The sequence below is a fragment of the Arvicola amphibius genome, chromosome 2, assembly GCF_903992535.2.
Source record: "Arvicola amphibius chromosome 2, mArvAmp1.2, whole genome shotgun sequence".
Taxonomy (NCBI): Eukaryota; Metazoa; Chordata; class Mammalia; order Rodentia; family Cricetidae; genus Arvicola; species Arvicola amphibius.
This window is the reverse complement of record NC_052048.2, coordinates 19044447-19116535: the sequence shown is the minus strand read 5'-3', so window position 1 is coordinate 19116535 and position 72089 is coordinate 19044447. Positions and strand designations below refer to the sequence as shown.

General features: G+C 38.6%; 2 protein-coding genes across 5 annotated transcripts; both read right to left on the bottom strand.

The window, feature by feature from the left end:
• Nucleotides 1-2700: 2700 nt before the first annotated feature.
• On the bottom strand, nucleotides 2701-17307 carry LOC119808323 (NKG2-C type II integral membrane protein-like). 4 transcript variants are annotated; one of them, XM_038320773.1, is made up of 8 exons: nucleotides 16726-17307; nucleotides 15385-15828; nucleotides 14978-15079; nucleotides 13868-13918; nucleotides 13427-13596; nucleotides 11206-11306; nucleotides 9316-9458; nucleotides 2701-3618 (listed from the first exon to the last, which is right to left on the bottom strand). In XM_038320773.1, exons 2-7 carry the CDS (start codon nucleotides 15602-15604, stop codon nucleotides 9341-9343), a joined length of 762 nt encoding a protein of 253 aa, XP_038176701.1. In that variant the 5' UTR covers nucleotides 15605-15828; nucleotides 16726-17307; the 3' UTR covers nucleotides 2701-3618; nucleotides 9316-9340. The 4 variants fall into 4 exon arrangements, with proteins under 4 accessions (XP_038176701.1, XP_038176700.1, XP_038176699.1 ...); XM_038320772.1 differs by lacking the exon at nucleotides 2701-3618 and adding an exon at nucleotides 7158-7212; XM_038320771.1 differs by lacking the exon at nucleotides 2701-3618 and having other exon boundaries at nucleotides 8968-9458.
• Nucleotides 17308-48010: 30703 nt separating this feature from the next.
• On the bottom strand, nucleotides 48011-64682 carry LOC119808355 (killer cell lectin-like receptor subfamily I member 1). Its single transcript, XM_038320815.1, has 9 exons — nucleotides 64592-64682; nucleotides 63577-63727; nucleotides 60640-60680; nucleotides 55802-56073; nucleotides 52011-52103; nucleotides 51410-51475; nucleotides 49357-49508; nucleotides 48726-48829; nucleotides 48011-48209 (listed from the first exon to the last, which is right to left on the bottom strand). Exons 4-9 carry the CDS (start codon nucleotides 56031-56033, stop codon nucleotides 48092-48094), a joined length of 765 nt encoding a protein of 254 aa, XP_038176743.1. The 5' UTR covers nucleotides 56034-56073; nucleotides 60640-60680; nucleotides 63577-63727; nucleotides 64592-64682; the 3' UTR covers nucleotides 48011-48091.
• Between the last annotated feature and the right edge of the window lie 7407 nt (nucleotides 64683-72089).

Here is a 72089-nt window from a genome sequence, read left to right as displayed (position 1 = left end):
GTTCTAGGACCCCATCTGTGCAGACCCATGTAAGCCATGCGCATGCCGCCATGGTCTCTGTGAGTTCATTTGTGTGAAAGCCATGTTGTGTCTGAAAGGGCTGAATCCTTGGTGTCCTCCATCCCCTCTGGCTCTTACATTCTTTTTGCCTCTTTGTCCAAAGTTCCTGGAGCTCTGGGGGAAAGATTTGATAGAGACATCCCTTTTAAGACTGTAATTTCCAAAGTCTCTTCCACTCTACACATTGTGCTTTGTGGCTCTCTGTTTTTGTTCTCATCTGATGCAAAGAGAAGACTGTAACCTGGGCAATGTGGAATGGCATGCCTTTAATCCCAACACTTGGGAGGCAGAGGCAGGCAGATCTCTGTGAGTTCAAGGCCAGCCTGGTCTGAAAGAACTTGTTCCAAGATAGGCACTAATGGTACATAGAAACATCCTGTCTCAGAAAAATAAAAAAGCAAAAATTAAAGAGATAAGATTCTCTGATAATGGCTGAGCAATACACTGATCTGAGTATGGCAGAAGGTACTTATGTGTCATTTTGCTGCTATTTCTTTTAGTAGAACACTAGTGTTTGGTTTCCCCCTAGGTCTCTGTGTTATCAAGTCTTTGTTCTTAGATATCTACCATTGATGTTATGGATTCCATCTCATGGAGTGAGCCTTAAATCCAATAAGATATTGGTTCGTTACTTGCAGAAACTTTGCACCATTATTGCACCAGCAAATCTTATATGCAAGTCACTTTTTAGCTGGGTCGGTGTCTACTTTTCTTCTTTAGTAGCAATCATATTTCCTTTAAGTGTTCAAGTCAGTAGAGATGAAGTCTCTACATATTTACCAGCTCAACTTCTCCATGTTTCATGAGTTGTGTAAGGGTTGTTTTCAGCAACAAGGCTTCACTGATAGTTTGTAGACAGCCACTAATATCCTTGGCAATAATTTGGGTTGTTTGGGTGTTTCCATGGAAGGATTCTTGTATTTTATTTTATCTCTCTCTGTCTCATGTCTTGCTCTGCATGAGGCTGCCCACACCAAATATAAATGATATTATATACATTTTCTCCTTGTAGTCATATTGTATCATATATATTATGAAAAAGTCACAAAAACATTATAAAACTCAAAATACATTGTCAACTGATATTAAACTTGATGTTTGTGTAGCCAATAAATTTTCTCCATGTAATGACTGGTACAAGAAACACAAAAATTATCTCATAATTTTGTTAAAATTCTTTAAGTCACTGCATTTTATTTCAATTTCAAAAGTAAATTTTTGTTTAAAATTCCTTCAGTGAAATAAATCTTAGACATGAAGATATCATTGGATGTTATCAATGTTACGCTGCATCAGTAAAATAGAAATTAAAATATTAAATATGTATTTATATAACTATTTTATCCTTAATTGTAACTGTTCATATTCTAATAGGAATGTTCAGTTTTAAATGACAAATTTCAGATATTACTATTTAGTAAATAAACTAAATTAAAGGTTCTTATCTGTGTTACACTGAAGAATTATTTCGCTATTTTTAGGTTTGCTTGTGGCCTGTGTTATGACCCTATTTGGAGACTCTTATCTGCCACTCAGAAGAACCTTTATTCTTTGTCTGTCGAAATATATTGCTAAGACTCTTCCATATTCTTGTACATGTGTTTCTATATTATTTACAAGTCTCTGAAACATATATTTTCTGTTTTGACAATAGTATTTCATTTATATATTTTTTTCTCATTTTTTCATTAAAAATTTCCATCTCCTCCCTTCCTCGTCCCCCTTCCCTCCCCTCCCTTCCACCCATACCCCCACTCCCTGCCTCTCCAAGCCAAAGAGCCATCAGGGTTCCCTTCACTATGTTAAGTCCAAGGTCCCCCCAACTCCCCCTAAGTCCAGGAAGGTGAGCAACCAAACTGACAAGGCTCACAGTGAGCCCGTCCATGCTGTAGAGTTCAAGCTCATCACCATTGTCCTTGGTTTCTGTTGGATGGAGAAAATGACAGAGCCCCACATAGGAGCACCGGACTGAGCTCCCAAGGTCCTGATAAGGAGCATAAGGAGGGAGATCATGAGCAAGGAAGTCAGGACCGTGAGGGGTCCGTTCACCCATTTATATTTTTATACTGCAGAAGCATATTTGACTATTTTCATTTCATTTCTTATGACCACACCTCGTTTCAGTCACAAAGTTGTGAAGATCGATTGTTTTACATCTTCTACATTGAGACAGGTGCTCTGCAGATCCCAGAACTCACTGATACGTATGTTCTAGCTGTCCGTTTTACTCTAACAACCTTCTATCTCTGCCTCCCACACTCTGGGATTACCTGCTTGAGGCCACATCTGTCAAGCACTTATATGGTTTCTGTTGTTCCAAATGATGGTCCTCAGCCTTGCATGTAAAGTAATATAGCCATTAATCTATCCTGATAATCTACAAAGCAGAAATCTCATGGGGCAGGAAATCAAACTCTCACTTCACGTTTTTCTTTGTACACTAGTGTTGTAACAGCTATTGTAAGATGTTAACTGCTCCTTTGTACTCAATAGAAATAACATAGCAAAGATTAGAAATTATCTCCCTGCAACAGCATTGATATTTAATGAGTTTGCATTGTTCATAGTAATAAACAGGCATGAATACATCACATGCACTCTCATAGGCTTGTACATATAAAATGACACTTACACTAATACACATATTCACAGAGAAATGTCAGGCACACATCCCTAAATCTGCCTCCATGTAAGGATAACAAACATTTACACAACAAAAGTTCCCAAATTCATGGCACAAAATGGCTCTTTTGAAACACAATTGTTTAAATCGTGTCATGTAAAAGTAGTAGCAAATTTGAGGCAAATGGTACCAAAGGAAATAGTGATTTCAAGCATTTCCTTTCAATATTGTATATGGATAAATGTGTTCCTAAAGTCTTTATCTGTGAAAATTCATTGACTAAATCTTATTGTTTATTTTCCATGAATGTGTTGATCACTTTTGCCTCATCTGAGATGAAGACAAAAAAAACCTTTGCAAATATTGGAACTTTGTCAATTATTGTGTTTGCTGGGGTTTATTGATGAGGAAATGGTTTTACCTTAATTAAAAGATGCACTCTGAAATATTAATATGTCTACAAATGTGTATTTTAGTTTATTAGTTTGAAATATTTTATATCAAAATATCAAAATATATAATAGAATTATTTAATACAAAAATACTATAGAAATTAAATTTTGAAGGACAATATTATAAAAACCTAATGGGCCCAAACTACCAAACATTGCAATAGTTAATGTGACAAGTTACAAATATTAATCAACATCTTCATAAAGGTTTGCAGAGGCATGTCTTAGAGTTACAAAATCATAACATATAGATATAAAAACCACTGTCATTGTTCTTTTAATAAATTCTGAATAAATATTTGACAGATTTTTAATTACATAAATATGAAAATCTATATACAGAGACTTGCAATGCTCAGAGTGAAAACTTCCTTATAATCATCTCAAACCTTCTCACAGGTGATCATTGTTTTTGCTACCATGAAGGAGAAGATGTTCCTTTGGAGTCCAGCCACAAGTTCATCTGAAGGGAGCAGGAAATCTCTAGGGGGAAATGGAAACAATGAGTATATGGAGGGAGGCAGCTGCACAGGAGGAAAAATGCATGGAGAATAGAAAAGATAAACATGGACAAAAATGCCACCTCCACAAACCTAATTTTCTTTTTAGAATGGACATTTGCGTTTCCAATAAATGTGTTACTCCTTGAGTGCTTTGTAAAATGCTAGGGATTTAAGCAACATATTAGTAATATTATCCCTGGACTTTAACACAGAAAAGTGAGTACATCTTATATTTGAGCCATGGAAATTCTTGCCACTTCCTTCAAGGTTCTGGGTATCACTTTGAGGGTGCAATTACAGACAAGCAACTTCTTGTGCAAGAACTGGGCTTTATCTGCAACCGTCCTTCATTTCCTATGCTCATTCTTGGGTTCTTTGGCCTGATTCAGTTCACAGTAAACTGAGCTCTGCAGCAGGAGGTCTCAGAAATTTTACTCTAGGTAAGTGTGCTTTAAACATTTTTGTAAACTTATATAATATGGGAAGCTTTGGAGCATCCAACTGGTTGAGATGTCGTGAACACTCCTTGTCTTACAGCTGTATACAAAAATCTAATTGAAATATCTTCAGACATTTGAAATGTACCTCACCATAAAAATAAGAAAGTTTCAGCAGATGTCTGGGTCAACAGAAATTCATAGTTGGGACCACACAAAAGACTGGTGAACTAAAGGTGAGAAAGCCTGGTTCCCTGGTTTGCTTTTCCATTTTATGATTAAACATTTGGACCAAAAGCAACAAAGTAAGGAAATAATTTGTTTCAACACATACTTTCAGGTCACATTTATCACTGAAGGAAGCCAGGGCAGGAACTGAAGCAGAAAGATGAAGGGTCTTATCTTGCTGCTTCGATCTGAAGGGGAAGCCCAGCCAATCATCTTGTTTGTAAGGCGTGTCCCCTTTAGGCTAATATTTACTTATAAAATCTTGCAAGCGCATGAAACCCGCATTCTCTTTATTTTCCTGTGCTGCTCACTGGAACCTTGGATTTGTAACTTTCCTTATCTTTCCTTTATTAAAGCTGAATATTATATATTAAAGCTAGTCTGGTTAATCATAACTGCCGATCACCCATTCCCCTTCATCCATCTCTAGCTTTCTTATACAATTCAGCACTATGTAGCTAGGAGTGGTGCCATAGAAAATAGGCTGGCCTCCCATGCCCTTATCTGCCATCAGTCAGGACAACCTCTCACTGTGGCAACCAGACGCCTAATCTGATCAAGGCAATTTCTCAACTGAGACTCCCTCTTTCCAGGTAGTGTCAAATTTACAATGAACTAGTAAAAAGCACCTCTTGTTGATTCAGGATGTCCTTCTGTTATGTGCTGCTTTTATTGGTTGATGAATAAAGCTTTTCTTGGCCAAAGGCTTAGGAGAGCAAAGGCAGAAGGCATCATGGAGTCTCTGACTCTACCTACTCTCTCTGTATATATATCTCTGTTCAAAATTCTTCTCTGCCTGCCAACTCCTGTAAACTGTCCTCTGACTTCTGTACACGGGCTATGGCATATGTGTGTATGTACGCACACACATGCAAACACATGACATAAATAAATGTGAAAGAGTATTTAAAAACAAAAGGAAGAAGCAATAGATACAGGAAACTGATTAAAGGGCCATGAAAAAATGCTAGGGAGTTGAAAATATTTTATGGGTAAATTTAATTTTTTTCTTACAAGTTTTGCAGACCTATGAGACTGAAACTATATAAATAAATAATTTCAGGAACATTGCCAAATTTATTTTAAGAGCCCACCATCACACTGATACCCAAAGTACAGAAAGAGTCAACAAAAGAAGAGAATTACGAACTAATTTTCCTCATGAATACTAACATGGATTCATAATACTCAAGAAAATACTTGCATATTGAATCCAAGATCATGTCAAAAAGATTACCCACCAGGATCATTAAGCTTCATCCCAGATAGCAGGGATGGTTCAACATACAAAAATTGGACTTTGTAATTCACTATATAAACAAACTGAAAGAAAACACACACACATCATCTCATTAGATCCTCAAAAAGCCTTTGACAGACTCTTAAACCCCTTCAGGAATAAATACTGGAGAGATCAGGGATACAGTGGACATTTTAATATAGTGAAGGCAGGCCAGGCGGTGGTGGCGCACGCCTTTAATCCCAGCACTCGGCAGGCAGATCTCTGAGTTTGAGGCCAGCCTGGTCTATAAGAGATAGTTCCAGGACAGGCTCTAGAAACTACAGGGAAACCCTGTCTCGAAAAACCAAAAAAATATATAGTAAAGGAAATTTTCAGCACGCTGATATTTAATAACAAATTACATACAGAAAAATTCAAAGCAATTCCACTAAAATCAGGAATGAGACAAAGCTGGCAACTCTCTCCATATCTATTCAATATAGTACTTGAAATTCTTTTTTTTTAACTTATTTGTCTAAAGTTATTTTTTTTATTTAAAAAATTTCCATCTCTTCCCCTCTTCCTCCTACTGCCCTCCCCTCCCCTCCCCCCATACCCTCCCTCCCTTCATTTTCAGGCCAAGGAGCCATCGGGGTTCCCTACTCTATGTTAAAACCAATGTCCTCCCAACTCCCCCCAGGTCCAGGAAGGTGATCAACCAAGCTGAGATGGCTCCCACAGAGCCTGTCCATTCAGAAGAGTCAAAGATCAGCGCCTTTGTCCTTGGCTTCTCTATCAGCCTCCACCGTCGGCCACATTCAGAGAGTCTGGTTTGGTCTCATGTTCCATCAGTCCCAATCCAACTGGAGTTGGTGATCTCCCATTAGTTCTCCATGGGTGAACGCACCCCTCACGGTCCTGACTTTCTTTCTCATGTTCTCTCTCCTTCTGCTCCTCATCAGGACCTTGGGAGCTCAGTCCGGTGCTCCAATGTGGGGCTCAGTCATTTTCTTCATCTATCGCCAGGTGGAGGTTCTATGGTGATATGCAAGAAATTCATCAGTATGGCTATAGGAACTAGCCTTTTCAGGCTCCCTCTCCTCAGCTGCCCAAGGAACTAACTGGGGGCGTCTCCCTGGAAACCTGGGAACCCCTCTAGGGTCAAGTCTCTTGACAACCCTCAGATGGCTCCCTAAATTAAGATATATGCTTCCCTGCTCCCATATCCACCCTTCCTGTATCCCAAGCATCCCATTCCTCCGAGCTCCCCCCATTCTCCCCTTCATGCTTTTCTCTCCCCATCTTCCCTTGGCCGTGTCTCGCCCAACCCTCAAGTTCCCAATTTTTGCCTGGCGATCGTGTCTACTTCCAATATCCAGGAGGATTACTATATCTTTTTTTGGGGGGTTCACCTTCTTATTATCTTCTCAAGGATCTCAAATTTATAGGCTCGATGTCCTTTAATTATGGCTAGAAACCGATTATGAGTGAGTACATCCCATGTTCATCTTTTTGGGTCTGGGTTACCTCACTCAGAATAGTGTTTTCTATTTCCATCCATTTGCATGCAAAATTCAAGATGTCATTGTTTTTTTTACCGCTGAGTAGTATTCTAGCATGTATATATTCCACAGTTTCTTCATCCATTCTTCCACTGAGGGGCATCTAGGTTGTTTCCAGGATCTGGCTATTACAAATAATGCTGCTATGAACATAGTGGAGAAAATGCTTTTGTAGTATGATTGGGCATCTCTTGGGTAGATTCCCAATAGTGGAATTGCTGGGTCCTGGGGTAGGTTGAGAGGAGAAAGTGGGAAGTACTCTACAACAAATGGGCACAGGAGACCGTTTCCTACGCGTAACCCCAGCTGCACAGACATTAAGGGCAACATTGAATAAATGGGACCTCCTGAAGCTGAGCAGCTTCTGTAAAGCAAAGGACATTGTCACTAAGACACAAAGGCAGCCTACTGACTGGGAAAAGATCTTCACCAACCCTGCAACTGACAAAGGTCGATCTCTAAAATATATAAGGAACTCAAGAGACTAGACTTTAAAATGCTAATTAACCCAATTAGAAAATGGGGCGCTGAACTGAACAGAGAATTCTCAACAGAAGAAGTTCAAATGGCCAAAAGACACTTAAGGTCATGCTCAACCTCCCTAGCTATCAGGGAAATGCAAATCAAAACAACTTTGAGATATCATCTTACACCTGTCAGATTGGCTAAAATCCAAAGCACCAATAATAACCTTTGCTGGAGAGGTTGTGGGGTAAGGGGTACACTCATCCATTGCTGGTGGGAATGCACACTTGTGCAACCACTTTGGAAAGCAGTGTGGCGGTTTCTCAGTACTTGAAAATCTATCTGAAATACTATGAGAAGTGAGGAAGATCAAAGGAATACAAATTGAAAAGGAAAAAGTCAAAATAATGCAATTTGCACATGATACGATTATATACAAACGTGACTCGAAAATTCTAGGACGGCACACCTACATCTGATAAATACCCTCAGCAAAGTGGCTGGCTATGAGATTAACTTAAAAATATCAATAGTTCTTTTAGATATAAATTACAGATGGGCTTCAAAAGAATTCAATGAACTAATACCCACCACAATAGGTTCAAATAATATAAAATACCTTGGAATAAATCTAACCAAGCAATTGAAAGACATGTATGACAAAAACTTCAAGTCTTTGATGAAGATATCAGAAGATGGAAATGTTTCCTATGTTCTTGGATCAGTAGATTATCATAGTAAAAATGAACATTTTACCAAAAACAATCTGCAGATTCTATGCAATCTTGATCAAAATTCCAATCCAATTCCACAGACATTAAAAGAACAATATTCAACTTCAAATGGAACAACAACAACAACAAATAGGATAGCTAAAATAGAACCAAACATGACTGGCAAAAAAAATTAATGAGATTATTCATAATGATATTCTGCTATACTCATAGACAGGACCTGACATAATCACCATCAGAGAGCCACTAGTTGGAACTTGACAAATCCTTATAGAGAAAGTCGAAGAAAGAGTCTAGGAGCCAGAAGGGTTCAGGACACCACAAGAAAACCCACAGAAGCTACTAACCTGGACATAAAGAAACTCACTGAGACTGAATTAACAATCAGGGACACTGCTTGGGACTTATCTAATTCCTCTGCATGTGTGTTAAAATTATGTAGACTGGTCTTCTTATGGAATTCCTAACAGGGGGTGGTGTCTGCTTCTGACACTTTTAATTACGTTTTGGGACCCATTTCCTCCTACCAGTTGCCTCATTCATTCTTAATATGAGGGAAGGTGTCCAGTATTATTTCAATTTGGTATACCATATTTGTTGAGATCACAGGTAGACCAGCCATTTCTGAGTAGAAACAGAAGAGGAGTGGATGGTGCAGCGAAGAGAGGTTGGGAAGGGAAGAGCAAGTGTATGTATACATATATGGAAATGTAGTTAATAAATAAAAAACCTAGTTGTACTAAGGAAACTCAGTTTATAAGCTTCAGCTTCCAGCAGAGTAATTTCACAATGTCCTTTGACAACAACACATTGGATGGTAAATGTAACAGCACTTCTACAGGAACTGTCCTTGAATATGTGTAATCTGTTATAAAATTTAACATTATAAGTGTAAGTAATATTTGTACTTTAGTGTGTCTAGTATTCTTCAATTTTTTTGAAAAATTCATTATTAGGACAAATAACATATTTCACTTTAATATGTATACAATCTCCATCCTATTTTCAGGTTATGAAATGCAGCATTACCTGACCGCCTCCAAGTGCAGGTGTTTTAGTTGGTGAGCTTATGCTTACAAAGATATGTATGTAAATCTGTACACTTATCCGCTGTTAGGCCAGAGGATGACAGCACGACACAGTTTTGTTCAACATGGGTAACTTCTCTTATCCTGCAATGGCAGAAACACAAAATGCATACATACTTTATGTGGATAATCTATTAAATGAGTGACTCCTATAAATATGTGCAAAAGGAGGATCTCATGCAAGTCAGCAATGGTGTCTTCACTAATGGTGTGGTAAAGTCTGATTATTATGAAAGCCCATTATTATGAAGTAGTCCATCCTTCAGATTCACATGATCAGTTTATGAAAGTCAGCATCTTCGATGGACCAGCTCAACTGGGGTACTGTGGGATTCCCCTCTCTATGCTGTAAATACCATTGGTTAATAAAGAAACTGCTTTGAGCCAATAGCAGGGCAGAGATAGGCGGGCAAACTCAATGGAATGTTGGGAGAGAGAGGGAAGATAGACTCAGAGAGAGCCATGTAGCCCCACTAAAGATAGATGCCAGAAATTTTCCCTGTAAACCACAGTTTTGTGGCAATACACAGAATATTGGAAATGGTTTAAATTAATATGTAAGAATTAGTCAATTAGAAGCTAGAGCTAATAGGTCAAGCAGTGATTTAATTAATACAGTTTCAGTGTGGTTATTCTGGGGCTGGAATAAATAAGTGTCTTCCTCTTACTACACTGGAGTACTGTGAATGAGGGAGCAGGGTCTCAGGAATAAGTGAAAGACAGACACAAGATTCAAAGGAATTGCATCTGAATGCATATTTTCTAGGCATGAGGCTCATCCTTTATATGGAAAAGATTGCTTACCAGCATGTAATGTTTCTTCATATGGTAGAGATTATTTTTAGAATCATTATCAGATACATGAAAATAATTTTTATCAAACTGATGTCCCCAGTGAGAGTCTGCATTTGGTCATGCTAGACATGGCTTGGCATTAGTTTTTATATAAATCATTATATAAACTATGAGTTTATGGCATTTTGAACTAAGAGCAAGTAGTTGTGGTAAACAGTCATACAGCCTACAGTATTTTATATCTCTGCGATCTATACAGAAGAACTTCTTTCTATCTCCTTCTCCATATTTCTTTTTTTTTATTTTTTATTTTTTATTTTTTTTTTGGTTTTTCGAGACAGGGTTTCTCTGTAGTTTCTAGAGCCTGTCCTGGAGCTAGCTCTTGTAGACCAGGCTGGCCTCGAACTCAGAGATCCGCCTGCCTCTGCCTCCCGAGTGCTGGGATTAAAGGTGTGCGCCACCACCGCCCGGTCCTTCTACATATTTCTAACTCCTCTTCAAACCTTCCCCCAAACTAATCTTAAGAAGTTACAGACATTTATCTCTCTCTCTATCCTTCTCTCATTTTTACTGAATTAGTCTTAGTTGCTTTATTAAGTTTGCCTTTTGTTCTTTATTTATTAAACACCAGATCAAACCTGGAATCCTTTTTCTCTTGAATGCTAACCCATCTTCTTCCATTAGCATCATATACTCCTGTACGTGGCAATGTCTCATCAGTAGACTCTGGAAACTTAAACATCCTATCTTCCCTTTCATGAGAAACAAGACTGTATTCCTTAAACATAGGCAGGTAATCCCCAAAGTGCAAGGGCTCCAATGCAGGAAGCACAGCACACACACCCCTTCTCTTCATGCACTCTTCTTTGAAGCTTGTGTCACATCTTACATAAGAGATCACGGAGACTCTGCAGGAGGTGGCATGACAAGCATCATTAGCCTGTCAATAATTTAGCTTCATTTACAGACACCATTCTTTTGAGTTTCTCTTTGTATGATAATTTTCTTGTCTATTGCATTATTCATGAAAACTTACTTTGGTTTGAAAGTTGAGTCATTTTTCCAAACCCAGAGGTGATCTCTGCTTTCCCGAAAGATGCTAGTCCATGCAAACTGTGAGAGGGATTTCAGAAATTCCTACCAGGAATCAAGAAATTTTATCAGTGAAGGCTCTTATTATTTTTTAAATGTGTTAGTATATTTTGTCAGAGTATGTCTATTATCCAACATGAATCTATTTATTAAAGTTGAGATTTCCTTTTTTTCTTTTTTGGTTTTTCAAGAAAGGGTTTCTCTGTAGTTTTGGAGCCTGTCCTGGAACTAGCTCTTGGAGACCAGGCTGGCCTTAACCTCACAAAGATCCTCCTGCCTCTGCCTCCCGAGTGCTGGCATTAAAGGTGTGCGCCACAACCGCCTGGCTGAGAAGATTTCTTACATTGCCAAAACATTCACATATGTATGTCATGTTGACTTAGAATTAACTTTTAAATGTTTATATTTATGTTTTATTCTTCTGTCAGTGGGAAATTTGGCAATTGATCTATGCAACTTAATAGATACTTATGCTAAAACACAAGCATACAGGTATTCAAACATATTTCAGAAATAATGTATGAAATTCTCTGGGTATTATGCTCAAAGCAATCTTTCTACTGTTTCTACAGTTCAGTTTTAAAAGGAAGGTCATGGTTTACTATTAAAGAAATGAATGGCACAGTTTCTGTTTTCTGAGTACCATGTTATCACCAAGTAGCTGAGCCTCAACTACTGTCTATCACTGTAGGGGTCGATTACTGAAAGGGTAGTATTAAATCTTCTCTTGGCTACTCTCATAAATAAAGTTCAATCTTCGAGATTTATAATAAATGACACAAGCAAGGAATTCTGAAGGTTGAGACAAAAAGCTGAAATGTCTTGACACCTGAAGACAGGGGACTACAGAATGGCAGGACATCCTGTGTCTCTATTGTCCAATGGAAAAAAATAAGCCTACATGTGCTCTCTCAGAACCCTAGTAGTAAAACGTAGATTATGAGATCTCTCATCCATGTGTAAGACAGAGTGGCCAAAGTATTAGGCAAGGCTGAAAGCACCTAATATGGTAAGTTTTCTTTTTTTTTTTTTTTTTTTTTTTTTTTTTTCGAGACAGGGTTTCTCTGCAGCTTTTTTAGAGCCTGTCTAACTTTTTGAAAAACACAAGGGTAGGACCTAGTGTCAGGGATCCCATAAGTACAAATGGCCATATAAGATGCCTCTGTCTTTGAGGGTGTTACACTCACTACTTTCTTCAAGGGCCAACAGACAGAGTGGGTTTTAGAATGTTATGCTTGTATAATACAGAAGTGTAAAATTGCAAATTGCAAATAAATGCAGGAGTAAATATCAATGATTTGCTGTAAGAACAATAGTGTTGGTTCTCAATTTTTCAAATGCTACAATGCTTTTATACAATTCCTCATGTTGTGGTGACCCAAAACCATAAAATTATTTTTGTTTTCTACTTCACAACTGTAATACTGCTACTGTTATGAATCTTAACATAAATATCTGGTATTCCCTATGGTCCTAGGTGACCCCTGTGAAAGGGTCCTCCACCCTCAAAGGGATTTCAACCCACAGTATGATAACCACTGAATTGCAGAATTTCTATGCAAAAATGCATACATATGTCTGGTCACAGTCTTTTAAAACTCAAATGCATGTGCCCTTAACTATCGCAAAAGTCAGGTTTAGGCAAGTTTAGCAGTCATTTCTCTGTGGGTCCTGCATGTCCAGTTTCTACAGCATAACATCCAGCATCCAGATAAGAGCAATTTCCTATCCAAATGACTAAAAAACTCCAGATTAAAAGGTTTTGTACAGGAAGACCTGGTGAGATTTTGCATAGGGAAGGGACATGAAGGAAATATATATGACTGCCTAGTAATCTGACTATAATTGCTTCTACCTATTCACATTCTGACCAATATTACCTACTATCCACATCCGGATACTTTTGTGTATGGTAAAATTAAATGGCAAAGTTAATTTCAGAGTAAATGCACTTATACAAGAATGGTTTTCATAAAATAAGAAATATCTGGAAATAAGTATTCACTACCAGTACACATATAAATAAAACTTTATAAAATAAAACAATGAAATATTATATAGAATTGTAAATACATGAAACGTGTATCAGAATATGAATAGACTCCACACACATCACACTGACAGGAAGAAATGATAAACAATGATTGACACACAGCAGCTCTTACCTGCTCCTCTTCACTCTCTATATAAAGCAGACTAAAATTTTTGGATTTGCAGGACTCCAAACTGTCAGGCCAATTTTTTTTCTCCCCACTAATGTAATAACATCTGTGGGAATATGACATCCATTCCTTTGGACAAGAACCACAAGGCTGTGCTGAAGAAAGATTATTATCTAGAAGCAACAGGAATTTAATAATGGAAGTTAATTTATGCTTGCATAGTTTTGAGCATCCATGTATTAAATATAGCTATGAACTCCAGATGCTGGTCCTTAGAAAACAAAATACAGACTCAAACATACTCAAGCACAGTAGCAACCCCTGGCCCATTGTTATATGTCCAATCATTCTCTTCTTATAAATACATCATTATCTTGGCCTGGTTTAAGTTAAACACAAAATATAATGTGTACAAGCATCAGAACTTAGTCAAGCTAATTGTACCTTTCGGATTTGTGTTCAGGGAGGGTTGGATCTGCTCCTTTGGTTCAGTATCTGCAGAGTTAAAGTAATTCTTAGTAAATTTGCTTATTAAAGTAAAATGGTGAAGAAAGATTATTATCTATAAGTAACATGAATTTAATAATGAAAATTAATATTTTTTCTTAGGTTGGGACATTCATATAAAGTATGTATCTACACAGCCTAAAGTCTGATAAATATAAAAAATCTACATTCAAGCACACAAAGAATAGATTCTGCCCTATGACCCCCATGTTATTCATCTGTCTAAACTAAATACTCAAGGATTTACTCTACAATTTTCTAAGTTCCTGAATATAAATACGTTCTGTTCTAGAATAGTGAGTTCATTTCTGTCTTTCAAAGTTCACCAGTTGGAAAATCAAAGCAATTATTAAAAACTTTGCATGGTTATTTTATCTGAGTATCCCTTATTGCAGGACAAAAAGTTTATCATCATTAATGTTTACTGATGAACATGTAGTGTTCATGTTTCTAGATTATTTTATTCTTAGAAATCTACTACCATCTTTGCATAGTTTTAGTCAACACAAAATATAAAGTGTACAAACATCAGTACTTTGACAAGCAAGGTGTATCTCTCTTGGTTCTAGGCAGGGAGGCATTGATCTGCTCCTTTGCTTCAGGATCAGGTGAGTTAAAATAATTCTTATGAAAATAAACATGTAACATATTGTAACACTCTTAGTTTCCTAGTCTAGAGATGATGTACTATTTTGAATTAGGATACTGTGGAATACAAATGAAACTGTCAGAAAATAAATAATATGGTGAAAACTTTGGAAAAAGCTACATCAATGAAAGCACAAATTTCATCATCTTTCCCCATACAACCTATGACAAACCCTTTCAAAAAATCTCAGTAAAGAGTGTTCCAGGTTTTAAACTATGTATTTGTGTTATGAAATCATTAATAAACCAAAAGCAAACACAATATCTCTGATATTCATAATATTGATAAATTCATAGTAACATTCCATATTTAATCCACATGAATAATTTAATTAAAAGCTACTGTTCTTGATAAGTTTTGAAAGGCATTTTTAGTCATTATTTTAAAAACACACTTACAAGGTTTGGCAACTGTAGTAATTAAAACCACAGCGACCATTAAGGCAAAACTGACGATGCCCAGGATCACAGTGATGAGTTTTTCCAGAGGAGATGGAAAACCTGCAGAAAGAAATGTAGGGATGAAGAGTGGCAGTTCACAAGGTTTATGTACCCAAAAAAATCCACGTACACAGTGAGTCAAATAGACAAACGTTGACCCCAGAATCTCCTCTACACCGTTATCGTCTGTAGGCAGTCTCATCACAACAGCGTGATCGTAAATTTTTGCAACACAGTAACATCCATGCTCACAAATCATAAAAGCATGGATCGAGTTAGAGTTCTCAGTCTTCACAAGGAGAGACCACTGCCACCTCTGCACCAATCTGAGAGCAGTTACAGTGAGGGTCCATTCAGTGTCTCACCTTTGCAGCAATAGTCCCTGCAGACTGAGGGATGCTCTGGAGAAGTATTTTGAAAGCTGAATTCCACATAGGTGATTTCCTGCTCAGTTACTGAGATGGAGCTGCGGGTGCCCCTTGGTTGCCTTTTCTGGTTCCTTGAATCCTTGGACACCTTCAGTTCTACATAGGTGGCTCTTTCATTACTCATCTCGGTAGCTGAATGATGGGAGGCCTGTGCCATGCATCTGTTCACCGAAAGGTACACATTCTAATGCAGCCATGGGTGGGGTTTGGAACATTGGAACACATTTTGCGGTTTTAATTTGTAATCTGTTTTTCCCCTTGAGCATCGAACTCATGTGCAGTGGTAAAAATAAACAAATAAACAAATAGAGTTTTCAAAGACAATCCACTTTTGGCAAAATATTTTTGATAGCACAATGACTTTGTGAGGAGTAACGATGTCTATAAACAAAAGAAAAATTTTACAAATTAAATTTAGTTTTCATCTGTGTAACACTATGAAATGTTTAAAACTTACATCAAAGATCCTATACTATAAACAATAGTTACAGGAAAGAATGCTGCACTAATTTTTGTAACTTAAATTTTTATTGTCTTGAGAATTTCACATATGAGTAGCATATTCATATCATTTCCATCCTCTCTCTTTCCTTCCAGCCTGTCCCATGCACTCCACGCTTTCTTGAATCCATAACCTCCTCTTTAAATATTGTTACACATACATGAGTGAGGGCTTAACAACAATCTGCTGGACTTTTATAATAAATTTAAATCCAACAATGAGTAAAGACTGACTGCCATAAATGAGTAGTCTAGGAAAAGTTTATACACATACATGCACATAAAACTAGCCTTACTTTTAATAGCTAATCATTTATAAAAATAAATGGCATATTATTATATTTAATTTATAATTTAGTCAGAGAAATGACTAAATATTAAAAGACATTGCAATTGTTAGAAAGTGTTATGTCAGAAAATCTGGCATAAAATAAATGGATTTCAAAATACTTCCAAAGTGATTTTAAAACCCATTTTATTTAAAGAAACAATCATCCAACATGTGAAACCATAACATGATAAAAATGATTCATACTAGAATGATGATGGTTCAAACGTTCCTGAAGGATCTGTCTATCAAAGTCAGTGTCATTTTATCACATACAACTGTAATAACTCAATATAATTGATAATTGATTCAATTAGCCTAAGAATAAGCAAGATCTAGAACTAATTTTGGCTTTAAAACTTACATGTGACCTTTGAATAGTTACCAATAGCCCAGTGCATTTGTCTAAAATATGAAAAAAAATCTTTTGTAAGGCAATTAATACTTACCTCTGGCATGCAGAGCTCTCAGGAAATGCTGGTTATTTTTTAGACTTAATTTCTACTATGACTGTTCTTCCTTCTCAGTGAGAGTCCTTTCAATAATCTGTGACATCTGGGATAAATCCATATGTTGCTACCCAAGGAGTCACAGAGGACAAATTGCAACACTTAAAATCCACACTCCATCATCAGGTCTCCTGTGGCTGTAGCTTTAATTATATCGACAAGGAAATACAAATACAAGCGGCTGGCTGACTCTCCACAGACAAGGAAAGAACTTTGAAGTAGTCCTCCGGAGAATTCCACAGGCTTGGGTTATCCAAGTTGTTCAAAGGCATCCACATTCCTGCTTGGTTCGCTGCATCAGAACTGTCCCTTAGTTACTCCACATGTCACATTTGCAGTGTTCTGTCAACTGACTGGGCTGGTGGAGAAGAAGCCAGTGTCAAGCTCTCTCTTCTGCCTGAAAGCGTGGCCTCCTGCATGCAGTGAGGTGAGGAGCTCACAGGAGGTCTGTAGGAACTGAGCACCAAAAGATGAAAGTCAGTGGCAGAAATCTAGGACAACAGTGACAGTGAACTAAGTAGGCTGCCCCATAAGGCTCAGGGTGAGTCACGAGGGGAAAAAGAGATTTCTCATTAATGTGTCTCTGAAGGCTAAACAGGAAATTCTCATACCTGACTGATTTTGAAATTAGTTTTTCTCATCACACACCTTTACAATAAATATAAGAAACATCCTTTAGTGTGCTGTGTAGTGTTGTCTTTTCCAACTGTGTTTCTAAAACTGCATGTGCATAAAATAGAGAGGTCAGGGCAAGGAGTTCAGCCATGATTGAAGTTAATTGTTTTCTACAGAAATCGCTATCCTTCTTGAAGGAACACTTAGATTTGCAAGCCTTGGTTTAACACTAGATTACTTTGTTTTCCTTTGCTTTCTTCCTCTTCCTCCCTCTTTCCTTCCCTCCTTCCTTCCCACCTTCTCTAATTTAGGTAGAGCTTTGCTTTTAGGCTGCTCATAACGTGTGTACAACATTATAACACACACACACACACACACACACACACACACACACACACACACTTTCTATGTATTTATATATGTATACATGTATATGCATGTATATTATATATGTATATATGCTTTTATATACACATATAAATTATATACATTGATTGAATGTGTGTATATGTATGTGCATACTTCATGTATGTGTTGCATATACATTCTATGTATATATAATATGGGTATATATAAATGCAAAGAGACATATTATATTTTAAATCTTAATTGTATTATAATGTAAAATTACAAATTCATAGGAATATTATGAATAATATACAATGCTATCTATTACTAATTTTTTTGAGCAATAATCAAGTTTTCAACTTTTTATGGCTGGCACAAAAAACTTGCTTGCACAGTCATCTTCTCAAACTCATGTATTTCTGTTTAATATCTCACAATTCCTAAGTTATTTAATTTTATGTGTATAGATGTTTTGCCTTTATATATGTTTGTGTACCATATACATGCCTAGTGTCCTTAGAAGTCAAAATATCCTTAAAGTATACAAAAGATTGTATACCACCATGTGGGTTTTGGGAATTGAACATGGGGCCTATAAGAGAGCAACCAATGGACTTAATCTCTGAACTATGCCCCAACACCCCTATATTTTATTTCATATTTTAATATAATAATTTCTAGGAATCTTTTGACAAAAAACAAATATATATTGAATGAATAAAACATTGAATTTTTTTCTTTTTTCTTTTTCAAGATTGCATTTTTCTGTGTATCCCTGTCTGTGCTGGAATTCACTCTGTAGACCAGGTTGGCCTCGAACTCTGCCTCCCAAGTGATAGGATTAAAGGTGTGCATTCCCATTGATTGGCTACATTATTGATTTTAAGCTGTGTCAATTTACCAGAGATTAGAATTCTAAATAGTCTTTTGTAATTACTCACTCATCTTCTATCATAACTGTTTATATTTTAATAGGACTTAATTATTTTAATTAACAAAACCCAACTCAAACTAGACTACATTTAAGAAGCTTGTCTATGAGTCTACGAGAGATGAACAGGTTGTGGTGGGTATTTTAAGGAGGTCTTCTAGTCATATCCACTTACAGTAATAGTAATTTTGCAGCCATTCCTTTGCAACATTCCTGTGAAACTTTATGTCACTGACACATTGTTTGAAAGACGGGAATCATTCAGTAGGCAGTTTTCTTGAATCAGAAATGGTCTCATTCCCCTATGAGCCCTACTAGTACTATGCTAGACACTGCTAGTGCCCAAAGCTACCTGCTTTGAGATCTTAGCTTCTGCTTGACACCAATGTTACACCCAAAGGGACCACTTGCTAGGCATGACCACATGCATCCCCAGAGCAAGTCTGATGACCTCAGTAACACAAAAGACACAAAATGGCCAGCCATTGTGCACATGCCTATAATCACAGAAAAGTCAGAAGGCCAACCTTGAAATTTAAATGATCCTGCATGTTTGCATTAAGTTTGTATCTTCTATGACTTGTATGGAACATGGTGGTCCTTAGGATAAAAAGGACCAAGGAGATATATCCTGACCGGGACATAACTGTAAGACCAGAGCCGAGGAAAAACTTATTAATCCTGACTTGACTCCATGACCAGGGCCAAGTAAAGAACACCCTGACCCTGACCCTGACCCTGACTTGACTCCAGGACCAGGACTTTAAATCCCACCAATCCCTGAGTACAAAATCTCACCAATTCCCAGTCTTGCCCTGTAGATGAAGTGGTGGGGCTGGGTTCCGCCACCCGGCTAGCTTTACACCCGAAATAATTACACGGAAAATGTATTCTTTTAAACACTGCCTGGCCCATTAGTTTCAGCCTCTTATTGGCTAATTAACCCATATTTAGTAATCCGTGTAGCATCACGAGGTGGTCGCTTACCAGGAGAGATCTTAACCTGCATCCATCTCGGAGAGGAGAGGCATAGCGACTGTTTATCGCAACTGCCTGAAGCATCTCCCTTCTCTTTCCCAGAATTCTGTTCTGTCTACTCCACCTACCTAATTTTCTGATCTATTGGGCCAAACAGTTTCTTTATTAATTAACCAATGAAAGTCCTCCATCATTGCACCAGAATCAGGCTATAGAAACTCACTAATCCCAAACTACTCTGTAAAGCTCCGCCCCTTAAGAAGCAATATATAAACTCTATATTCTGATCTGTTTGCTGCTGCTTCTTATCCTAAAGATAGTTGTTTTCCTGTATTTTTCTTTCCCAACATATCCCATCAATGAGGATTGTATGTGGCCTGACACTTTCACAAGACCTGACCCCAGATGTGACACCTCCGGGGAGCAGTGTCCAGCTGTAACATCTTTTACAGGAGTGGAGTAGAACTGTGGCACTTTCCCTGGGGCAACTTTTCTCTAGCAGATCAGAACTGTAACCCTTTAGCTGGGGCAACTCTCTCCCATAGGAGGAGCAGAGCTGTTACACTTGCACTGGGGAAACCTTTCTCCAGGGAGCAGAACTTCAACACTTACAGTAACTTCGTGGTATTACTTGGCTCCTAACCACCAGGTCACCTTTCCATTGGAGCTCCAACACTTATAACCAGTATAAAGTGCTGAAACAGAAGAATCTTAGGAAGGCAATTGTGTCATGAGGCTCTGTTTTCATGATAGAATTGTTGTAGTTCCCATGAAACGAGATGAGTTTCCTTCAGAGCAAGCTATCACAGAGTGAATGTAGTATCCTTGTCCTGCTGTCTTGCTTCTGCCCTCACCATGTGAACAGTCATTTCTATATACCAACCACCATGGTATGTGTCTCGGACCAGAAGACAAACAACTGGTGACATATTCCCATCTACCAGAACCACAAGGTGGGGTGTAAAACAAAAACATTTTTCTTTATGAATTAGTCACAGGCTTTATCTACAGTACAAAGAAGAGATTAAGAAGATTAATCTTAGCTCAGCCCTTCACAGTTGCAGTGTGGGAGCATCCACATACACCCAGGAACCCAGAAGACATACTCAGTTTATGACCTGGCTACCTATAGTTCCACTATGTGTTATGAAATGGCCTTATAATACAGCTTCACCCTCTCTGGACTATTATTTGAGAGCTAGACTGTGCAGCTAGGAACCCATCAAATGGCAAAATTGTTCTTGACCCTAAAGATAGTTGTAAGGAAAATGGCTCACTGTAGATCATGGAAAAAAGCCTGATGACTCAATTCCAGAGCCCCATAAACAGGGTGAGGCTATCTGTCAGGGACACAGCACTTGACACAATGGAAGCCCCCAAACTCCAAAAGAATTGCACTTATACACACAACTTGCAAAAGACTCACCCTATGCACACCTGAGGTACATAGGTATATTGTCTCAGCATCAGCAAACTGGCACATCAAAAAGTCATTAACATGATCATGTAGTATATATCTCTTTGATCTAAACATCACTTAGTCTTAAAATTTTTAAATACTCTGAGCTATATTAACAAAATGAAGAATAAAAGCAGAAGATAATATTATCAATAGGTGCTGAAAAAACATTTGATGGATTCAAGTATTTTCTATTTTTTTTAACAAATGTGCTATTTTTTGATGTAGGTGTGTCTTCTATCTATCTGATGATTTCATTGGTTAATTAATAAAGAAACTGCCTTGGCCAGCCCTTAGGTGGGTGGAGTAGACAGAACATGAAGAAGGAAGTGAGGTAGATGACTCAGTCAGATGCCATGCCTCTCCTAAGTTAGTCAGACTGCCATGCTTCTCTTCAGTGAGAGAGATGTGATGGAGCCAGCCACCAGGCTAGACATGCTGAATCTTCCCTGGTAAGACACCACTCATGGTGTTACAAAGATTATTAGATATGGGTTAGTCAAGATGTGAGAAAGAGGCTTGAATTAATGGGCCAGGCAGTATTTAAAAGAATACAATTTATGTGTTGTTATTTTGGGGCACAAGCTAGCCTGCAGCTAGGAGCAGGGCAGGGCAAAAAGCAGGCCTGCCCAAAGCCCTCACTACAATTTTTTTTTTTTGCCATTTAAAAGAGGGAGGGTTTCTTTTTTTTCCAGTTTATTTATTTTTTATTAAAAATTGCCATCTCCTCCCCTCCTCCTCCGCCTTCCCTCCCCTCCCCTCCACCCACACCCCCACTCCCTCCCTCTTGAGGCCAAACAGCCATCAGGGTTCTCTACACTATGTTGAGTCCAAGATCCTCCCAACTCCCCCCAGGTCCAGGAAGGTGAGCAACCAAACTGACAAGGCTCACACAGAGCCCGTCCATGTCGTAGAGACCAAGCCCATCGCCATTGTCCTTGGCTCCTCGGTCAGCCTCCACCATCAGCCACTTTCAGAGAGTCCGATTTGGTCGCATGTTCCATCAGTCCCATTCCAAGTGGACTTGGTGGTCTCCCATTAGTTCTGTCCTGCCGTCTCAGTGGGTGAACGCATCCCTCATGGTTCTGACTTTCTTTCTCATGATCTCTCTCCTTCTGCTCCTCATCAGAACTTTGGGAGCTCAGTCCGGTGCTCCAATGTGGGGCTCTGTTTCTATCTCCATCCATCGCCAGGTGAAGGTTAAGGCTCACAGTGAGCCCGTCCATGCTGTAGAGTTCACATTCATTGCCGTTGTCCTTGGTTTCTCAGTCCTCCTCCACCGTCAGCCACATTCAGAGAGCCTGGTTTGGTTCCCTGTTCCATCAGTTCCATTCCAACTGGACTTGGTGGTCTCCCGTTAGATCTGTCCCACCGTCTCAATGGGTAAACGCACTCCTCACGGTCCTGACTTCCTTGCTCATGATCTCCCTCTTTTGCTCCTCATCGGGACCTTGGGAGCTCAGTCCGGTGCTCCTATGTGGGGCTCTGTCATTTTCTCCATCCAATGCCAGGTGAAGGTTCTATGGTGATATGCAAGATATTCATGAGTATGGCAATAGGATCTGGACATTTCTGGCACCCTCTCCTCAGCTGCCCAAGGACCTAGCTGGGGGCGTCTTCCTGGACACCTGGGAACCCCTCTAGAGTCAAGCCTCTGCCAACCCTAGAATGGCTCCCTTAAGTAAGATATATAATTCCTTGTTCCCATATCCACCCTTCCTATATCCCAACCATCCTATTCCCCCAAGCTCTTCCCATCCTCCACTTCACACTTTTCTCGCCCCATCCCCCCTCCCCCATCCCACCCCACCCCTATGTTCCCATTTTTTGTTCGGCAATCTTGTATACTTCCAGTATCCAGGAGGATAACTATATGTTTTTCTTTGGGTTCACCTTCTTATATAGCTTCTCTAGGATTTTTACGAATTATAGGCTCGATGTCCTTTATTAAGGCTAGAACCCAATTATGAGTGAGTACATCCCATCTTTTTGGGCCTGGGTTACCTCACTCAGGATGGTGTTTTCTATTTCCCTCCATTTGCATGCAAAATTCAAGATGTCATTGTTTTTTACCGCTGAGTAGTATTCTAGCATGTATATATTCCACACTTTCTTCAACCATTCTTCCACTGAAAGGCATCTAGGTTGTTTCCAGGTTCTGGCTATTACAAATAATGCTGCTATAAACATAGTTGAACAGATGCTTTTGTAATATGATTGGGCATCTCTTGGGTAAATTCCCAAGAGTGGGATTGCTGGGTCCTGGGGTAGGTGGATCCCAAATTTCCTGAGAAACCTCCACACTGCTTTCCAAAGCGGTTGCACAAGTTTGCATTCCCACCAGCAATGGATGAGTGTACCCCTTACTCCACATCCTCTCCAGCAAAGGCTATCATTGGTGTTTTTGATTTTAGCCATTCTGACAGGTGTAAGATGGTATCTTAATGTTGTTTTGATTTGCATTTCCCTGATTGCTAAGGAGGTTGAGCATGCCCTTAAGTGTCTTTTGGCCATTCGAACTTCTTCTGTTGAGAATTCTCTGTTCAGTTCAGTGCCCCATTTTTTAATTGGGTTCATTAGCATTTTAAAGTCTAGTCTCTTGAGTTCCTTATATATTTTTGAGATCAGACCTTTGTCTGTTGTGGGGTTGGTGAAGATCTTTTCCCAGTCATTAGGCTGCCTTTTTGTCTTAGTGACAGTGTCCTTTGCTTTACAGAAGCTGATCAGCTTCAGGGGGTCCCATTTATTCAATGTTGCCCTTAATGTCTGTGCTGCTGGGGCTATACGTAGGAAGCGGTCTCCTGTGCCCAAATGTTGTAGAGTACTTCCCACTTTCTCCTCTAACAGGTTCAGTGTGTTCAGATTGATATTGAGGTCTTTAATCCATTTGGACTTGAGTTTTGTGCATGGTGATAGACACGGATCTACTTTCATTCTTCTACAGGTTGACATCCAGTTATGCCAGCACCATTTGTTGAAGATGCTTTCTTTCTTCCATTGTGTGCTTTTAGCTCCTTTATCAAAAATCAGGTGTTCATAGGTTTGTGGGTTAAGATCTGGGTCTTCTATTCGATTCCATTGCTCGACTTCTCTATTTTTATGCCAATACCAAGCTGTTTTCAATACTGTAGCTCTGTAATAGAGTTTGAAGTCAGGGATGGTAATGCCTCCAGAAGTTCCTTTATTGTATAAGATTGTTTTGGCTATCCTGGGTTTCTTGTTCTTCCATATAAAGTTGATTATTGTCCTCTCAAGATCTGTGAAGAATTTTGATGGGATCTTTAAGGGGATTGCATGAAATCTATAGATTTCCTTTGGTAGTATTGCCATTTTTACGATGTTGATCCTCCCAATCCAAGAGCAAGGGAGATCCTTCCATTTTCTGGTATCCTCTTCAATTTCTTTCTTCAAAGACTTAAAGTTCTTGTCAAATAGGTCTTTCACTTCCTTGGTTAGAGTTACCCCAAGATATTTTATGCTATTTGTGGCTATCGTGAAAGGTGAAGCTTCTCTGATTTCTTTCTCTGCTTCCTTATCCTTTGTATATAGGAGGGCGACTGATTTTTTGGAGTTGATCTTGTAACCTGCCACGATACTAAAGGAGTTTATCAGCTGTAGGAGTTCTTTGGTGGAGTTTTTCGGGTCGCTTATGTACACTATCATATCATCTGCAAATAATGAAAGTTTAACTTCTTCCTTTCCAATTCGAATCCCCTTGATCCCCTTGTTTTGTCTTATTGCTATTGCTAGAACTTCAAGTACTATATTAAAGAGATAAGGAGAGAGTGGACAGCCTTGTCGCATTCCTGAATTTAGTGGGATGGTCTTGAGTTTCTCTCCATTTAATTTGATGTTAGCTGTCGGCTTGCTGTAAATAGCCTTTATTATATTTAGGAATGACCCCTGTATCCCTAATCTCTCCAAGACCTTTATCATAAAGGGGTGCTGAATTTTGTCAAATGCTTTTTCTGCATCTAATGAGATGATCATATGGTTTTTATCCTTCAGTTTATTTATGTGATGGATTACATTGATAGATTTTCGTATGTTGAACCAGCCCTGCATCTCTGGGATGAAGCCTACTTGATCATAGTGGATAATTTTTCTAATGTGTTCTTGGATTCTGTTTGCCAGTATTTTATTGAGAATTTTTGCATCGATGTTCATGAGTGAGATTTGCCTGTAATTCTCTTTCTTGGTTAAGTCTTTGTGTGGTTTAGGTATCAGGGTAATTGTAGCTTCATAAAAGGAATTTGGCAATGACTGTTCTGTTTCTATATTATGAAATACTTTAAGGAGTATAGGTATTAGGTCTTCTTGGAAGTTCTGGTAGAATTCTGCATTGAACCCATCAGGTCCTGGGCTCTTTTTGGTAGGGAGGTTTCTGATAACAGTTTCCAATTCTTCGCGACTAACAGGACTATTTAGAGCATTTACCTGGTCCTGGTTTAACTTTGGTACATGGTACTTATCTAAAAAAGTGTCCATTTCTTTTACATTTTCCAATTTTGTGGCATACAGGCTGTTGTAGTAAGATCTAATGATTCTTTGGATTTCCTCTGTGTCTGTGGTTATGTCCCCTTTTTCATTTCTGATCTTATTAATTTGTGTGTTCTCTCTCTGCCGTTTGATTAGTTTGGCTAAGGGTTTGTCAATCTTGTTGATTTTCTCCAAGAACCAGCTTTTTGTTTCATTGATTCTTTGGATTGTTTTCTGTGTTTCTATTTCGTTGATTTCTGCCCTCAGTTTGATAATTTCCAGTCTTCTACTCCTCCTAGGTGAGTCTGCTTCTTTCTTTTCTAAAGCTTTCAGGTGTGCTGTTAAGTCTCCAATGTGTGCTTTCTCCATTTTTTTAAAGTGGGCACTTAGTGCTATGAATTTTCCTCTTAGCACTGCTTTCATAGTGTCCCATAAGTTTGAGTATGTTGTGTCTTTATTTTCATTAAATTTAAGGAAGACTTTAATTTTTTATTTCTTCCTTGACCCAGCTGTGGTTCAGTAGTTGACTGTTCAGTTTCCATGAGTTTGTAGGCTTTCTGGGGGTAGCATTGTTGTTGAATTCTAATTTTAATCCATGGTGATCCAATAAGATGCAGGTGGTTACTAATATGTTTTTGTAACTGTGGAAGTTTGCTTTCTTACCGAGTATGTGGTCAATTTTCGAAAAGGTTCCATGAGCCGCAGAGAAGAAGGTATATTCTTTCCTGTTTGGGTGGAACGTTCTATAGATGTCTGTTAAGTCCATTTGGTTCATTACCTCTATTAAGTCTTTCAATTCTCTGTTAGGTTTCTGTCGAATTGACCTGTCCATTGGTGAAAGAGGAGTGTCGAAGTCTCCCACTATCAGTGTGTTTGGTTTGATGGCTGTCTTGAGTTCTAGTAATGTTTCTTTTATATAAGTGGGTGCTTTTGTATTAGGGGCATAGATATTCAGGATTGAGACTTCATTCTGATGGATTTTTCCTGTAATGAGTATAAAGTGTCCCTTTCCATCTCTTCTGATTGATTTTAGTTTGAAGTCAACTTTGTTAGAAATTAGTATGGCCACACCCGCTTGTTTCTTAGGTCCATTTGCTTGATAAACCTTTTCCCAACCCTTTACTCTGAGTAGATGTCTGTCTTTGTGGTTGAGGTGCGTTTCTTGTAAACAGCAGAATGTTGGATCCTGTTTTCGTATCCAATCTCTTAGCCTGTGCCTTTTTATAGGTGAATTGAGTCCATTGATATTAAGTGATATTAATGACCAGTGGATGTTAACTCCGGTTGTCATTTTTTATTTGGTAGTAGAGATTGTGTGTTTCCTTTCTTTGCGATGTGCTGGTGAAGGGTCGCTAGATGTCTGAGTTATTTTGGGCAATGCTGGACTCCTTTGTTTGTGAATTTCCTTCTATTACTTTCTGTAAGGCTGGATTTGTGGCTATGTATTGTTTAAATTTGTTTTTATCCTGGAATATTTTGTTTTCTCCATTTATAGTGAATGAAAGCTTGGCTGGGTATAGTAATCTGGGCTTGCATCCATGGTCTCTTAGTTTCTGCAAAACATCTATCCAGGACCTTCTGGCTTTCAAGGTTTCCATAGAGAAGTCAGGTGTTAGTCTGATAGGTTTACCTTTATATGTTACTTGACCTTTTTCCTTTGCAGCTCTTAATATTCTTTCTTTATTCTGTATGTTTTTTGTTTTGATTATAATATGGCGAGGGGATGTTTTTTTTTTTTTTTTTGATCCAGTCTATTTGGTGTTCTGTAAGCTTCTTGAACCTTAATAGGAATATCTTTTTTTAGGTTTGGGAAGTTTTCTTCTATAATTTTATTAAATATATTTTCTGAACCATTGAGCCATATTTCTTCTGCTTCTTCTACGCCTATTGTTCTTAGGTTTGGTCTTTTTATTGTGTCCCAGATTTCCTGAATGTTTTGTGATGAGGATTTGTTGGATTTGCTGTTTTCTTTGATCAGTGCATTTAATTTCTGTATGGTATCTTCAGAATCTGAGATTCTTTCTTCTATCTCTTGTATTCTGTTGATTATGCTTGTTTCTGTAGTCTCTGTTCGTTTACATAGATTTTCCAAATCCAGTTGGCCCTCGTGTTGTGTTTTCTTCCTTGCCTCCATTTCAGTTTTCAAGTCTTGCACTGTTTCCATTATCTGTTTGATTGTTTTTTCTTGGTTTCCTAGGATATCGTTTACGGATTTACTCAATTCTTCAAACTTTTTGTTATTCTTCTCGTCCATTTCCTTAAGGGAGTTTTTCACCTCCTGTTTAAGGGACTCTATTACTTTCATAAAGTCAATTTTTTCTACTTCTTCTTGATTAGTGTGTTCAAGTCCTCCTGTTATAAGTTCGCTGGGTTCTGGTGCTTTCATGTTGTTTTTCAAATTGTTGGAGGAATTCTTGCATTGGCGCCTGCCCATTTGTTCCTCTGAATAATCCCCTTTGGGTCTTCTTTTAGAAGTTCAATTCACCCCAATGAATTAAATTCACTCACCCCAATGAATGATGGATCCTCTGGCAGACTGTCAGGTCTCCTTGCAGGCCAAACAGCTCACTGACAAAGGGCCTACCTTGCTGCAGGCAGTCTAATGAAGGAGGGGACCTCCCACCGGCCTGGGCGCACTCAATTCCAGGTCCCCAGCGCCCAAACAGGCTGAGCTGTGGGATTTTGTGGCCCCAAAGACGGGAAGATGAGGCAGGGGGAGGGGGGGAGGACTCTGGGTGCAAGCTGGGAAGGGACAGGAAGAGAGAGGCAGTATCCGGGGAGAATAACCCCTGCAGGAAGAGCAGGAAGTGTGCTGGGGGCAGGGGGAGTTGTGGAATGTCGGTGGTCCCTCTCCGGGCAGCTGCCGCGGTTTGGGCACTCACTCCTCACTCACCCCAAAGAATGATGGATCCTCTGGCAGACTGTCAGGTCCCCTTGCAGGCCAAGCAGCTCTCTGACAAAGGCCTACCTTGCCCCAGGCAGTCAAATGAAGGAGGGGACCTCCCACCGGTCTGGGTGCACTCAATTCCAGGTCCCCAGCGCCCAAACAGGGTGAGCTGTGGGATTTTGTGGCCCCAAAGACAGGAGGATGAGGCAGGGGGAGGGAGGGAGGATTCTGGGTGCAAGCTGGGAAGGGACAGGAAGAGAGAGGCAGTATCCGGGGCCCTCACTACAATTTTTTAAAAAATTATGTTTAGTGCATTGGTGTTTTGCCTGTGTGTATGCCTATGTGAAAGTGTCAGATCCTCTGGAACAGGAGATACAGACAGTTATGAGCTGCCATGTGGGTTTTGGGAATTGAACCCGGGGTCTTTGGAAAGAACAGCCAGTGATTTGAACTGCTGAGACTAAAGTAATTTTATGATAAAATTTTTAACAACTTATATACAGGAAGAAGATACCTGGGTACAACCAATCTATGATAAACTCACTACCTGACAATCCAAGTTATCATCATATTCAACACAGAATTATTTTTTTTCTTTAACACCAAGATAAGGCAAAAACATTCACTCTTATCATCTCCATTTAGAAAAGTCATATAAGTCCTAGAAAATCATTCATACAAGAGAACTAAATAAAAATTGTCATTATCAGGATTATTTAAATTAAATTAACTCTCTTTTCATGTTACATGATCTGGGCATGGAAGCTTAAACATACCAACCAAAAAGATTATGAGGAAATACATAAATTAAATAAAAAGTGTAGGGATGAAATAAAAATTCAGTAGTATTTTTAATTTGGAAAGAAAAAACTTAAAAAAGTAGTACTATTTACAATAACATCAAAAAGAAAAGGCAAAGAGTATGTGGCTTATGAAAGCTAGGGTTAAAATGATGAGGATGGGAATGGAGGAAAATTAATGAGAGGTTTGTGACTGTATATGAGATAGTTACACTAACAAAAGAAGAAGGACAGGGCTTTAACAGCAAACAACAAAGCTGTGGTCTCCACAGACTCTATGAACCAACCCCCTTCAAACCAAGGAACACACTCACAACATTGCTGAAGGCTCAGCAGTTAAAAGAACTGGCTCCTCTTCCAGAGGACATGGGTTCAATTCTGAACACCCACATGGCAAATCATAACCATCTGTAACTCCAGTTCAGGCAAGATCTGAGAGCCTCTTCTAGCAGCCAAAGACACTGCAAACGTGTAGTTAACAGACAAGATATGCAGGCAAAACAATTATACATGCAAACAGAACAAACAATAAATAAACAAAAATTAAAAAGTAACAGTACTGCCCTCTTTTGTTAAACATTTCAGCTTAGTAGTGTGAAGTTTATTATTGTCATCTTGACACAGTGTAGAATCCCCTAGAAGAGAGTCTCAGTGAGGAACTGTCTATATTAGGGTTACCAGTGGACCCACCTGAGAGGGATTCTTTTAATTGGAATAATTGAAGTGGAAAGTGAGTGCGAGGGGAGTAGGCTCTGGATTGAATGGTAAAGGGAAAACCATAAAGCACCATTATGCATGCATTAATTTATTGCTCTCTGCTCTAGAGTGTGATATAGTGCAATGATGGAGGCGGGTCTTCTATCAATCTGTTGATTTCATTGGTTAATTAATAAAGAAAACTGCTTGGCCTAATAGGTTAGAAAATAGGTGGGTGGAGTAGACAGAACAGGAAGAAGGAAGTGAGGTAGATGGCTCAGACAATTGCCCTGCCTCTACAGACAGATGCGATGAAGCTCCAGCCCAAGATGGACGTATGCTAGAAACTAAACGGTAAGGCACCACTTCATGGTGCTACACAGATTATTAGATATGGGTTAATCAAGATGTGAGTAAGAGGCTGAAAATAATGGGCCAGGCAGTGTTTAAAAGAATACAGTTTCTATGTAATTATTTTGGGTAAAGCTAGCCAGTGGCCGAGAGCCGGGCAGGACGAGAAGCAAGCCTGCCCACAGCTCCCCACTACAGAATGGCGCCCAACGTGGATAACTGAATCCACAGAAAGCCTGAGAAAGCTTGAGAAAGAATAGAGTAAAGCATGTTTTCTTGGTAGCAGCAATTTCTTGGGTCTGGCTCTGCTCACTAGAGGCAAGCGCTCTCATCTAAGAGAGGTTTCCTGACTTAGCTTTAGCTGCAAAACCCTGCAGCTCATTAAGAGGTCCTGCCACAAAACACTTAAACGGTGTTGATGAAAAGCCGACCGCATGTTTTTCAGTTTTCAGCCATAGCAGGAAAAAACCTGTGCCATTTTAAAATGCTGGTGTTCTGGTCCATACTGCCAGGGCAAACTCTAACTCTTTCTGGCAGGCGGTCCGACTACGTACAGAGCATTTGAATGTGGTCTTTGAGAAGAATGTTGCAGCTTGCTTGCTGGCAGGGACCTTGAAACGCCACAGAGTTGTGGTAATAAAAATGGCTCTAGCAAGTACCTCTGCCATGAGGCTGGAAAGCTAAGGAAAGGGCTGGATCCAGCCGCCAAAGTCACGGCTTTAGTCCTACTGATATTGTTTGGTAAATTAAAGACTCGTGTGGTCAGAAGAAGAGAGATGTACAGTAAAGAGAGATTCAAAGACAAAGAAAACCTCTAAATGGTTTACAGTGAGTTAAAAATACATGTAGGCTAAAAGTTAAAGTTCTTACAGTTTAAAAAAGAGAAAGAAAGAAAAAGGAAGTAGTTTGTTGTGGTGGTACACACCTTTAATCCCAACACTTGGGAGGCAGAGGTAGATTGACCTCTGTGACTTCAAGGTGTGGCAGGACACACCTTTAATCCGAATGCTTGGGAGACAGATACAGAAAGATCTCTGTGAGTTCAAGGTGTGGTAGCATACACCTTTAATCCCAGCATGTGGGAAGCAGGGGCAAGTAGACCTCTGAGTTCAAGGACAGCCTGGTCTATAGAGTTATTCCAGGACAAAGATATACAGAGAACCTGTCTCAAAAAGTAAAAGTAAAAAATAAATGAAATAGAGGTTAAAATAAAGCCGCATAAAGATGGAAAATACACAGAGAACCTTGATACTGTGTACTATTATGCTCTCTTTGAATTGTTTGAATGCTGAGGAAGGAGCAACAGCTGCTAAAATATATTTGTTTTAAAATGCTGCTGAACTAATCCAAGAAAGATATCTTGAAAATACCTTGACTTCAGAATTTGGATCTAAGGATATGATACTTTGGAAAAGAGGTTTTTCTTTTATTTTTACAGAAAATGAGAACCATTGGATTGCTATCATCCCAATATGGTATGATAGACCACGACCTCCTGAAAGGTTGCTGTGAACACCTTCAGAAAATTACTTCACCCAACTGATGACTGAGATGAACCTGGCACACAGGTTACACCATGAAAGATGTGATTAACAGCGTCCCCATTCAGCAGGAAGCAGTTTGGAGAGAGATAACTGCGCCCATATTCCCAAATATTGTTTATAAATGTTCTTTTACATTTAAAGGGGGAGATGATACAGATATGAATAATTTACATTGGTATAAATTTTGCCTTATTGATAGAAATTTAAGGTCTATTTTGTTATATGTATATGTATTTCTGATACTGATTAATGTATTGTGATTGTGTAGTTCAATTTAAAAATGTAATGTATATAGGTTGTTAATGGATAGTCATCAATAATAGTCAAGCTTGTAGTCATGTTAGTTAGATTTTCTAGATATATAGATATATTTCAGTTAGATAGACATTCTTCATACCTTTCAAAGACTGCAAAATATGGCATTTAATGTTTTAATAACTTAGGGTTTTTCATGACAATGAGACACGTCTGCCTCTGGCAGCACCAGCTACTTCAAGAGGAAGATGGGCATCGAAGAGGCTACTTATGGAGTTTGATAGCCATTTTGACAAGAAACTGCTCTTGCCTGGACTATTGGCATAAACTGGACACAAAGAACCCTCAGAGAGAGGACTGCTGAAGTTGTCTAAAAGTGAGATGATCTCTCGGGGTTCCTGATTCATGAAAGAGTCTGTGAGACATTCTGCAGGACACAGCAGAAAGTGACTGAACTGCCTTCAAAATTTCCTGCTTTGTGGAAATGTCTGCTGGAAACTATGGGCCTGTAGGCCGAAGATGGATGCCCCAACAGTACAAAAGAACTTTGGGTGATTGTCCAGGCAGCGAGATGTCTCTGTCATTTTTAGAGTTTTGGAAGTAGCTTACTTCTTGTTTACCTAGGTAATATTATATCTTTTTGGAGTCTTTGATGGAGTTGAAGAATAGATAGATAGTTATAGTTTTCCTTAGTTATGATAAAAGATAAAGTAGATATAAATATTGTAACTGTAATTTTTGCATAATAACTGTTTTGTTATATGTAATTTTACTATGTTAAAGTTAAAGCCTTTCCTTTTTGTTTAAACAGAAAAAGGGGAAATGATGGAGGCGGGTCTTCTATCAATCTATTGATTTCATTGGTTAATTAATAAAGAAAACTGCTTGGCCTAATAGGTTAGAAAATAGGTGGGTGGAGTAGACAGAACAGGAAGAAGAAAGTGAGGTAGATGGCTCAGACAATTGCCCTGCCTCTACAGCCAGATGCGATGAAGCTCCAGCCCAAGATGGATGTATGCTAGAAACTAAACGGTAAGGCACCACTTCATGGTGCTACACAGATTATTAGATATGGGTTAATCAAGATGTGAGTAAGAGGCTGAAAATAATGGGCCAGGCAGTGTTTAAAAGAATACAATCTGTGTGTTGTTATTTTGGGGCATAAGCTAGCTGGTGGCTGGGAGCCTGGCAGCGGGAAGCCTGCCCACAGCTCCCCACTACAGTACAAACTGCTTCAAGTTCATTTCACATTCAATTTGCAGTAATAAACTGTAACCTGGCTTTGTGAGTCAATAGATCCTCATACCTTAAGTTGATTTTGTGAGGGTATTCCATCACAACAATGAAATGAAACCAGCACAGGGAGCTATAGAATTTAAATATATATATATATATATATATATATATATATATATAATCTTACATCTAGTCCATCTAACAATAACAAACTGAATTGTGGGTAAAATGGCATCTTAGCCAGCTTCTGCTTATTCTATGAAAGAGAGTATCCCAGACTGCCATAGGGGTAGACAAAAGGAAGAGAAAGTACCAAGGCTTTGGACTCCAGTTGCTAAAGGCTGCCCCTTACCACTTCTTGACTTGGTCAAGAATTTGCTCAGCATTGACTTTCTGCCTTTACCCTCTTACTTTCTGGCATAAGGTTTGATAACATTCTCTACCTTTCTTTCAGTCTGAATTCTCTTGTGGCAACATAAGGACCTGAACTACTTCTGCAGTCAAGATGTTAGGGAATGTAAGAGTACACCATTTTGTTTCCTCTTATCTACAATTCTTGGGAATAGATTTACCTGAAGAGTGATGTGGGATTCCCCTTGTATGCTATGATTTCCATTAATGAATAAAGAAACTGCCTTGGCCTGTTGATAGGGCAGAACTTGGTAGGCGGAGAAAACTAAACTGAATGTTGGGAGAAAGGAGACAGAGTTGGAGAGAGCTGTGTAGCCTTGCCAGCAACAGATGCCGGAACTCTACCCAGTAAGCCACTGCCACATGGTGATAATTAATTGGAAATAGATTAATGGAAATGAGTTAAATTAACATGTAAGGGTTAGACAATAAGAAGCTAGAGCTAATGGGCCAAGCAATTATTTAATTAATATGGTTTCTGTGTGATTATTTTGTGGTTGAGCAGCTGGGAACCAACAAGCAGCCTTCTTCTACAGAAGGGGGTGTATTTTTGCCAACTCCATAAGTAACTGAGGATGATCTTGAACATCATATTCCCCCACTCCCACCTCCACATCCCAAGTGCTGGAACTACAGACATGACATAATGCTTTAGTTAGGGTTTCTATTGGTGTTCTGAAATGCCATGAGCAGGAGAAACTTATGGAAAGGGTTCATTTGGCTTATCCTTCCACATTGTGGTCCATAACTGAAGGAAGTTAAGAACAGAAACTCAAACAGGGCAGGGACCTGGAGGCAGGAGCTGGTGCAGAGATCATGGACATGTGCTGCTTACTGGCTTGCTCACCCTGCTTTCTTATCAAACCCAGGACCCCTAGCTTAGGGATGGCACCACCCAAGATGGGCTGGGCTCTCTACCATGAATCACTAATTAAGAAAATACCCTATAGGCTTGGCTATAGACAGATCTGCTGCAGGAGCTCCTTCTGCTCCTTCAGCCAATAGCTGCTGAGATACCAACACACTGGGGTGTGGTCTCTCTCTCTTTAAAAAAGCAGCAGCAGCCTTTCTCTCTCTCTCTTGCTTCTAGCTCTGCTTTGGCTACTAGACTCTTTTCCTGAACATGCAGAGGGCTGTTGTCTGGAAAGGTGATCTGTAAGTTTTTTCCCTTTAAATAAATAACCATTCTTTTATCCTAATTCCAAATTGGTGTGGGATTGTTTGTGACTTACGCTTTCACAGATCTTATAGAGATATTTAGGCTCCCTTCTCTGATGACTCTAACATCTGTCAAGTTGATATAAAACCAGCCAGCACACATAGTTTACCACACTTAGTTCTTGGTGCTTGGGATTGAATCCAGGGCTTCATGTGTGCAATTTAAGGTCTTTAGCAACTGATTTGTTTTCCCAGCCTCTTCTGCATTTTTCCTTTACTCTTAGAAAACATCTTTTTCTTGTAGATAGTTTAAATTTTTCTTTTGCAAATTAAAAAATACCGTAAGTTCCTATTTCATCCAAATCAGATAATTCATGTAGAATCCTATCCTAATCTTAAAGAAAATATGCATTGAACTTTAAATGCAGAGAAAACACTAAGAAACATGTAACTGAAGAAGTGTCACATAAGACTTATTTAGTGGTGTTTTCTTCTCCGTGATGTTGTGATGTTGCCAGGGTAACTTTGGCCACACCATGATGTCTGGAAATTTCAGATCCGGTAATTTGGTATGAAACATAAATTACTTGTTTCATTATTACACACTGTTAAGGTTTTTGTCATAGTAACACAAAATAAAATATTTCTTTAGGCAATTATGTTCATACTATAACTTGAACAAGTAACTTATAAGCTATGTGTGCATAGGTAATGGAACAGAGTGTAGAGGGAATGAAAGTAGCTAGCGTCACACTCTGGCTTGAGAACACTAGTAGCTTGAAAGACAAAGACCTCCATGAGCTCATATGTTTAAATTCTTGGTCTTCAGTTGGAGATGTTTGGGAACAGTTAGAAGATGTGGGCTTACTGGAGGAGATCTGTCACTGGATGTGGACATTGTGATTTCAAAAAAACAAGTTATTCTTAGCTAGCTGTCTGTCTAATGCTTGTGCTCAGAGGTAAGATCTCCACTTTTGCTCCAGGACTACACCTGCCTGGCTGTTACCATGGTGCCTGTCAAGAGAGTCATGAATATTATCCCTCTGGAATGGTAAGCTTCAGATTAAAGGAATTCTATTGTAAGTTTCTGTGGTTATGGTGTTTTGTCAGAGTAATTCGAAAGGAACTAAGGCAGTGTTAAAAGAGCAGTCAAGGATGCTGTACCAAACTAAATGATGTAGTTATTGATGCAGAACAAGAGTAGAGAGGAGAATGAAGGACAATGATTGTTCTTTGCTAATGGGACATTGGAGGATATTCAGCAAGGGAGATTTAGAAAGGTAGCTTCTTGTTTTAGTCACTTTGAATATTCTGTTAACATTAGAATGTTTATGCTGTGGTACAGAAAGTTTACTCAGGAAGTTCTTGGAGTCATCCATGAAATACACATGATTAGATAGATTGTTGCTGGCGACATGGAACCAGAATCTGGATATAGTTTGAAAATATCAAAGGGAAGTCATACAATTCTAATGATTTTTATCCAGCAGCTGTAAAGATGTTGCTACCAGTGACTCTAATTAGGAATATCAAAATTCTCAGACAAGAACTAGATGATTTTATTGTGTGTTTTGATATCTATGTTTACATTACATACACAATTTGATATACAATTAGCAAGTTCTGATGAGGCTATATGAATTCAGTATGTCCCAATACCTTAGTGTCGCTGATATTCTCAGGCAATAATGCTATGAAGGATTTGATCATTGGGTTATCTTAGTTCTGACCCTCTGGATGCCTATTTGTGTAAGATATTGCAGTGGTTAGCATAACCCCAAATCATTCTTAGAAAAATAAAGAGGTGGGAGGTGAATCAAGATTGTAGCTTATAGTGATAGGATTCATTAAAACTAATATTTCAAAGGGGCAAAACAATAAGCCTAAGGCAGTTAATCTTAGTGATAAACATTTTTGTTAGTTGATTTTCTTAATTATATTCATTAGTTTATGCACACTGGAAAACAAATAAGAATTTTTGAATATTTCCTTCTGTCTATTGCATGACTTATTATGTGTTATATATTATATACTTAACCTACCTTGTAGTATTCATGGTTTATATTGTTACTCCCCAGCTTTATAAAATATTAACACTTTGTTTCATATGTAAGAAGTTAGATTCATGTGGTAAAATGTAATTCATGCTAGAAACACGAATAGCTTTCTGCACTGAAAATGAGACTAACAGTGTAACCTTGCGTCCTTGCCTTGTTGGTCTGAGTCATTGGAAACTGATGATATTTTTATGTCTGGGTTCAACATAGATTTGCTGCATTTAGTCATTTCGAAGAAATCTCATAAACTTTCAAAGAACTTTTGTCAAAGATACCTTAACTTACAATGTATGACTCTTGGCCTTCACAGACTCATGTTAATGCCATTCTGCAAAATGTATTCAGTTCATCTCCAAAAGTCATCACACTCTAAACTACCAAAAATCTCCTTAAAAAGACAGGTATAAACCCATTTTTGTTAAGCAATATAAACTTAGACATAAGGCACTGTAAAGTCAATTTATGTAAGTTCAAATTACAGTGGTGTGGAGTAAACAATTCTAGGCAAAAGAAATAGAAGAGTAAGAAAGGAACAAATTAAAACAAGATGAGAACTCAGTGGGGACAGCATTCAATCTTAATTTCCATATTCATTTTCTGTACTATGTTTTTATGATGTGTAATTCACATGATTTGGAAGACCCATCTATTGATGGCCCCACTTGTGAGACGGTTTTTCTAGATCTGAAAAAAAATCTCCTTAGCAAATGTTCCACGTTCTTGTCATCTCTAAATTCTTGGAATCTACAGGGTATGCTCACCTTCACCCTCACATCTCCATTCTTCACCCTGTTATGGAATGTCAATGTTGATCCTCTGTTACCCTCTCTGGCTGTCCTTTGACACCTAGTTGAAAGTCACAATGAGTCCATAATTGTTTCATTCTGTATGATTTTAAAGCTAACATCAAATTCATGATGACAAGCTCCAGCGAATTTCTAAACAATAGGTTTTGCCCTTTGGATCACAGGTGCACTGGTGTCTGAGTACCTGGATTTCTGTACGTAGGCAAAACCTTTGCCAAATGGCCCAACATCAGGGAACATGCTAGAACTCTCCTCTCAAAGTAGTCTTTCAGTTGAGCCACAGCCTCTATAGCCTTGAATCTATAATGAGTAGGATCCAACCAATTACCCAGATGCCCAAAAATAGCATTTCATACTGCTTATACGCAGAACACATACTTTCATTTAATAACACTACTCCTTCTAAAATCCATGCCACACTCCTAGATTTGCCTAGACTTTTGTGAGTTTTTAAAATATTGTTTATTTATTCCTTTATGAATACTCTCTATTTTCCCTTTTCTTTTTTTCATTTTTCTTTTTTTTATTTTTGTTAAAAATTTTCATCTCCTCCCCTCCTCCCACTTCCCTCCCCTCCCCTCCACCCATACACCCACTCCCTCCCTCTCCAGGCCAAAGAGCAGTCAGGGTTCCCTACACTATGGGAAGTACAAAGTCCTCCCAACTCTCCCCAGGTCCAGGAAGGTGAGCATCCAAACTGACAAGGCTCACACAGAGCCCGTCCATACCATAGAATCAAAGCCCATCGCCATTGTCCTTGGCTTCTCAGTCAGCCTTTACCGTCAGCCACATTCAAAGAGTCCGGTTTGATCACATGTTCCATCAGTCCCATTTCAACTGGTCTTGGTAATCTCCTGTTAGATCTGTCCCACCGTGTCAGGAGTGAACACACCACTCACAGTCCTGACTTTCTTGCTCATGTTCTCCCTCCTTCTGCTCCTCATCAGGACCTTGGGAGCTCAGTCCAGTGCTCCAAGTGGATCTCTGTCTCTATCTCCATCTATCACCAGATGAAGGTTCTATGGTAATATGCAAGATAATTATCACTGTGGCTACAGGACAAGGCCTTTCCTCTGCTGCCCAATAAACAAGCTGGAGACATCTCCTTGGATACCTGGGAACCCGTCTAGAGTCCAGACTCTTGCCAACCCTAAAATGGCTCCCGTAATTAAGATATATACTTCCCTGCTCCCCCAACCACCCCTCCTCCATCCCAACCATCCCATTCCCTCAAGCTCTCCCCTTCCTCTCCTTCTCCCTTCTCTCCTAACATCTCCCCTTATCCCCATCTCACCCCCACCCCCGGGCTCCCAACCCCTGCCCGGTAATTTTGTTCATTTCCAATATGCAGGATGATAACAATATGTTTTTCTTTGGGTTCACCTTCTTATTTAGCTTCTCTAGGATCATGAATTATAGGCTCTATGTCCTTTATTTATGGCTAGAATCCACTAATGAGTGAGTATATACCATATTCCTCTTTTTGGGTCTGGGTTACCTCACTCAGTAAAGTGTTTTCTATTTCCATCCATTTGCATGAAAAATTCAAGATGTCATTGTTTTTTACCGCTGAGTAGAATTCTAAAGTGTATATGTGCCATACCTTCTTTATCTATTCTTCCATTGAGGGGCACCTAGGTTGTTTCCAGGTTCTGGCTATTACAAATAGTGCTGCTATGAACATTGTTGAACAAATGCTTTTCTAGCATGATTGGGCATCTCTTGGGTATATTCCCAAGAGTGGAATTGCTGGGTCCTGAGGTAGGTTGACTCCCAGTTTCTTGAGAAACTGCCACACTGATTTCCAAAGTGGTTGCACAAGTTTGCATTCCCACCAACAATGGATGAGTATTCCCCTTACTCCACATCCTCTCCAGCATAGGGTATCATCGGTGTTTTTGATTTTAGCCATTCTGAGGGGTGTAAGATGGTACCTTAGAGTTGTTTTGATTTGCATTTCCCTAATCGCTAAGGAGGTTGAGTATGACCTTAAGTGTCTTTTGGCCATTCAAACTTCTGTTGAGAATTCTCTGTTCAGTTTAATTCCCCATTTTTTAAATTGGGTTAATTAGCATTTTAAAATCTAGTTTTTTTTCTACAAGAGCTAGTTCCAGAACAGGTTCCAAAAAAGCTGCAGAGAAACCCTGTCTCGAAAAACCAAGAAAAAGAAAAAAGAAAAAAAAATCTAGTTTCTTGAGTTCTTTATATATTTTGGAGATCAGACCTTTGTCTGTTGCGGGGTTGTGAAGATCTTCTCCCAGTCAGTAGGTTGCCTATTTGTCTTAATGACAGTGTCCTTTGCTTTACAGAAGCTTCTCAGTTTCAGGAGGTCCCATTTATTTATTGTTGCTCTTATTGTCTGTGCTACTGGGGTTCTACATAGGAAGTGGTCTCCTGTGCCCATGTGTTGTAGACTACTTCCCACTTTTTCTTCTATCAGATTCAGTGTGGTCAGATTAATATTGAGGTCTTTAATTCATTTGGACTTGAGTTTTGTGCATGGTGATAGATATGGATCTACTTTCATTCTTCTACAGGTTGACATCCAGTTATGCCAGCACCATTTGTTGAAGATGCTTTCTTCCTTCCACTGTATACTTTTAGCTCCTTTGTCAAAAATCAGGTGTTCATAGGTTTGTGGGTTAATATCTGGGTCTTCGATTCAGTTCTGTTGGTCAACATCCCTGTTTTTCTGCCAATACCAAGCTGTTTTCATTATGTGGTTCTGTAATAGAGTTTGAAGTCAGGGATAGTAATGCCTCCAGAAGTACTTTTATTGTATAGGATTGTTTTGGCTCTCCTGGGTTTTTTGTTTTTCCATATAAAGTTGATTACTGTTCTCTCAATGTCTGTGAAGAATTTTGTTGACATTTTGGTGGGGATTGAATTGAATCTATAGATTGCTTTTGGTAGAATTACCATTTTTTTACTATGTTGATCCTCCCAATCCAAGAGCAAGGGAGATCCTTCCATTTTCTGGTATCCTCTTCAATTTCTTTCTTCAAAGACTTAAAGTTCTTGTCAAATAGATCTTTCACTTCCTTGGTTAGAGTTACCTCAAGATACTTTATACTATTTGTGGCTATTCTGAAAGGTGATGCTTCTCTGATTTCTCTCTCTCTTTTTCCTTTGTGTAAAGGAGGGCAACCAATTTTTTGGAGTTGATCTTGTATCTGTCCACATTGCTAAAGGTGTTTATCAGCTGTAGGAGTTCTTTGGTAGAGTTTTTGGGGTCGCGTATGTACACTATCATGTCATCTGCAAGTAATGAAAGTTTGACTTCTTTTTTTTCAATTCGAATTCCCTTGATCTCCTTATGCTGTGTTATTGCTATTGCTAGAACTTCAAGTACTATACTGAAGAGGTATGGAGGGAGTGGACAGCCTTGTCTTTTTCTTGATTTTAGTGGGATGGCATTGAGTTTCTCTCCACATAATTTAATGTTAGCTGTCAGCTTGCTGTATATTGCTTTTATTATATTTAGGAATGAACCTTTTATCCCTAATCTCTCCAACACCTTTATCATAAAGGGGTGTTGAATTTTGTCAAATGCTTTTTCAGCATCTAATGAAATGATCATATGTTTTTTTCCCTTCAGTTTATTTATATGATGGATTACATTGATAGATTTTCATATGGTGAACCAGCCCTGCCTCTCTGGAATGAAGCCTACTTGATCATAATGTATGATTTTTTGGATGTGTTCTTTGATTCGGTTTGCCAGTATTTTATTGAGAATTTTTGCATTGATGTTCATTAGTGAGATTGGTCTGTAATTCTCTTTCTTGGTTAAGTCTTTGTGTGCTTTTGGTATCAAGGTGACTGTAGCTTCATAAAAGGAGTTTGGCAATGACTCATCAGTTTCTATTTTGTGAAACAAATTTAGGAGTATAGGTATTAGCTCCTCTTGGAAGTTTTGGTAGAATTCTGCATTGAAACCATCTGGTCCAGGGCTTTTTTTAGTAGAGAGGTTTCTGATGACAGCTTCTAATTCCTCGTGGCTTACAGGTCTATTTAAACTGTTCACCTGATCTTGATTTAATTCTGGTATATTGTACTTATCTAGAAAAATGTCCATTTCTATCACATTTTCCAATTTTGTGGCATACAGGCTTTTGTAGTAATATCTAATGATTCTGTGAATTTCCTTTGTGTCTGTAGTTATGTCCGCTGTTTGATTAGTTTTGCTAGCGGTTTGTCAATCTTGTTGATTTTCTCCAGGAACAAGCTTTTTGTTTCATTGATTCTTTGGATTGTTTTCTGTGTTTCTATTTTGTTGATTTCAGCCCTCAGTTTGATTATTTCCAGTCTTCTACTCCTCCTGGGTGAATCTGCTTATTTTTTTCTAGAGCTTTCAGGTGTGCTGTTAAGTCTCAAATGTGTGCTTTCTCCATTTTCTTTAAGTGGGCACTTAGTGCTATGAACTCTCCTCTTAGTACTGCTTTCATAGTGTCCCATAGGTTTGGGTATGATGTGTCTTTGTTTTCATTGAATTCAAGGAAAACTTTAATTTCTTTCTTTACTTCTTCCTTGACCCAGGTGTGATTCAGTAGTTGACTGTTCAGTTTCCATGAGTTTGTAGGCTTTCTGGGGGTAGCATTGTTGTTGAATTCTAATTTTATTCCATGGTGATCCGATATAACACAGGTCGTTACTAATATTTTTTTGTAACTGTGGAAGTTTGCTTTGTTACCGAGTATATGGTCAATTTTCGAAAAGGTTCTATGAGCCACAGAAAAGAAGGTATTTTCTTTTCTGTTTGGTTAGAATGTTCTATAGATGTAGTTAGGTCCATTTGTTTCATTACATCTAATAGTTCTCTTATATCTCTACTCAGTTTCTGTCTGGTTGACCTATCCATTGGTGAGAGTGGAGTGTTGAAATCTCCTACATTTAGAGTGTGGGGTTTGATGTATGCTTTGAGTTCTAGTAATGTTTCTTTTACATATGTAGGTGCTTTTATATTAGGGGCATAGATATTCAGGACTAAGACTTCATTGATGAATTGTTCCTGTTATGAGTATGAAGTGCCCATCTCCATCTCTTGCAATTGATTTTAGTTTGAAGTCAATTTTGTTAGATATTAGTATAGCCACACCCGCTTGTTTCTTTGGTCCATTTGATTGAAAAACCTTTTCCCAACCCTTTACTCCGAGGTAGTGTCTGTCTTTAAGTTTGAGGTGTGTTTCTTGTAAACAGCAGAAAGTTGGGTCCTGATTTCGTATCCATTCTCTTAGCCTGTGCCTTTTTTTTTTTTTTTTTTTTTTTTTTTGGTTTTTCGAGACAGGGTTTCTCTGCAGCTTTAGAGCCTGTCCTGGAACTAGCTCTTGTAGACCAGGCTGGTCTTGAACTCACAGAGATCTGCCTGCCTCTGCCTAGCCTGTGCCTTTTTATATGTGAATTGAGTCCATTGATATTAAGTGATATTAAAGACCAGTGGTTGTTAACTCTGGTTATTTTTTCTGCTGGTAGAGTTTGTGTGTTTCCCTTTTTAGAGTTGTGCTGGTGGAGGATTGTCAGATGTTTGTGTTATTATGGGTGTCGTTGGCTTCCTTGGTTTGTGATTTTCCTTCTAGTATTTTCTGCAATGCTGGATTTGTGGCTACGTATTGTTTAAATCTGTTTTTGTCCTGGAATATCTTGTTTTCTCCATCGATGGTGATTGCAAGCTTTGCTGGGTATAGTAGTCTGGGCTTGTACCCATGGTCTCTTAGTGTCTGCAGTACATCTATCCAAGACCTTCTGGCTTTCATGGTTTCCAGTGAGAAGTCAGGTGTGATTCTGATAGGTTTCCCTTTATATGTTACTTGACCTTTTTCCCTTGCAGCTCTTAATATTTGTTCTTTATTCTGTATGTTTTGTGTTTTGATTATTATATGGCGAGGGGGTGCTTTTTTTAATCCAGTCTATTTGGTGTTCTGTATGCTTCTTGTAACTTCATAGGAATATCCTTCTTTAGATTGGGAAAGTTTTCTTCTATAATTTTGTTGAATATATTTTTTTGGGCCTTTGAGTTGTAACTCTTCTCCTTCTTCTATTCCTATTATTTTTAGGTTTGGTCTTTTCACAGTATCCCAGATTTCCTGGATGTTTTGTGTTAAGAATTTGTTGGATTTGTTTTGTTCTTTAATCAGTGAGATTATTTCCTCTGTAGTATCTTCAGTGTCTGAGATTCTTCTTCTATCTCTGGTATTCTGTTGGTAATACTTGTCTCTGCAGTTTCTGTTCATTTACCCAAATTTTCCATATCCAGCCTTCCCTCGGTTTGTGTTTTCTTCATTACCTCCATTTCATTTTTCAGGTCTTGAACTGTTTCCCTAACCTGTTTGATTGCTTTTTCTTGTTTTTCTTGGGTATCTTTGAGAGATTTATCCATTTCCTCAATCTTTTTGTTTGTCAACTCTATTTCTTTATGGCAGTTTTTCACCTTCTGTTTAAGGTCCTCTAATATTTTCATAATGTTCCATTTAAAGTCGATTTCTTCTATTTCTTCTGGAGTAGGGTGTTCAGTTCTTCTTGATTTTGATCCCTTGTTTCTGGTGATGTCATGTTGCCTTTCAGGTTGTTGGAGGAATTCTTGCATTGATGCCTGGCCATCTCTTCCTTCAAATGGAGCCAGGAGAGTCTTGGTGTCTTGGTCCAGTCTGCTGTCACTGACTCTCTGGGTGGATCTCCTCAGTGCAGGAGTAGGAACTGTTCCTGTACCTCTGGATGAAACTCCTCAGCACTGAAACAGGGATACCTGGTATTCCCGGGACACCTCAGACACAAGGACGGATGTGGTGGCAGGGCAGGGCAGGGTCAAGTGGAACAGAGAAATCCTGCAGCAGGAGCTGGGGTGGGGGGCTGTGCTCTCTTTCAGGACAGTCTGCCCAGGGATAGCACACACTCACCCACCTGGATGAAACTCCACAGCACTGAAACAGGGATACCCTTCCTTTTTCTTCTAAGGATATTTGTTTTCTTTCTTACTTAATACTTTGTGGTTGCCTAGAGTCTACAGTTACTTCATATTTGCATAAACTATATTAATCTGTGATCAATCTTAGTATTGTGTTTGGTTTTTTACCACATATTATCTATTTGGTTAAATAAGGAATTTAAAGAGAATGAGAAAGAAATGATGAATACAATTTTAGAAGAATCACAGAATTTAGTCTCCTGATTTTACTGTAAAACCTATGAAAGTGGGGCAGCCTTTCAGACTGAGCACCCTTGAGCTTTCACTCTCATTCTTGTTCATGTCAGATGTATATCAGGCTTCAGTTATTCTTTGTTTCACTAGTCCAGCAATTTAGCCTGCTCAACATAATAGAGCACCATAGTCTGGATTAGTTGTATAGACAAATGAAAAATGTTTAATTCTCACAGTTCTAAATACTAAATAACCATAAGAACAGGTGGTAGCTCTTGTTGGCTCTGGTGAGAGCCTTCTGGTGTTATCATCATGAATGGGTGAGTCATTCATTAGGCCCCCACCTCTCACTGCAGGGCTATGGACTGTAGTAGCTGCTGGAGTAAGATGTATCATTTTATTTGGTGGTGTGGTCACTATTACATTGCCCATGTTCTATTAAATAAACCCATTCCCACTTATGTCAGCAGCTAAAATTAGACTCTGCTTGTTGCACATACATTTAAACACACCAAACCTGGAGGGAACCTTGCTAACTACAGCAGTAGTGTGTTCATGAGTTCATCCACCATGCTGAAGGATACCTTCACACAGTGAGGACTTCATCCTGAACACTGGGTAATACACAAACCACATCCAAACACCTATTTTTACAGAGATGGTCTTATTAAGTGAGGAAGAAAAGTTAAAGCGATTGCTTTCTACCTGAGTCAGAAATCAGTAGCAAATGACCTTGCAGGTGTCATTTTTATTCAAGGAAGAAGGGCAGGTCTGTGTAGGAACTGGCAAGGATACCTTTGTAAAGGAGATAGGTAAAGGGAGAGAAGAGGAATGGGGCAATGGGGAAGGGGTATTTGTCCAGGAGGAACAAAGGCTGCCTCTGGATAGAGAGGGCATAGATGTGCCACATAGGCAAAGGACAGTTTGCAAAGGTAAAGGGGAAAATCCTGAGTTAGGATGCTGTGTTTCATTTTAATTGAGCATGTTAATTAGGTGAGCCAAAGTGGCTTTTGAATGGTGGACCTTGTTAGGCAGTCTCTTAGCTTTAGGAATGTAGCCTAATGTTTTTTAGCAAGGCAAAGAGAATGGGGGAAAAGGGCAAGGCCTGCCAGAGATACATGCTTGAGTTGGTTAGTGTCCCTTCACATGCAATATTAAGAAGAGAGTTTCACATTAGTCCTCCCTTCCAGCAATGGGCTCTCATGCTCTCTGTCAGGTTCCTTTGCTCCAAAGTACCCTGAGTCATGTTTCTAAAACCAGAAGTCTGAATAGGTCTTAAAATGTACTAGTTTCTCATAGAAAAATATGTATATCTTTATTCTAATGAATATAGCAATTTTCTTTTACTGTATTACATATACAGCCATCATCTTTATCATCACGATTATTCAATATACTGTCATCATCATCATCATCATTATCATCATCATCATTATCATCATTTTATGTTAATCAACCTTTTGGCTTTATATGTACCACATGTGTCCCTGGGGCCCTATGAAACCGATAAAGTATTGAATATGCTGAAACTGTGCATATAGACAGTTGTGAGATGATGCCATGTGGGTCCTGGGAATTGAACCCTAGTTTGTTGGAAGAGCAGCCAGTGCTCCCAGGCGCTGAGTCATTTCTTCAGCTTAACATTCATCCTCTCTGTCAGTAGTAGGACAATGGGGCTCATAGCTGTGGTTTTCCTTTGTAAGTCTTCGTCAAGTTTCCAAGATTATTGTATTTTAATGCAAACAATAAATTTTAAAATTCCATTTAGAGGACTTTTAGCCATTGTTTCTTCTAAGATTTGAAACATTAGAATTTTAAATTTTTAGTTCTAGAACTTTTAGCACAAGAGCTTCCTTTTGTTTTCTCTTCATGGCTTTTGTTCCTCTTCTATGCTCTCTCATCTGTTCTTTCATCATCACTGGGTCACCTTTTAAATGACTGAAAGTACAGTATTAGCTGCTCTCTAGAATAGGCAATGTCAGACAACTGTCGCCAGACTCTGAGATCCTTTTTTTAAAAAAATTCATTATTTTATATTATAATATCTCATACAAGAAAGATACAGAAAACCATACTGAATAAGCGAAGTCAAAATATGAATTCTTTATTAGCTGATTACAAAGAGCAGGCTCATGCCTCAACATCTTTGATGCTCAAGCTCAGGGGTACAGAATTTTTAAAGGCAAAAAACACGAAGTCCAAAGTTTACATCAATGTTAGATGATGGTCAGCATAACCTTGGAACATTTATTTCTAGTAGAATATAGTAATAGTTCTAGACATGACAAATATTTTTGAGGTTTTTATTTTTTAGCTTAGGTTAAATTTGTATAAACATTAATTATTTTGGTTAATACATCTGGACCATGGAAATCACAATTGTTTTCCTAAGGTAGATTTTAGGGGTGGATAGAGAGATAAGAACTCTAAGCAAACCCAAAATGGAGTCTGGACAAGGTGGTGTTTTGCTAAACACTGCACTATATCTGTGAGTGCATATGTGAGTTATCAGGTGCATGCAGGAGCCCGTGGGGATGAGAAGCGGGTGTCTGATCTGGTGGAGTTAGAGTTGCAGACTACTGTGAGCTGGCATGCGGGTGCTGGGAATCGAACCTGTGGCCTCTGAAGAAACAGTAAGCATTCTTAACCTCTGACCCAGATTCAGGATGTCCTAACTTTTCCAACGGCACTTGCCTTTGTTCTTTATTGTTTTTCATTAAACCAGTTCTTGTTGTCTCAAGTAGTATCATCAACGCCTCTCTTAAACAATATTAAAAGGTATCTGGTTAGGAATCTTACACTGAGTGAATGGGCTGTATCTCTGGTCTACTTACTAGATATACTGAGACTCAAAAGCATTTGAGCCCTGGGAATACAGCCTAGACTGAACAACACAGAGGAAGAGTATTCCACAAACAGAAAAGCAAAACATCGGCATGGCTCCCTGGGTAGCAGCCCTTGTCACGCAAGCCCAGACACCAAAATTTGATTCCTGTAACCCACATACAAGTGGAAGAAGAGAACCAGTTCCATCAAGTTGTCCTATGACCTTCAGTTGTACACTGTGGCATCCCCTGCTCCTAACACGTAAAAAATTTATAAACTTAAACAAACATATTTTGTTATTCATAGTTTAATAAAATTTATGCTAATGGACTAGCTACCATGGCATATTAAACTCACAGGTGTATGCTTTCTTAGATGAACAGTCTTCAAGATAAAATTGCCTTCCATTCAGATAATAACAACTATGACTCTTCCTTTCTGAATCATTAACTCTGCGTAAAAACAGTAAAAAAATAAATCAGAAATCAAGAGGTGGTCACCGCAGGTAGCGTTTCTTATCTCAAAGTTAGAATTAGCTAAACTAAAACAAGCATGGGACAAAGAAGAAAAATATTACTGGAAGAAAGCGAAGAGCCATGATGGAGTGGGGTGGGGGTGGAGTGATTTAGTTGCAAATCAGCAAGCTTAATGGAAAACATCAGGCACATGCTAATATCTTACAGTGTCAGAGAAAATAGACCTGTGATTCCAGTAAAAAGGAAATGGCACAATGATTAGAGTTACAGACTTCTTAAAATGATGTGTAAGTGTCTCCAGGGAGTCCAGTAGAATAAACACACACACGTTTCATAGGTGAGAATACTTGAAGCTAACATGCTTTCTCTGTTATGGTACATTACTGCTTCCATTGCAGAGCTTTCTCCTTTCTTCTGGATGCTCCTTCTGTGCCACGCACAGACAGGACGCACATGTCAGCAAGGTCTACTTTATCCAAACATTGCACTCACCTGGTTTCCTGTATTTTGGGGCCATTTTCACATAGCCAGGAACCATCTGCTTCATCTATGTTGGGAATAATCCACCCTTGAATTTTAAACATTAGCAAGCTTTCCTGTTGAGTAGAGAAAAATCACAATCCATAACTGCTTATGTAATCCTAATCAAATTTTTCTTTTCCTTTTCCTTTTTAAAAATATTTAACTATACATATATATGGTTAACATTTGAGACAGAATTTCATTCCATGGTCCAAGCTAGTCCGGAAACTCACTGTATAAACCATACTGGCTTCAAACTCAGGGTGGTTCTCCAGTCTTACCCTCCCAAATGCTGGGGTTAAGGAAATGAGTTTCTAGCCTAGCAGATCTGCTCCTTCTTTACTAAACAGCAGTTTGGGGTCTCCCCAAAGCTTGCACAAGAACATTCCTGTGGGAGCTCATTTGTTGCTTTTGTTTTCATGTAACATTATACATTGCAATGCTGCAGACAACTCTCTACATTCTCACCCAGGAAATATAGTAAATCATCATTACTTCCATTACAAGCCTTCCATAACATTCAGCTTGCTAGATCTTTATGACCAGTGCTCTCAGAGAAAACAGTTACAAAAAAACAGGAAAGTAGGAGCCTGTGACCCACCAGCTCTGCTTTGGAGTCTATTTCCACAAGATGAGAGTTCCATTCCTTACAGGAAGATTGACTGTCTGCCCAGGTCTTTATTTCACGAAAACTATGATAGAAACTGTTTCCAAAAGCAATCCAGTCCAGTGAACAAAGGTAACAGGCACCATCTAGGAAACACACATGTGTGAAATGGGTGCTCAGCACTAGAATACCCATCATTAATGCAACTACTAGGCTTTTGTGAGACTTGTGAACACTCCTTTAGAGAGCGAGGCTTCATTAATATTTTTGCTGGTGCCACAGGTTAATACAAGCTCCAAGGATGCTCGGCCAGCCTCCTGCCCATGAGTTACACTACAGTCCTAAGCACTATGTAAAAGTGCTAAGTAATATTTATTCAATCCTTATCTGATAATAGTGATGACAAATTTTTGTCTTAAAATTTTCTACATAAAAATCAGTATAAATTGATTTCTGTAAAGAAAACAAGTTTCAATATTATTTTTGACATAATGATGTATAAATATGCAATGGTAAGTGACATAGTTATGTGAATAGGAAAAAGCAGTTACTTAAATGATTCTCGATCTGCAGTTGTTTTTATGAATACACAAATATGTGTCTCTGAATACCCAAAATTAAACTACATAGGAAGCTTTAGACTGCTATTCTCAGTATTTAAGAAATGTACATTTCATTGTCATTTCTATTACACTTATAATCATCCATTTGCCCTCAGAAAAATGAGGGCAGTTACTTCTCTGTCTCTCATGTCATACAATTATTTCCATGGCAACATGTGTTTATGAAACATAAATTATATTTTTTTACTTTGTTAATTTATTAAAATAACATTGTTCCAACTGAAAAATATTTTGTAGGTAATATATGTCTAAGAAGGTATATAAAAATTGATAAAACTCCTAGGTAAGACATTGGACATCATCCACCTCCTACTAACATTCCTTAAATTTGCTGAACAGCCCTAGTCCACACCTTTCCCTTGGACTTTTTACTCTGGCCACAACTTCAGCAGAGCACAAGAGCTGTTGGTACAATAGTTGGAAATGTAGGCTACTGTATCCCCTAGTAAATATCAATCCAAAGACCACAGAAAATGTAAAGATTCTTGCAGGATAAATAACACAGTAAAAGAATAACATAACTCTCCTTTGGTTAAGTGGCATGTATCAAATTTTGAGCTGAAGACCAAAGAGTTTGAGGAGAATGGTCATATGTCATCATGACCCATGAGTAGGAGAGGAAAATGGTGAGCCTTAGCCATTGTGTCCATGTTGACCATGGCAAGAAAAGACCTCAAACTATATAAAATGAATAGCTTAACAAATGGTGCTGAGAACACAGGATATTGAAACATAAAGATGCTGAAGAAAACATATAGGCAAGATCATTTGAAACCTCTTGGGAGCAAGAGACAAGGAAAGGATAGACAGCTCATTATTTTAAATTATTTCATTGTATGCTATTTTTAACAGTTTGCTTTAAGAGCTTAGGGAAACTTTAGCAGCTCTTTTCTAGTTGGAGTTGGAGTTGTCTGTTTCTCCCAGACTCTCCCACATTCTTTCCAGTGTAAGCTACCTAATGCCTTCTCAATACTCTTCAGTTTAGACCCCAGAAGATTTTAGAACAGGGCAGAAAACAACCACATTCCTTGCATAAATGTGGTAAGAATGGTCCCTAGGCTACTTGCTAATACCCTTCTCCTCTGAGACTTTTTGTACTTGTCTAACACTATTTATATCACTCTCAGCACTGCTGTACATATCCCTACTAGCATATTTAAATCTAATTTTTCTCCTAATAGGAATTTAAAAACCCCACATATACTTGTAGTTTTTGGGGATTTTGTTTTCAGATTCTCTTTTCTTAGAGTTAATCCATGTGAGTTCCTCCCTGGTAAGGGACTGAATGAACAACACTGTATCAGCCTTTTAGGGTTCATCAACATTGGTAGAAATGGGAAGATCTTTTGGTCCACTAATGAAAAATCCTGGAAGTGAACCCTACAGAGTTAACACTCACAAAAATCCTTAGGGTTAGTACTCACCTTCCTCCTTAGGAAGCAGAGGATGAAGAGGTGAGCTTTCTCTGCTTTGTTCTTGGTTAGAAAATACTAGGGCATAATTTGAAGCAGTAATTAGTAGTGTTTAGAATATGATCATTGGGGTGCTGTGAAACAGTTTTTACAGGGAGTCAAACTATCATCATATTGCTGAAAGCACACCTGGTGTAGGATGTTCTTTTGTTCATGTGTTGCTTTCATTGGTTAATGAATAAAGAAACTGCCTTGGCCTTTTCATAGGGCAGAACTTAGGTAGGTGGGGAAAACAGAACTGAATTCTGGGAGGAAGAAAGCAGAGTCAGGGAGATGCCATGGATCTTCTGCCTGAGACAGAAGCTGGTTAGAATCCTTCCCAGAAAGCCTCTGCCACATGGTGATATACAGATGTTTAGAAATAGGTTAATTCAAGATGTGAGGGTTAGCCAATAAGAGGCTAGAGCAAATGGACCAAGCAGTGTTTTAATTAATACATTTTTTGTGTGGTTATTTTGGGTGTAAGCTAGTTGGGCGGCTGGGACGAATAAGTGGGCCCTCCTCCCTACAACACACAACTACTACAACATGAAGGAATTCCATAATTATGTACATTTTGGAAGTAAGATCCCCACAGTTGTCATAAGTACCACACACAAGGCTCCAAGGATGCCAGTTACTATTTTCCATACAGTTGTTTTCGGACCTGAAAAGAAAAACAGTGAGTTTCAAATTTTCGGTAAGTAGTGAAGATCCAGTCTGCCTCCATTTTAGGATGTAAAGGCATCTTATAGAAAATAAAAACCAGGTTCATTCCTGTTTATGAACAAACCTCTGTTTCTTAAGGATTTGGTTAGGCTCAACTTGTAACCTTAACTACAAATGGCTTTGTACAGTCTGTTCCAGGAATGGCAATCATGTCTTAGTTTCAAAAATTTTTACAACCATATTGCAACCATACCTCTGTTTCAAAAGGTTGTATGACCATGTATGAGTATCTTGTCATGACTATCTGTTCTTATGACTGCCTTATTATATCCACCTTGCAAACAGATTGCTGTTTTAGGAGGTTGTTAGAACTAACATGTATACTTACGTTCTGTTCCTGTGACTCCACCTAATTGGCCTGACAAGTCCTCCAGTTGGAAATCCCCCTAACCCTGAGTTATACCATTCTTGTTTTCCTCACACCCAGTGCTGACCTCTCGAACGCTGCCATAGGAGCAGGCAGCCTGTGTACATGAATAAAAAAAGACTTGGTATAATTAATTGCTTGTTGATGAATGCCTTTCTAACTGTGGGAAGATTAATGATGACTAATCACTTACAGGAACATTAAATAGTTTGTAATGAAACAAGGGGTAGCTTAGCAGGTAAAAGCACTTGCAGTTCAAGCCTGGTAACCCGAGTCCCATCCCTGGAGCCCATGGAAAAAGCCTGTGGTGTGCATTAGCATCTGTATCTGTTACTCCTGTGGGTAGCAATAGGAGAATTGGCAACTAGAAGCTCACAAGCCAACTAGCTTGGGGTAGGCAACAGAAACTAAAAGATTCTGCTGAAAAGCAAGGTGGAAGCAGAGAGCAGGCTGCTCCAGCTCCTCCTTTCTCACATATCTAGAAAGAAAGAAAGAAAAAAAAGACAGAAATAAAGTTTTGTGTTTTTTATTGTATTTAACTTCTTTTTTTAACTTCTGTTATCTGGTTAAATATAACATAATTTTACCTCTAAAATACCATGAAGATTATTTCTCTGCAATCTAATATTCTTGTGAAACCAAAATATAATTTTTTTCCAATCTGGTGGCTATTTCTCCTTCATTGCTTTGGTTTACTGCATGTTTAGATCTGACCCATTGAGACCGAATTAGACTTAACTGAATAAAGGTGGCCTCAATAGCTATTTTCAAAATAGCTGGGAATGAAGTCAGTCATGTTTGCTCACACCTGTATTTCTACCACTTTAGGAGCCTAAAGCAAAAGTACTGCTTTGTGTTCAAGCCCATCTTGGATAGAGTATAGGGCCTGGTATCATAAAAATGAAGGAGGGTATGCATCCAAACAGACTAGGGTCCCAAGAAGCCAGTACATGTAATTGAAAAAAGTCTCAGTACCATTTTCAATGGCTTCTCAGTCAGCCCCCATTGTCTGCCACATTCAGAGAGTCTGGTTTGATAACATGCTCGTTCAGTCCCAGTCCAGCTGGATTTGGTGAGCTCTGATTAGATCAGGCACACTGTCTTAGTGGGTGAACCAACCCCTTGTGGTCCTGACTTGCTTGCTCATCTTCTCCCTCCTGCTGCTCTTCAACTGAACCTTGGGAGCTCAGTCCAGTGTTCTGATGTGGGTCTCTGTCTCTATCTCCATCCATCGCCGGACGAAGGATGAACACCTTCCTAGGCCTGGATGGAGGGGGAAGGGCTTGGACTTCCCACAGGGCAGGGTACCCTGCCGTCTCTTAAGACTGGAGGGGGAGGGAGGAGGGTGACTGGGGGAGCAGGAGGGGAATAGGAGGAGGGGAGAAAGTGGAAATTTTTGAATTGTAAAATAAATTAAAAAAATGGGGGAGGGGAAATAAATGATTTTTTTTTTTGGTTTTTCGAGACAGGGTTTCTCTGCAGCTTTAGAGCATGTGCTGGAGCTAGCTCTTGTAGACCAGGCTGGTCTCGAACTCACAGAGATCTGCCTGCCTCTGCCTCCCGAGTGCTGGGATTAAAGGCGTGCACCACCCCCGCCCAGCTTAAATAAATGATTTTTAAAGTCTATTTGTTTATTTTACATTTTGACCACAGTTTCCCCTCCCCCCTCTCATCCAAGTCTCTTCTCAACCTCTTCTGCCTCACATTCAGGCCTCCTTTTCTGCTAAGAAAGGGGCAGGCCTCCCATGGATATCAACAAAACATGACATATCAAGTCCCAGTAAGTCTAAGCACCTCCCCATGTATTAAGGCTGGACAAGGTGACCCAGTATGAGAAGGTATCTAAAATCCAGAAAAAGAGTAAAAGATTGCCCTGCTCTCACTGGTAGGAGTCCCACAAAAAGACCAAGTTATACAACTGGCCCATATATGCAGAGGGCCTCATCAGTCCCATGATTCTCGGTCAGTTCAGACTCTGTGAGTCCCTGTGAGCCTAGGTTAGTTGATTCTTTAGTTTTTTTTTTTTTTTTTTTTTTTTTTGAATTTACTTGACCCCTCTGGCTCCTACAATCATTCCTCCCTCTCTTTAGCAGGACTCCCCAATCTCTGCCTAATGTTTGGCCGTGAATCTTCGTCTCTGTTTCCATCAGTTGCTGGATGAAGCCTCTCTAATGATAATTGGAGTAGTTACCAATCTAGTCACAGGAGATGGTCAGTTCAGGCAACATATCCACAATTGCCAGAAGTCTTAGCCGGGGTCATCTTTGTATATTCCTGGGAGCTTCCCTTGTGCCAGGATTCTACCTGACCCTGAAATGCTCCCCTCCTTTCTCGTCATCTTTTTCAGTACTCACCCCATCATCCCCCCTAGTCTGATCCCTCATGTTCTCATCCCCACTTGCCCTCAATCTGACTATGAAATTTCTCCTATTTCCCCTTCTCAATGTGATCCAAGCAAACCCCTTGAGCCCCCCTTGCTACTTGGCCACTCTGGGTCTGTGGATTGTAGTATAGTTATCCTTCACTTTATAGCCAATATCCACTTATAAGTGAGTACATACCATGTTTAGCTTTCTGGGTCTGATTTACCTCATGCAGGATGATTGGAATTTTAAAAATATCATTCAATTGTGTTCTTAAACACAATACAATTATGTCGGAATCTGCTTCTTAGATGCTTGAGAGAAACAGATCATAGTTTATTCTACTGTAGTATCCTAGGCTAGCTGGGGTCAAGGGTGTTACAAAGATATGTAATTAATATATTGTGACTAATTTAGCATGGTTATACTTCCTTTTCATTCTGTTGCTGTGAGAAAAATACCCTGGGGAAAAAAAGGTACATTGAATGTGAAAGGGGCCTTTTCAGTTTATAGTATGTCCTTTTGTAGTATGTCAGAGACATTCCATCTGTATAGGAGGTTGAAGTGACTGGTCACATGAACAGTCAAGAGCAGAAAGCCATGAACGCACTCATGCTTAGTGTTGACCTACCTTTTGCTGCTCTTACAAAGATCAAAGCTCCAAACTTGGGAATAGTGTCTCCCACTTGCCAGCAGTCTTTTTATATCAGTAAGGGTACCAATAAAATCCACTATAGACATGCTCCCAGGCCAAACTGATATAGACAGTGTCTTAGTAGGACTCTTCCTCATTGATTCTATGCTGTGTCACATTGAGCATTAAAAAGAGTCAAGACAGGTATTGAAGCTGCAATCTAAAACCTACTGCTGAGATCTGTCACTTGCAGAATGGACACACCACTGTACCTTGTCTTTTTCCTCTGACAACCCGTTTTGGGGACAGGAGCTGAGGCGTTCTGTGGAATGTCACTTCTGCATAGTTTAGTTGCTCTTCACTTAGCATTACAGAGCTCTGCTTGGCTTTATGTTTTCTTTGCTTCTTTGTAGACTTAGCTGTCTTTAACTCTGTGTAAGAAATGTCCTGCTTGCTTGTTGTATGTTCATGGTGTTTGCTGTGAGGCATTTTGTTCTGCTTCATCTCAGTTTTGGCAGCCTGCTGCCCTTCTACTGGTGTATCTCTGCAACAAAAACAACAACAAAAACAATACACATACACCCTGCATTGCTGAGCCATCTCTGAGCCTTGGCTCTCATGTAGTATCCTAGACTAGGATTTGTTTATGAAATTGGCAGGTGAAATGAAGAAAACAAAAGTACAGCTCCCTCTCTGATATAATACTTTCACTGTTAAGTATTTTAAATCGTCAGTGATGGGTTTTTTCACCAAAGAAATAAGCCAAATCAAGTCAAATTAATAAGACCAGGTTTAATTTGAGCAAAACACGTCTGTGCTTTGTGATCTCAGGGAATGAATGAAGATTACAGGTTTATGGACCAGAGCTTAAATACCCTGTAAATACAGTATTGAGCAGCTCCAGAATAGAAACCACCATCTGGCAGGCTTTCTCAGGGGCAGGGTTTTGAAAGGGAAGATGGGGGGCCTGAGGCACAGCTTCCAATGAAATAGTTCTATAATCCCTTAAAAAATCTCACAACCACTTTCCCTCTCTGAGCTTGTTTTTAAAGGTGTTGACCTGGAATTTTCTACAAGATTCCTTCTTGGCATTCCATGCATGATTAAAATCTATAATAATAATAATAATAATAATAATAATAATAATAATAATAATAATAAAATACTGGCTAAAATGTCACGGTATTAATGAAAAAATGGAGATTTTAATTAAAGCCAATTTGAAATCAGGTGTCTATCCATCTAGCACCTGATTCCTTCATTCAACAGCAGCTAATGCATGAGTTTTCCTTTACTAGCCATCCTAAGCATTTCCCAGGATATCAGGTGATGATTATTGAGTGTCTAGCATCTCTGCACTCTCTTGTGAAGATGGAATTAATGTATTATACCCTGGCCTTCAGAGGCGATGGTGGACTCTGACAGATGGCTGGTAGATACATTCCATTTCAGTTTGGCTTCACTGGTGATTTTCCTTTTACTTTCAGTGTCTGTTCACCTAACCCCCTGAAAGTTCTGTTGACAAATGCCAGATTTCTCCTTGGACTATTGCATCCCTCTCTTGATGATGTAGCTTGAGTGACAAACCCTCCCTCCCAGAGATCTCCTTATTGGTCACTTGAGACCCTTAGGAAATGGCTCTTGGCTCTCAGCCTTGGCTCATTGACTGCTTTTAGCAATGAGATCCACCCCCTTCATCCTGACTTATTTTCCTCTGGGATGTCTCCTAAAGACCCAGCTGACACTAGGTATTTCTGGTCTATTTTAGCACTTAAGAATGGCCCTTATGAAGTATTTTGAATGCATTGTCACAGGAGACCACTTCCTAAATATAACCCCTGTAGCACAGACACTGAAATTGAACAGTTTCTGTAAAGCAATGGACACAGTCAAAAAGACAAAATGACAGCATACAGAATAGGAAAAGATCTTCACTAACCCCACATGAGACAGAGGTCTGATCTCCAAAATATACAAAGAACTCAAGAAATTGGTCATCAAAAGAACAAATAATTTTTTAACATTTAACAAATAAAAATGGAGTATAGACCTAAATAGAAAACTCTCAACAGAAGAATCTAAAATTCCAGAAAGACACTTAAGGAAATGTTTATTGTCCTTAGTCATCAGAGAAATGCAAATCAAAACAACTCTAAGATTCCATCTTACACCTGTAAGAATGGCCAAGATCAAAATCACTGATGACAACTTATGTTGGAGAGTTTGTGGGGTAAAGGAAACACTCCTGCACTGCTGGTGGGAGTGCAAGCTGGGACAGCCCTTTTGGATATCAGTGTGGCCATTTCTCAGAAAATTAGAAAACAACCTTCCTCAAGACCCAGTAATACAACTTTTGGCTATATATCCAAAGGATGCTCAATCATGCCACAGGACATGTGCTCGACTATATTCATAGCAGCATTGTCATAGCCAGAACCTGAAAAATACCTAAATGCCCTTTGACCGAAGAATAGATAAAGAAAATGTGGTACATTTACACAATGGAGTACTACACAGCAGAAGAAATAACGACATCTTGAATTTTGCAGGTAAATGGAGCTAGAAAACATCATTTTGAGTGAGGTAACCTAACCCGAGAAAGACAATTATCACATGTCCTCACTCATAAGTGGTTTTTAAACATAAAGCAAAGAAAACCAGCCCATAAATCACAATCCCAGAGAACCTAGACAACAATGAGGACCCTAAAAGAGACACACATAGTTCTAATTTCCATGGGTAGTAGAAAAAGACAAGATCTCTCAAGTAAATTGGGAGCATGGGGACCTTGGGAGGGGTTTGAAGGGAAGGGGAGAGGCAGGCATGGGAGCAGAAGAAAATGTAGAGATCAACAAAAATCAGTAAAAAAGTGGTCCTTATTCCTCCTAGATAATCAAGCAAAGTGGCAGGCTTTACAATTTTTGTGAGTGCACAGAATGATTGAAGGATACTCTTTTTTGCTTCTCTCTATTCTTGCCTCCCCTTTTTAGAGACTCCCTATATTTATGCTTTCTTTATCTCTACTCCAGGCCTTCTACTTACACTTGCCTCATGTCTTATTGGCTATCAAAACCTTGTTATAGTCCAGGCCACTGCTGACTGCTGCACTGACCATGCAATTCTAGGAGTCTTCAGCATCTGCCCAGGTCACTTCAGGAGTCTGCAGCTTGAACCTACCTCTGGAACCTACCTCTACTGCCTAACCAAAGCCAAACTTTTCACCTTTGACCATACCTACTCTTGTTATCTCTCTCTTCATTAACCATCTTCCCTTCAGTTCCTTCTCCCTCCTCTCTGGCTCTCATCTTGGCCCAGGTCACCTTTCTTTGTTGCCCACCCCTATCTGTCTCCTCACATGGCTCAGGTCAGGTTCATGTTTACTCTGGACTCTCCCAGATAGCCCTGACTCTGACTATGCTCTCTCCCTTTTATCTACAAGAACCCAGTCTCTCTGAACCACGCTACTGACCTGATTCTCCTAAGGTACACACAGATCATTTGTTTCTGCTGGCTTCTGCCACCTACAACGTGTAATTCCAAATTGTAGAGTCCGATTCTTCAGCTGCTTCTCCCCCTTTATCTCCTGTAGCCTGATAAGTCCTCCATGTCAACAGTTCTACAATTTGTGCATGTTTCTCTGGCTCCTGTAGCCTGCTATGCCTCTAGCCTGCTATACTTGCATGGAGTTTTCTCTTGCTTCTCTTCTCTCTCTAGCTTTCCATCATTTGCCATGAGGAGCTGCAATCCTCTCTGCAACAGCCTGTGATCCTTTTCCTTGCTTTCACCCACTTGAAGCTACCTACTCTACTTCTCTTTGTGCCTTACTAGGACTCTTCTCCCTGGGAACTGCAGTCCTGCCTGCTGTTTCACCATGCTGACATTTTACCTGTGATCCTGCCTATCACTTATGATTTCTTCTTTGCTCAGGTCACTTCTCTATATTTTTTTTTAGCTCCCTGGTACAATGTACTGCAACCATTTTCCTCTCCTCCACTAGGAGCTGCGTCCAATTCTGCAGCTTCTTTAAGCCTGTCCAGGTCGTTGTGTCCTGTTCTTTTGTCTCTCAGCTCCTGCCTGCAATCCCATAGCTTCTGGTCTCAGATTCCACCTGAAGTTCCCTCTTCCTCCTTAGAACTGCCTGTTCTTCCTTAAGAGCTCTTAGGCCTCCTCTGCCCCTGCTGCTTCTCTATGCTGAAGCCCATTTGGGCCACCTACACTCTCTCTGAACTTCCTCTTGGAGCTTATAGAAATTCCCTCCAGCAGAGTTTTGCTTTTCAACCGTTACTGTCTTCTTCCACAGACTCAGATATTATTGCTACAAACAGCATGACCTCAGTAGTATCAAATACTTTCATATGTTAACAACTGGCATTGCATAAACAAATGATCCCAACATCTCTTATATTTAAACTTATTCTACTCTACATTTCCTTAACTTCGCACTCTTAAAAATCTTTTCTCTCTAAAACAACTTCTTTATACTCTGTTCTAAAAAATTTCTTAAGAAACTCTGTTTCAGGATTTGTAAGCTCATTGGGTATGGTTTACAATCTATAAAATCTGTAATTAAAAAGTTACCTTAAGCCGGGCGGTGGTGGCGCACGCCTTTAATCCCAGCACTCGGGAGGCAGAGGCAGGCGGATCTCTGAGTTCGAGGCCAGACTGGTCTACAAGAGCTAGTTCCAGGACAGGCTCTAGAAACTACAGGGAAACCATGTCTCGAAAAACCAAAAAAAAAAAGTTACCTTAAAACGTGTAACAAGAAGTTATATCTTAATTTGCTATATTTGATTCAACTCTCACTCAAAAATTAAATGTACTTACTGTATATATAACTTAAATTCAGCTCTTGTTTAAATATATATAATAACCTCATATTTGGCAATCATCTTAAAGATTACATACCATATGACTTCAAAATCTTAATATGACCACATATGTGACCACATGGCAGAAAACAGCAACCATAAAATTTCTCAATGACAATGAACTCTTAATTTATCATCATATTGCTTCTGAGACTAAAGAAAAAAAAACAACAACTTTTCAGAGTATTTTGGATTGATATAAAATTTTACTTAGGTTAACAAAAGTGGATTTAGATATTTACCTGATTACTTATTTCTTTGTTAAATCTTCAACCCTGGGCTTCTAAAAATTTAAATAAATAACAACATATATTTGATTAATAAGATTTGTAAATTCCTAACACCTATTCAAATTCACAATATGTTTTATTTAGTTTCTTTGCCTTTATTCAATTTTGCTATTTAGATAAATAATTCATAAAAACACGATAGTTTAAAATAGTGCACCATGGTAAAGGTAATCCAACAAAATCTACAACTCAAATTTTAAGGCTCAAACTTAACAGAAATAAATACATATAATCCTAACTTATAAAAGCTACTAACTTATTAAAGATAATTGAAACATAAAAGTTAATAATGTCACCTTATAAATAATCAAATTCTTTAATGTTTTTATAACTATACTTGTAGTCATGCTAAATTCTAATGTAATTGATTGTGGAAATAAACCCTTTTTTGCCTCCTACATGTGTTTTTAAAGTTAAGCTTATACTTAATAAATAGATGGTACTCAAACACTTCAGAAATCTGCTGAATATGGCATTTAAAATATTTAATAATAGAGCTTCCCATAATAGACATGCCAATTCTTCTTGGAAATCTCAAGTTCTACAAAGAGGATAGATGAAAAATGATGACTTCATCTGGATTATGGTAATGCTCACCACTAACCAAAGCTGCCCCATGCCTTGCCTACTGCCAGGGTTTTGCTTAAACTGTGGGCATTATTGGGTTAACTCTCCCACTCTCCCTGGCCAAAGTAAGGTCAGATCTCTCAAGGTCCTCTACAGGAAAAATCTCTCAGATGTGGGTTTGACAGATGAAGGCCAAAGCTACTTTGTGTGACAGCTGGAGACAAAAGTTGTCTTGTAACACAGTGGACAACCTACCATCACTGCCCCCAGAGATGCTGAGACCTTGGGAGCCTAGTGTTGCTGTCAAGGAAACCATGGGAGCCTAGAGAAGCAATTCAGGTAATGGGAAAGTCTCTGTCATTTTCAGTGATACATAGGCCGTGTGGATTATACATTTTACTATAATTTACCCTTAGATTTCTCATGATTTGACTATACTCACACTAATCACTCTCCAGAAACCTAGGGTTTCATTTTTGTCAGATTACCTCATCACATTTTTTCCTAAGTACTATGACTACTTTTTCAGTCCAGAGAGAATTCTAGGGCCCCATTCAACACTGCCCTCCTCCATAAACAGAGTACATGGCCAGTCTTCCAGACCCTTCCCTTAACTTACTCTTTCAAAGACTTCTACACAAAACCTCTCTTGCCCTCTGTTCTGTTCTTTAGTTATTTCCATGGTATGGGGTACCACCTCTCTTTCCCATGCTGCACATCACAAACCCCTTTCTGTTACACTTAAATATCCTCCTGCCTACATCTCAAAACCCTAATACCCCTACCCTTAACCAACTTAAAGGCCTCAAACACATCATTAAGTCTCTTTTATCCAAGCATTTTCAATGTTTTACCTCCTCACCCTAAAATACACACTCCAACACAGTACATTATTTGCTACCCACATCACACATTTCACTCTAATACCAAACTTCTATTCTTTCTTCAATCTCACCTGGTTATCACCTTGGCAGAAAAGACCTTTCTACATTACCTGAGATGTATCTCAGCAAACTAACCCCTCTCCACTATATGAATCCCCTACCGAATGCAAGCTCTAAAAGTCTAAAAAAAATGATCATAAATAAATACATATATGATCCAATTAAAAATGTTTTGGATTTGTTTTTCATTTGCTATGCTAGTGGTATAGTAAGTCTTCAAAAGTTCAGAGTTTTAACATTAATTAGTGAAGCTCTGATAAACTATAAATCCAGCCATTTTAAAGTACTGCTACTATTATCACAATCACAAGCTCAAATTGTTAAATTTCTTTGTTAGACTTCTACAAATGGCTTAAAAATGCTTCTCATCATGCTACAAACATTTCTATCTGATCTATACATCCAACCCTCTGGAAAATGTGTTAATACTTTTAAGTCAAAATAATTTGCTGGTTCCCAAACTTTTACTATGATTCAAAGATATGTCTACTGGTTACTCTATAATGTAGATTTCAATACAGATTACAAACAGTGGTAAAACTTTTATCTAATTTTATAAACGTAAAAAGTATTTATAAGCTTCAAGAAATCAATGTGGATCCATGTGTCACAGGTCAAATAGACTCCAGATACATACTCCTGTCAACCAACAGCCTAAGTTTCTTGACCTGCTTTTTTCTGAGAATGAGATCTCCCCAACCCTTCCCTGGCCTTGGGACCTTTTCCAGCTACTAAGATTATGGGCGTAGATGTTTTAAATGTATACCCAAGATAAAAAACATTTTCTCTAAACTACTTGTATTGGTCAGGATTCTCTAGCATCACAGAAATTATGGAATAAATCAATCTCTCTCTCTCTCTCTCTCTCTCTCTCTCTCTCTTCCCTCTCTCTCTGGAAATATATATGTATATGAAAATTTACTGGAATGACTTACAGATTACTGTTAAACCAATTCAAAAATGTTAAGTTATAAAAGAAAAAGAAGAATCTTTGCTGAGTGTTTCAGCTGGTCTTTAGTATATGCTGGAATCCAGAAGAAGTAGGTTCCAGTGTCAGTGAAGGAATGGATATACTAGCAAGGTGAGGGCAAACAGACAAAAAACAAAATCTTCCTTCTTGCATTCCATCAGATCATGTGCCTTCTCACCTCATGATCCAGATCAGAATTGTGTCTTTTTTTCTTCGAGACAGGGTTTCTCTGTAGCTTTGGAACCTGTTCTGGAACTTGCACTTGTAGACCAGCCTGGCCACAAACCTACAGAGATCTGCCTGCCTCCATCTCCCGAGTGCTGCCATTAAAGGCATGTGCCACCAAAGCCTGGCTCAGAGGTGTGTTTTCTTACCTCCAAGGTCAATATTAGAAATGGATTTACTCACTTCAAAAAATGCAGAGCTTTGGAGTACAGTTCCACTAGATACATCCACAGAACACTTCAATACCTGAAGCTCAGGGAGCTGTGTGAAGAAGCCTGTTTCTTTTCTAATGAGAGCAGAACGGGAGTGAATCCGGATGGAATGTGGATAAAAACTGGGAGGAATGGAAAGATGGGAAATTGTAATCTGGATATGTTATGTGAGAAAAAAATCTTATTTTCAATAATACAAAAGAGAAAATTATCATTCAGATTAGACAATTGAATGTATAATCACATATATACATGTATATATTGAATATATATGTACATATATATATATATATGAATATACATGTACATATTGAATGTATAGTCAATCAATGACTATATTAAGAAACATAAACAACAAACTAGCTCAAGCAAAACAAGATTATAGTTTTAGACACAAGAGTGAGGAAAATAGCAGATAAGGCTATAATTACTTAGCTTTATAGATAATGCCAATTTTATTACAAAGAAGCACATAAAAAACTTTCACCATTAGCCATGTAAATACAATTAATACATGTAATTTCCCCCTATAAAACCAGTAAAAAAAATTACACGCAGATACAAATTTACAAATAAGACAAAAGGATATAGAGTATTACTCACACAAATAAACACTCTCTCACTCACATAGAAAAAAGATAAACTATAATTTATCTGTTGGAAATGAAATAAAAAGCTAAATGATTTATAATGCCCTTTTCAAACACTTTAAGATAGTGAGAAAATAAAGACTAATTTATTAAATCAATTTGAGAGAAGCTAGAAAGTTGGCAAAATAAAAACAGAGTATCATATAGAAAGGATAGCTAAATTCGCTTTATACTAGTGCTTATAAAATGGAGACATGTCATATTTCACAGAACTGTTTTGTCTTCAAGATAACATTTAAGTTGCTTTATTGAGATGTAAGCTATCATCCAAGAGCAGCACATGGTGACAACTTGAAAGACAAAGTGAAGGCAGTGTACTCACCTACAGTGACTCACCCTAGTCTGATTGCTTCTCAAAGAATCCTGGGACTTAAACAGTGCCCTTACACTGTTTAATTCACTAGATGAATAACACTGCATAACAGGTGATGTAGTGCCCGAATATCCATGACATTTCTGCTTCAAAACTTTTTAAAAGCTGTATATTTGTAAAGCGGTATTGAGGAAGAAAAAAGGAAGTATTCTTTTGTTTTGTTTTTCACTGCTGATTTATTGTTTGCACTGCCCCCAGCAGATACTTTCCAGGAAGAGAGCATGTGATTTTTAGCACTCCACTGAGTTTAGTTTGAAAAATGTTTCGTATATCATAGTTCACTCCTTTTAAAATGTGTATAAAAGCTGCTGAGTGGAAATATATCAAGTGTGGGGCTGTAAAATAGCCAGGGCTACACAGAAGTAAAGTTCCACAGAATAAATAATGGGTAGCATTATTACAATAAAAAGGGCACATTTTTAGATTTTTGTATAAATTATACTGTATACTTTTCAGTGCCAAATTACATAGTGTTCTCATGTTTTATTGTAAATGTGTATTATACTACACACTGGTATGATATAATTTAAGATGAAATAAAGAATTTGAGTAACAAATGTGAATAAATTTAAGCTCAGTATCACAAGCCTAAAATCCCAAGTTCTTGGAAAGCTAAGGCTTGGTGGCAAGTTCAAAGATTTCCTAGGTTACAGAGTGAGTTCAACTAACAAATCAATGAGACCATCTAAAAGATTTTAAAATGTGAAGAGAGCTATTGTGTCAAGTTCATCTAGCATGAGGTAGGCCCTTGGTTTAGTCCTCAGTAACCATAATAAAATGGCAACAACAAAATCCAAAAACCTTAAAGAATTCAAATTATCAAGATGAAAACATATGATGAGTCATCACCTGCCTGTTGTTGATGACAAGAAGACACACAATATTCCCAACAATCTATTCTCTCCCCAGTTGTCATTTAATACAAGCAATGGTCTTAAGTTTCTAAGTACAAAAATAATAACTTTATCCGATTTAGCTTTTTGGCAGTATCTGAAGTCTCAGTTACATAATACACACTCCCTCTATGCTGTCGATGAGTCCCTTTCAGCTCTTTTCCTTCTCTCATCATTCTTATCCCCCCAAAGAACTCACTGCTTCGATTAGTGTTGATGTCATTCAGTCTATTTGTGCATCAGAGACAGTTGCTTGAATGAGTGTTCGGCATCTTTTCTTCCCTAACTCTGAGTATTCCCCCTGCTTTGTAGGTCAGCTGTACAAGCCTATTTGTCCTACTTATTGGTTCTTTTTTATCTAAAAATATTTTATCATAATCTGTGTGGCACTTATACTCTAATCATCAGAATGCCTTGTGTGATCTGATATAACAGTCCCTTGTTCTTGGTCAAAACTTTTAAAATTTAAAAATATTCAAACATTATCATAGTGTTTCTCATTCTTCACCTATTGCCATCCCAATCTGCACAGGCATCTCTTTCTCTAACATCACGGTTGTGATTTCACTAGGTTCTCCTATACTGTATCCATTTGGACTGTTCAAATCTTTTAATCTTTGTACTTGTTTACCCCTCTCCATGTCTGAGCTGCCTTTGTGATACCATTTTTAAGCATTCTAGCTCTCATCTCTCCAGAACTTCTTTAGTGCCCAGTTATTTAGAAAAAGTGTAAAGCTATATGAAGTTTTCTTTCTTGGGCAAATGAGTGTGGGAGTGTGTGCTGTGGGGTACGGGACCCACATTAGAATTGCAGTCTCTGAATTCAAATCTAGCCTAAGCTATGTAGCAAGACTATGTTACATATGGGGAAAAAGAAAGAAAGCAAAAAAAAAAAAAAAGAGTTTCTTTGTCAAGGCTTGAGAAGACAGGTGTTTATAGAGTGAATCAGATTTCCTGGGATAAGAACTCAGGGTCAACCCTGGAGATCAATGGTATGACTGATATCACTTCCTAAAATCCCTTAAATCACCCAAACATTTCAAGTTATTGTTATTATCTTGGCTATCCTCCAGAACTTAATAGTAAGATCCCTTTGCAGAAGGCACCATATACTTGAATTAGAGAATGTAGAGAAATCAAATGGTAGTGACCTGGAAGCATGATCCCTACTGTCTAGCTTTCACAGTGCTGGAAGGTGCTATGCGTGCTACCAGTGGAGAAAAACATCATTAGTCTTACCAAACTGTGAACATCGCAAGCTCTAATGACTGGCCTGGTAAGATATAGGTGTTGGTGCAACAGTGATTCAAGCACCCTAGTATAACCAGCCACCTTCTCATTTAAATCCTGTTCCACAAGATGAAACCCAAACACGGCACTATTATTGGGCCCATAACTCAGGAATAAATAGATCGTATGTCATAAAAGAGAACCAATTACTTTTATGCTCTTACACTGACATCGTATTGAACTGATTCTTGTAGGGGGATATTTCTGTCCTGCCAATCTCTCCCAAATAACCTATACCTGTTCAACTCTTGGCCAATCAGCCTCTGTATTGACCCAATAACAGTGACATATAATCACACAGTATAAATGAATATTTCACATTTCCCTGTTTTTTTCTAATTAAAAAGGAAGGTTTTAATTTCAACATAATAAATTATATATGACAAAAACAGTTGTCAGGTAACAATTACAGTTACAATATCCAGTCAATCTACATTTGGCAAACTTAGAGAAATATTCTATTATTTATCTTTGTGTGTCTATAGTTTTGTATATAATGTACCTTTTATCATAACTAAAGAAAACTATAAGTGACTATTTAATTTTTAACCCCATCAAAGACTCCAGAAGGGTGTAATATTGTCCAACTACAAGGACATCTGACTGTCTAAATGTCCCACAAAGTTCCTCTGCAGTGTTAGGGCATCCATCTTTGGCCTACAGGCCTAGGAAATCTGACAGACATTTCTGAGAAGCAGGGAATTTTGAAAGACTTTTCTATCTTGGCTTAGCAAAGTTTGGAAGTTTCCTTTTTTATTTCCTGTTTGTTCATTTTGGTTAGCATAATGTCAACAATTGAGGCAAGGGCAGTTTCCTTGCCCAAATGACTATCTTTACCCATAAAGAAAGCAAACTCCATATGGAGGTTCTTCAATACCTATCATCTTCTTTTGAAGTAGATTGGTGCTTTCAGGAGCAGGTATGTCTCACTGTGATGAAAAGCCTTAAATTATTAAATGTGTGTCACTGTGATTTGGTTAATAAAGAAGCAGATTGGTCAATAACTGGACAGGTATAGGTTAGGTTGGGTATCAGACAAAAAGAGAGCATGAAGAAGAAGGAGAGGAGTCTGAGTATAAAGTAATTTAGAGAAAAGGAGATGAACTTGTCACACTGACAAAAGGTTTCAAGCCACATATCAGTGTAGAGAAGAAAAATGGGTTAATTTAAAATGTAAGGGTTATCTAGTAACAAGCCTGAGCTATTGGTTGATAATTTATACTTAATATTAAGTCTCTATGTGGTCATTTGGGAGTGGCTGGTGGATTACAAAAGTGTATCTAAAGATTTCTAATTATATTGTTGTATCCATGGATCAATGCATCTCTCAACCTTCAACTGGAATTTTTTTCTGTAAATGGTTATTAACATAGAGGCCACCATGCAGAGAATAAAAGAATGGAGAATTCTCAGCCCTAAAGTGAATGCATATACTACATGCACTCTCTCCTGGTTCATGTATCACTGCAGAAAAGAGGCTGGAAAAAAGTGTTTGACCCAGAGGATGTGGCTGACTATAAGTAAAGGTTGTCTTTGGGACACTTCAGCGCAGTTAAACATTTTAACTCACAGTGCTTGCAGTAACATGTACAAAACCTGTGCCAGCCCAAGACAGAGAAAATCCTAACATGGAGAGGGAGCTGGATCCATAATCCTATCCAAATCTATGGAGCTAGTGGCAGTTGCTGGGAAAGGGAGAAGAGTTGTCTCTAACATTGTAGCCTCTGAGACACTGACCACACTCCAGTGGATGATCACACATACAAGAATATTCAGGAAGCAAAAAACTCACCTTGAAGGGTATAAAAAGCAAAAGACAGAACATTGAACAAGAAGGAGATGGGGGTGGATCTGGGAAGATTTGGGCAAGGGAAGTAAATGAGATCAAAACATGTATGAAACTCAAAGAGCTTAAAAGAGAAAAAAATTCAAGATCACCAAAATGAGCTTGTTTTGATGCTGACAGGAGTCCTGTTTCACTTTCTAGTGTCACCTGCTAACAATTTCACAAACCTGGTATATGTTATTGCACATTCTCCATTCTTGTCAAATTTCTCACGGTTCTGTATCCTCCTTACTGTCAAAAGAGAACATTGCAAAGAAAAGTTAGCAGACTGTCACTCTGAAAATCTCTTAACTCTTTTTTTTGTGCAGCTCACTAACTTGACTCTGACCTCAGAGAAAGGGTTCTTTTTACACTCTGATGAAACCCAGTTTCACTGCTGTTTGGATCCATGCCACCTGCCATGGAAGAATTTCTTTTCAGCATATCCTCAGTGAGCTCTTCCCCTCCTCCAAGAAACACAAAGCTTAGGAATACAGCTCAGCATCAAACAACCACCTACTGTGTGAAGAATAAGATAGCTCCCCTGCACTAAAGAAAAATCACATTGAGAAAAAAAAAACTCTTCAAGATCATCTTAGCTCAAATATTAAGTGTGATTGTACTTTAAGTTGGACTGTCTCTTCTACCTCTGTTACATCCCCTGTGTTGTGATGCAGGCCTGTTGACCCTTGCAGGATGAAATGGTGTCAGTTTTCAGCCAGTAGAACAGTGAATGAAAGCAAATGAAGAAAGAACTGCATAGAAACTTCTAGTGCTCAGTGAATTTGTGAGGGTTTATTTGGTGTAGCTGAAGAAATTATAAGATCCATTTGTCAAAAAAATTTTGTTGCAACCCCAACTCTCTGTTGTAGTCATTAATATTTTCCTACATATTTTTCAATGGGTTTACCCAATTTTAATAATTTAAAAGGAAGCGCCTAAAAGCTAGGATCTTCACGTGATTTTAAAGGCCACACAAATAGTCATTACTAATGCAACACTGGCATGTGCTTTTAGGGTTCTGCGGCATTAAGATAATGCCACATCAGTGTCTGTCCAGCTTTAGTTAGATCTGAGTCAGTTTCTTTGTGGATCAAAAGGAGAGTTTTTTTTTTATTGAAAATAGATACTTCTCTCATACAATATATCCCAACCATAGGTTCCCCTCTCCTCACTCTTCCTAGCCTAGCTCCCCCCATACCTCTGCTCTCTTTCAGATCTATCCCACCACCATTTCTTCTTCAGAAAAGAACAGACCTCTAAAAGATGGCATCCAGACAGGACACAACAAGATATAGAAAGACAAGGTGAAAGTACTCATATCACGGCTGGACAAGAAGGAAAGAAGTCATGCAAAAGAGTCAGAGATGCATCCACCTCCACTGTTAGGAGTCCCACAAAACACCAAGATAACAGTGATAATGTGTATGCAGAGGACCTGGTGCAGACCCATTTTCTCTTTCAAGTTTCTTTACCTTTAAGTTGGTAGCAGCAGCTCCTGAGTACCTTACATCTGTGGCCAGAAATCAGAAGTCTGAATGAATTTTTATAAATTTACATCTGTTTTCACCATAGCTCCCAAGTCATTATGTTTGCATTGATTCTGGTAGAAAAAATGTCAATGATCACTTGAATCGAAGTGCTTTCTAACAGGTCTGAGCATGACAAACATGGTAACTACATGTTTCAGCCTTTACCCTTTTCTGATGGAAGCAGATGCACACCCAAGCACTGAACCAATCTCCTGAAGTCCAGTGAAAGAGAGGGAGGAGGGATTATATGAGCAAAGAGGGTTACGATCATGATGGGGAAACTCACAGAGACAGCTGACCTGAACTAGTAGGAGCTCACAGAATGTGACTTAACATCTGGGGAACCTGCCTGGGACCAAACTAGGCCCTCTGCATGTGAGTGACAGTTGTGTGGCTTGGGCAGTTTGTGGGGCTCCTGGCAGTGGGACCAGGACTTAATCCTTAGTGCATGAATTGGCTTTTGGAGCCCATTACTCAAACTTGATGGAGTGGGGAGGGGCTTGGTCCTACCTCAACTTGATAGGCCAGATTTTGTTGACTTCCCATGGGAGGCCTTACCTTCTCTGAGGAGTGGATTGGAGTGGGGTTGGGGGGAGGTGGTGAAGAGTGGAAGGAGGGGAGGGAGAGGGAACTGGGTTAGTATGTAAAATAAAATAAAAATTTAAAAGAAGAAAAAGAGCTACATAATATGATGGTTTTACCTGAAATGTCATCTGTAATCACACGTGTTGGACAGCATGCAGAAAAGGAAAGCAGATATTCATTGCACTTGCAACTAGATCATATAGTCATCGCATTATCTACTTTCCTAGAAAGGAATTTGTAAAGTATATAAAGCTAAAGCATATGTGTTCCCTACTGATCAAACCACTATAAAAACAGAAAATGATAGTCTCTGAGTAATTTCATTTGGTAATTAAGAAGATTGACAGTTGGAAAAGTGATGAAAAAGAATGGTTGAATGCAAAAGAAGTAAGCCAACTGCAAGACAGTAGGACTTAAAACTCTACTGTTTACAGAGTAATCATATTCCATGGTTTCACAAAAACTGTTTCTCCTGAAGCCATCACTTATGACAAACTGTGCTGAAATGTGAATTAACAATACCAAATGACAGATATCTGGAACACAAAAATCAGCCGAGTAAAAGAAGCTGTACTCACCCGCTGGAAGACTCAAGTTGGATATTTTATGAGATCTTGAGCATGATCAATACTTGTGCTTGACTAAGAAATTATACTAATCTCTGATTTTAAAATATCCAGGTAAGGGCCAGAGAGATGGCTCAATCCTTAAAGGCTAAGCTCACAACCAAAATTATTGAAGCAGGAATTTAGTTACGCAAAGCTAAAAGTGATCCTAATTTCTAGTCCTGCCTCACTTCTACTGTTTTCAACATTCTGTAGTCAGTCCGTAGTTGTCATCACATGACTCTACATCTAGGAAGATTGTGTGACTCTCTACACTGCTCTGAACCTATTTCCTTACTCAATTGGTAAAATTGCAATTCTTTATGAAATTACATCTTTTCTGTCAGTGTCTGAGAAGCCAAGTGCTTATAGAACAGGTAGGATTTATCGTGAAAAGATTTCAAGGTCACTAATATGAAAAATATTTTGATTCTGACAAGCATCCTGTTACATACAATACTTCTGGTCATCAAACTCAGAGATCTGAAATTTACTTTATAGCTATTCTCTATTTTTGTCAAAACAGTTTTTTTTCCACATTATCTTTCATTCTCAATGGATGACTCACATAAGAGTGAAATATGGGGCACGAGGATATCAGATGAATATGCTCTTAGCTGCTCCCTGTGTGTTTCTATATCCAGCTTAGCTGCCCCTTTCATGTTTCTATGTTTAGCTTTCTTCTTTCCTTTCAGAAAGCTCCACAATTTCTGAAAATGTTAGCCTTAGCC

Coding starts and splice junctions, on each gene's coding strand:
- LOC119808355 (XM_038320815.1), bottom strand. CDS start 56,033: ATGAAGCAGAACAAAATGCCTCACAGCAAACACCATGAACATACAACA. Junction 52,104..55,801: donor TGTCAGAGGAAAAAGACAAG/GTACAGTGGTGT, acceptor TTTTCTTTTCAG/GTCCGAAAACAACTGTATGG. Junction 48,210..48,725: donor CCCAAAATACAGGAAACCAG/GTGAGTGCAATG, acceptor GTTTTTACGCAG/AGTTAATGATTCAGAAAGGA.
- LOC119808323 (XM_038320773.1), bottom strand. CDS start 15,604: ATGGCACAGGCCTCCCATCATTCAGCTACCGAGATGAGTAATGAAAGA. Junction 15,080..15,384: donor CAGGGACTATTGCTGCAAAG/GTGAGACACTGA, acceptor TTCTTTCTGCAG/GTTTTCCATCTCCTCTGGAA. Junction 13,597..13,867: donor CCTGAACACAAATCCGAAAG/GTACAATTAGCT, acceptor TGTTGCTTCTAG/ATAATAATCTTTCTTCAGCA.